Genomic DNA, 72,089 nt, shown 5'->3' with positions numbered 1-72,089 from the left:
AATTTTTTGTGTGTAAGACATGAATATAATTATCAGTCATACTGAGAATTACTAAAGGAAGGAAATGATTGAGTGATGAATTTGGCAGCAAACATTGTTTCTTTTTCTGACTATGGTAGAGTGATTTGTATCATTTTATTTCTTATCAAGATCTTAAACTTTGAATAGGTTTTCAGCGGCAAAATGTCAAAATATCATGAATATAATGAGCTGTATGAAGTAATATATTTTAAATTCCATTCCACAGTGAAGTTAAACATAAATTACATTCAATTTTATAGAAAAGAACACACAAAAGATCAATTTTGTTTAAAAAGTTCTTTTCCTAGTCTCTCTCCCCCCATATATTTTTGGGTTTGAACTAAAAGCCTCAGGTTTTGTGCTCTGTCACTTGAGCCAGTCCACGTGCTCTAACAGTCAATATTTTTAGTATGTTGAAATATTAAGGTTTTAGAGTCTATTGAAACCATGTTTCCACAGTTGTGAAATAGTTTAGTGTTATTTTCCCTGTGTTGCACATATGTGTGTGTGTTTAGTTAACTATAGATATAAGATTCCACTTAATTTAAATACTAAAAAAGGAGAAAAACTGATCATTTGCAGTGGTAAAAATTATTTCATCACACAGTGAAATTATTGGTTGATTGCTCAAATTTCCTCATACAATTACTTATTTTCCTACAAAAATATTAAAGGAAATAGCCTGGAATATTATTGTCATGATTAGAAGATGAAGTGGAATTATGTCTTAAAATTTGGGATACAAATATGGAAGTATATAATTTATGCATATATATTTACCATAAATGTATATTTAAATGTAAGGGTAAGATTGCTGTGATCTAGATAATAATCGACTTGTGAAATATATATATTTCATAATATGTATTTTTTCACTATATATATATATATATATGTACAATTTGCCAAATTTTTAAGAAGTCATTAGTTGGAATTTCTGTCTATCCCAAACATAGAGTCTATTATGTATTCAAAAGCACAATTATTTCAAAAATAGACATATAAGGAAACCAGAAAATTAGTCCAGTACAGCTGGTGTAAAACATTACTGGCAAATACCTTGGTTTCATTAAAAGTTTGGCAAAGTATCCCATAAGCAATACCCTTGAGCATATGAAATAAATTAAGCCTCTAAGTGATATTTTTAGAATCTAAGAAAGTGTACACGTCTCTTGATTTTGCGTCTACATTTTAAAAGATAACAATATAAGGAATAATTCAACATCATTTTTATTTAAAATTACATTTAACTTCCTCAACACTTCATTTGTTTAATTCAAAACATTTTTCATTGAACTTAACTATTTTGAGAATTTTATTTAGTTTTATTTCCATGTTTATATTCAAATTTTGTGTTTCTTTAAAAGTCTGTTATCATACAATATATCACATATTCTAAAGATGGTACAAAATATATGCAAAGTTTAAAGGTTGACAATAAAATACAGTAAATACTTGGATACACACTAGAAAATTAAGAAATACAATAGTAAATGCAAAGTTTTGGTTGTCTGTGTCCCTTTGCATCGCCCTCTTCTCTCTGCCCAGAATAGCTGAAATCCTAAATTTCATAATTTCTTTGATGTGTTTTATACTTTTATTATTTATTATATGGTTCAAAGACCATATTTTTGTCCTGCTTTTAACATTAATTCCAATCAACTTTATGAGTTTCAGAAAATCAAAACTTGTTTATCTAAATATTTCATATTTTCTATCTTACATTTTCTATTAAATTTGAAATATTTGATATTTATCCACATTAAGACTTGCAAAATTTAGCATATTTTCATTGCTATGCAGTGTTTAAATATAAAAATGTCCTTTAAAAATATTCATATGAAACTGGATACATTGTTTTTGAAAACTAAAAATATTAGAATCTGTTTATCAAGGGAAAAATAATTCACAAATAATATGAGGGAGGAATAAATATATTAATATTTTATAAACAAAGCTAATATGTTCCAGATTGGGAAAAGTATTTGTTCTACGTACATTATACATTGAAGTCATTTTATATTTTAAATTAAGTATAATTAGCTGTTAGCTGTAAATAAAAGTAACTGAACTGTTATATTTAAATGATATTTAAAATTTAAAATAATTCAATAATTCATCTGAATATATTATAAAGTACATGTACATAATTTTACAAATGAAAGGGAAACTCAGTTTGATATACAAATAGTAAGACAAATTAAAAGTTAAATATTGAAAATAAATTAAGCTAGTGCATATATAGACAGTTTTCAGTAAAACAAATAAAAAGTTGTACATTGACCCTTGTAGATATTAATTGAAAATATGATTGCCACATAAATGTCAGTGGGACAAGCAAGACAATGTTTAAAGTTTGTCATGATGGTGGTTAACTAATTGGAAAACTATTGATTTAAATTTTCTTGTCGAGGCATATGCTAAAATAAACATGACATGTGAAACATTAAGTAATAGATGGACATACCAATGACTATTGAACAGTGTGGATAACAAAGATTATGAAACGTAAAATCAATGATCAACAGTGTTTCTACTCCTACTTAGGCTTAATATGCTTTTATTGTGATAATCTTCCCAAAAGAAAAATACATTTCTATTATACATTAAAAGCAACTAACACATTTTTTTTTTCATTTTTTTTTTCATTTTTCTTTTATTATTCATATGTGCATACAAGGCTTGGTTTATTTCTCCCCCCTGACCCCACCCCCTCCCTTACCACCCACTCCACCCCCTCCCGCTCCCCCCCCTCAATACCCAGCAGAAACTATTTTGCCCTTATCTCTAATTTTGTTGTAGAGAGAGTATAAGCAATAATAGGAAGGAACAAGGGGTTTTGCTGGTTGAGATAAGGATAGCTATACAGGGCATTGACTCACATTGATTTCCTGTGCGTGGGTGTTACCTTCTAGGTTAATTGTTTTTAATCTAACCTTTTCTCTAGTTCCTGGTCTCCTTTTCCTATTGGCCTCAGTTGCTTTAAGGTATCTGCTTTAGTTTCTCTGCATTAAGGGCAACAAATGCTAGCTAGTTTTTTAGGTGTCTTACCTATCCTCACCCCTCCCTTGTGTGCTCTCGCTTTTATCATGTGCTCATAGTCCAATCCCCTTGTTGTGTTTGCCCTTGATCTAATGTCCACATATGAGGGAGAACATACGATTTTTGGTCTTTTGAGCCAGGCTAACCTCACTCAGAATGATGTTCTCCAATTCCATCCATTTACCAGCAAATGATAACATTTCGTTCTTCTTCATGGCTGCATAAAATTCCATTGTGTATAGATACCACATTCTCTTAATCCATTCGTCAGTGCTGGGGCATCTTGGCTGTTTCCATAACTTGGCTATTGTGAATAGTGCCGCAATAATCATGGATGTGCAGGTGCCTCTGGAGTAACAGTCTTTTGGGTATATCCCCAAGAGTGGTATTGCTGGATCAATGAAACCCCAGCAGCACAGCAACTAAGAGATAGCATAGATAAATGGGACCTCATAAAACTAAAAAGCTTCTGTTCATCAAAAGAAATGGTCTCTAAACTGAAGAGAACACCCACAGAGTGGGAGAAAATATTTGCCAACTATACATCAGACAAAGGACTGATAACCAGAATATACAGGGAACTTAAAAAACTAAATTCTCCCAAAACTAATGAACCAATAAAGAAATGGGCAGGTGAACTAAACAGAACTTTCTCAAAAGAAGAAATTCAAATGGCCAGAAAACACATGAAAAAATGCTCACCATCTCTAGCAATAAAGGAAATGCAAATTAAAACCACACTAAGATTCCACCTCACCCCTGTTAGAATAGCCATCATCAGCAACACCACCAACAACAGGTGTTGGCGAGGATGCGGGGAAAAAGGAACCCTCTTACACTGTTGGTGGGAATGTAGACTAGTACAACCACTCTGGAAAAAAATTTGGAGGCTACTTAAAAAGCTGGACATTGATCTACCATTTGCTCCAGCAACTAACACATTTAAGAATATGTTTAGAAATTGAAATGTTTGCATTTGAGTGAAAATGTCATTAGTGAAATAAACTCCATGATAAGATTTCTCTTGAGTCACTTAAAGAGGCAAAATCAATACTTAAAGCAAAAAATCATCTGATCAGTGTTTTCTTTGTCTCAGTAAATTGGCAGTTTAGAATCTATGGCTACAATGCCAGTGAGGAACTGAGAGACCAAAATCCTATAGAAAAGAGAAAGACTGAGCAGTAAATTCAGCATTTGTATCACTTCTAGCCTTCTGGCTTTTAACAATTTCTAAACTATCCCTGACTAGAGAATAGAAAGCTAGGGAAAGAATTTTTGTTTAGAAGACTGGGAAACTAAGACATCTAAAGAAGTTAAGGAAGAAACTAGAATTTAGGGCTTTCCTAAAACATCCATCTGGTAAACATTCAGGGTTTTTGCTTAAGATCCAAGAATTGCTCCATGCTCCCAGCAATGACAAACCAAAATAGGACACGGCTTTCAAATTCTAAAACCAAGAATCAAATCAACTCTGCAAAAGATAGAATAAAGTTAAATTTACTTCCTCAAACTGACTCCTATAAGACATAGGTCTAAAAACCCAATCTTATTCAGATGTTCTTTGTTATTTTCCTTCTTAATCCCAAAGCATTGAAACAAAATTATGAGACATGATTGATAGACAAGAACAAGTAATAGAAAACCAAATGAAAAAATATAAAAATGAACTTATATTTTAATATCATAGAGTACACTTATACAAAGTAAGCCAGCTACATCATTACCAGGTGATTTAATCTTCCAATACTTCTGTCAATTGTGTGGTCTTTCAGTGACTGAAACATCATGTAAGAATCATACCTATATTAAATGTGTGATGTGGAAAAGTTTAACAGAAAAAGGAGTCTAAGGAGCGGGGAGCAGACTACTTTTGTACATAAATTGTTCGTAGAACATTGTACTGGGAAGCTGCATTAGAGAAAAATGCTAAAAGAAATGAAAGAAACATGGGGAATTAGGCAAGGGACATTCTGAGTTAAAGAATGAAGGTTAGCCTCCCTTTAGAAGAAAGGAATACCTAGGCTTCTGGTATAGAGAAATTAGGCTTGAACCAGGCTCAAATGTATAGACTCAGCTCTGCCATTGAAACTGCACCTATGGCCACCTAGGATAATTCTATCCTTTGAAAGCAGGTAGCCTGAAGTGGAGGTAGTTGGATGCCTCAATGCTGATAAATAAACGGAGTAGTTTTATTGACAGTGCTGTCTACATCCTTTGTTAACAGGCCAGGTACTCTTAGCCTAGTGTGTTCAGTGACATATTTGTATCCTATGAATCATCTGATGATACAGAGTTTTGGTGGTTCCATAAGCCTGTGTAAATGATGGAGCCAAGGTTCAGTGATTGGATCAAGGACTGCTGTACATACTAGAGTGTGAAGTGAAGCTAAGGATACCTTAGCCTGGAATATCTCTAAAGGTGCAGACAAGGACAGTTTGCCACCTAAGGATGACAGAGCGGGATTAGTGTTGTCACTTTATAAGAGCATTGACAGAGCGATTTCTCTATGTTTTGTATGTAGCCATTTAAATCCGAGTCAGACATGAGAGCAGGAAAGAAAAAAATGATAAGTGCTTCTAGTGGCCAAATTAAAGAGAAAATCAAGTGGAATGCTAAAATTACAAATCTTTTACATGGATCTGTATCAAGATGAATTACATTACTTAACAATTGGCTCAAGCGAAAATTCTGAAAGTCAAGATCTCAGTAAATTCTGAGTGAGTGGGAGAGTGCATTCATATCTCTTTGTACGATAACATAAAGAAATAGCACATACCAAAATGAAGTGGACATAGCAATGTGTCAATCATAATTACCCTTTTTAAATGTATTCTTGCTTCCATTATTAAGATGATGGTCACTGAACAGACTGAAGGGTTAGACATTTAGGGTAATGTGTACCCTACATTTTCATAGGAAAATTGCTTGAATTTTTTCAATTTTGTAAGCAGGAAGAATGATGAAATTCTCCATTGACCTTAATTCTGAGTTTCTGAATAAATACCAAAGTGTGGGAAGTACAAAGCTATCCTCCATGGAAATTTGTGTTAAGTTTCATGAATTAGTTGATGCCTCTCACTTTCGAGTAGACTGTCCAGAATGCATAAGACACAGGAAAAATGAAATTAGTCAGGCAATAAGCCAAGTGTTCACATATGAAATTGCTGTGGAGGCAGGTATCTCTTAACAATTAGCTGTTATCTCAGGACCAGAAGATTTTGGTAGGCCATCAAATTATGGATTAATAATCATGTTACATTATCAACCTGAGGGTCATTTTCTCATTCTTAACTTGAATTTACATTGACTAGTACAGTTTAAATTAAAAATGACTTTTTTGGTAGCATCATTGTTTTACTTTTTCTTTTTACTAATTTTGAACTTACTTTAGATTATTATTGTTTCTTCTTGATTTTTTTGCAGGTCTGACATTTCTTCTCAGTTCTCACATTTCTGATTTCATTTGTTTTCTTTGCATATAAGAAGGATAATTTAACTTTGTTCTGTTACACTGTATATTATTTGATCTAATCCAATGTTCTTGATTCATCAAATGTTACAATATATTTTCTTTACTTTCTGTCTAAGTGTTGCATATTTTATCAATATACCAACTATAAAGTTCAATTTTATACCAAATAAGTTTTATGAACTTGGGTGATGATCATCTTATATAATATACTAACACCCTCTTTATTTAATATGCTTAATTATAAGTTACACTTTCACACCAAAAACCTGTATTCTTATACGAAAGCAAAGGTTGGCATTAGCAATGAAGTAACTGGTAAATTTTCACACATTATATTGTAATCTGTTTTTAAAATAATTCTTAGATCCAAATTAAGGGAACTGCAATTTTTCTAACCTATTTCTTTAGAAAAAGGAAAAACCTATCTTAAGCTATAATACTAAATCCTCTACAAGCACAGAATTACAACAGAGTTTAATTTCACTGTTAGTCATGATAAATTATATCTTTCCAACTTTTCCAACTGAACATGGTGATACATTCCTGTAATCCCAGCATTCATGTAGTAGAGATGGGAAGATTATGAGTTGAAACCAGTCTGGGCTACATAGCATACCCTGTCTCAAAAACAACAAAAGTCTTATTTTTTCTATTCCTTTTGATAACACAGTTCTATTTTTTACAATTAGCAAATTTGTGTTCAGTTCATTTGCCCATTTCTTCACTGGGTTATTGATTGATTAGGCGTTTAGTTTTTTGAGCATCCATTAAATTCTGGTTATTAATCTCTTGTCAGATGTATAGTTGGCAAAAATTTTCCTCCAATTCTGTGGTGGCCTTTTCAGTCTGGTTTCCATTTCATTTCCTGAGTAGAAGCATTTTAGTTTCAAGTCTTCTCATTGTTTAATCCTATCTCTTAATTGATGAGCTATTAGAGTTCTATTTATGAAGTCATTGTTTGTGCCTATGTGTTTCAATGGTGTACCTAATCATTCCTGCAGTAGTTCCAAGGTTTCAGGCCTTAGTTTAAGGTCTTTGATCCACTTCAAATTGATATTAGTAGATGGTGAAAGACAGAAAACTATTTTCACTTTTCTGCTTATAGATATCCAGTTTTCCCAGCAACATTTGTTAAAGAGGCTGTCTTTTCTCCATCGTATGTTTTGGTAACATTGTCAAAAATCAGGTGCCTGTAGCTGCATGGATTAATGTCTAGATCTTCTATTCTGTTCAATTGCTGTTCATGTCTGTATTTGTGCCAGCACTTTTCTCTTTTCATATTTATAGCTCTGCAATATAGTTTGAAGTCAGGTATTGTGATTCCTGCAGTATTACTCTCTTTGCTCAGTATTGCCTTACCTACTTGAGGTCTTTTGTGGTTCCATATGAATTCTAAGGTTGATATTTCAATCTTTGTGAGGAATGTCATTGGAATTTTGATATAGATTGCTTTTGGTATTGCTATGGCTAGGAATACAAGTACTATATTGAATAAAAGTGAGATTGAAGACTCTTGTCTCATTTCTGATTTTAGAGGAAATAGTTTCAGCTTTTCCTTATTTAGTACAATATTGGCTATAGGTTTGTTATATATAGCCTTACTATGTTGAAGTGAATTTCTTCTATTCCTAGTTTCATCAGACATTTGTCAAGGAAGAATGTTGGATTTTTTTCAAAGTCTTTTTGTTGCATCTGAGATGATTATGTGATTTTTGCCCTTGCTTCTCTTTTTATGCTGTGTTATATTCTTAATTTGGGTATGTTGTATCATCACTGTATTTGTGGAATGAACCCAACCTGATTATGATATATGATTTTTTTCATATGTTGTTGGATTCACTTTGCCAGTATTTCATTGATAATTTTTGCATGTACGTTCATTAAAGATATTGGCCTATAATTCTCTTTTTCTTGAGTGTCCTTGTCTGCTTTGAGATGAGTATAATTCTGGTTTTAGACAATAGGTTTGGTAGTGTTCCACCCTTTTCTATTTCATGGAAATATTTAAGAAGGAAGTTTTGATTGTATTCTTTTTTTAAAGGTCTGATAGAATTCAATGGTGAATCCATCAGGTCCTGGGCTTTTGTTTCTTGAGAGACAATTGCTGTTTCAATTTCATTTCTTATTGTACATCTATTTAGGTGTCTTTTATTCTCTTGTTTCAATTATGGTTATTCATCTGCATCTAGAAATTTATCAATTTCTTCAGATTTTCCAGTTTATTTTAGTGTAAGTTTTTTAATTACTCTCTAATGATCCTCTGAATTTCATTTGCATGTGTTCTGACATCTCTTTTCATCTCTGGTCTTATTAATTTCCCTCCTCCTTCTACTGAGATTAGCTAAGGGTTCATCAATCTCATTTATCTTATTAATTTTTATAGAACAAGATTATTGTTTTGTTGATTCTTTGAACAGTTTTTTTTTTTTTCCCTCTCTCTCTCTCTCTTTTGTTTATTTCAGATCTTCTACTTATTTCTCCCTGCTGGTTTTGGATTTAGCTTGTTCTAGTTTTTCTAGGAGCTTGAAACACAGCATTAAGTCATTTATTTGAAATCTCTATGTGTTTTTAATGTAGGCATTCATAGCTATGAACTTTCTCCTTAGCATTGCTTTTGTTAAATTCCATAGGTTCTGGTAGGTGGTGTTTATTTTCATTAGCTTCCAGGAATTTTTTTATTCCCTTATTTATTTGATGACCCACTAGTCATGCAGCATTCAGTCTCCATGTGTTTGAGTATTTTCTACAGTTTCTTTTGTTGTGGAGATCTAGTTTTATTCTTTTGTGGTCACATAGGATACAGGGAGTTATTTCAATTTTGTTATATTTGTTAAGACTTGCTTTGTCTCCTAAAATAGACCTGTTTTGGAGAAAATTTCATGGGTTGCTGAAGAAAACACATATTATGTTTCTACTGGATGAAATACCCTATAAATGTCTTTTTAAGTCTATTTTATCTATTGTGTCATTTAATTCTTAAGCTTCTTTTTTTACATTCTTTTTTATGTGGATGACATTTGTATTAGTACAATGGGGTATTGAAGGCTCCCACTATCATGTTGGTATCTACTTGTACTTTTAAGTCCAGTAGTGTTTTTTTAAATGAATTTGGGTGTTCTGTCATATGTAAGTCAACAATTATTATTTCCTCTTAATGTATTGTTCCTTTTAGTAGTATGAAGTGGCTTTCTTTCTTCTTATTTTTTTAAGTTTGATGTCTACTTTATCAGATATAAGTATAGCTACTCCTGCCTGTTTTGGGGGTCCATTTGCTTGGAAAACATTTTTCCATCTTTTTACCCTAAGTTGATGTTTATTTTTGTCAGTGTGATGTATTTCTTGTAGGCAAGAAATTGTCTAGTCTTCCTTTTTAATCTAGCTCTACACTATATGTCTTATGCTGGTGGAGTTGACATCAAAAATATTCAGTGGTAATGCTGAGAGATGCATAATAATTCCTGCCATTTTGTTGCTCTGTGTGTGTGTGTGTGTGTGTGTGTGTGTGTATGTGTGATTTTTTGCTGTTTTACAGCTACTTATCTGCTCATCTCATGAGTTTTATTATTCATATCTTTTCATGGCTAGGTTTGCCTTCATCTTCTCTAATATTCCTTTGGATATCTTCTGAAGTGTTGGTTTAGTGGTCCTAAATTATTTTAGTTTCTGTTTATTTTGGAAGATTCCTACATCTCCTTTGATTATGAATGATAGCTTTGTTGGATAGTATAATCTGGGTTTGAAATTGTTCTCTTTCAATACTTGAAATGCCTCATTCCATGTGATCCTTGCTTTTAAGGTTCCTGTTGATAAATCTGCAGTTAGTTTGATGGGTTTACCTTTAAAGTTGATTTGAGTTTTCTTCCTTAAAGTTTTCAGTATTCTTCTCTTATTCTCTGTGCTCAATATGCTGTGGAGAGGTTCTATTTTGCTCATGTCTCTTTGGTATCCTAGGGGCCTCCTGTACATGGATGGCTATCTCTTTCTCAAGATTTGAGAAGTTTTTTCCTATTATTTTGCTAAACGTGTTTCCTATGCCTTTGACTTACATCTCTTCTTCTTCTTCAATACCCATGATTTGTAAATTTGGTCTTTTAATGCAGTCCCAGAGTTCTTCTATATCCCTTTCACATTGCTTCATTCTTTTTTCTATATATTCATCATTTTTTCCTATTGTATCAACTTTGTCTTCACCTCTAGAAATTCTGTCTTCTACTTGTTCCAGTCTGCTGGAGTGGCATTTCAACTGTATTTTTTATTTGACTTAAGGAAACTTTTATTTCCAAAGTTTCCATTTGCTTCCTTTTTTTGATACTCTATATCTTTATTAAATTCCCATTTCATGTCTTATATTGTCTTCCTTACATTATTTATCTGTTTTTGTATCATCTTTGATTTCTTTCAGGTATTTGTTTGTAAACTCTTTGAGTTCATTTTATTGTTTCTGTGTCTTCTCAAGCTATTTATTCAAATTCCCTTGCATTACATTGACTTGTTTGTGCATGTCCTCTTTAAACTCCTTAATCATTCTTGTCATAGTCCTTTTGAGCTAAGAAATTGAGTTTTGGATCTTCTTCACTATCAATCAGATCTTTTGTTGAGTAATTGTCAACCTTTAAGGAGTCATATTCCCCTAATGTTTCCTACTTCTCATGCTTCTTTGTTAAGAGTTGCTCATCAGTTTTCTATTAGTAGGTTGGGCATTGTAGTCACCCGATGTCTTTCCCTTGACATAATTTCCATATGTTGATAGGATTGGTTATTGCTTAGGTTGTTGTACCATTTTTGCCCACTGATGGGGGATATAACTTAGCAATAACAATTCATGAATTCAATACCAAAGCAGATAATTATATGAAGTAAATTTAGCTATATTATCTATAAACAGAATAGTGTTGACAAAATAAAATTTGTTTGCATAGAGATTAAAACTTAGGTAGTAAAATTAATGGAAGAAGGACAGGAGATAAGGAAGAAGAAGAATGGAGAGAGAGAAAAAAAAAGAGTTGTGAGGTGTAGGATTGCATGTAAATAAGACCCAAGTGTGTACAGTTGTAGTTCAGGTTTTTTTGGGGGGAGAGGTGAAGGAAACTATTCTCAGGGATTGTCAAAGGATAGAAAAGATGGGAGCTTTATAAAAAGGTGGTAGAATAAACCACTAGTTCAGTAATTTGTAAGGAAGAGATGGGGAAAGTGAGGAGAAAAGTAGAAGAGAATAATAAAAGAAAAAGAAAGAAAGAAAGATGGCATAAGAATTGAAATGATTATGAGAAAACATTAAAGTAAAATAGGTATAGACAAATTAAAAATTTAATAAAAAGGGAAAAAATAAAGTCTCAATTTTTCCTTATTGAGAAGAATGGGTTTCTTCTGAACTTAATCAGTACACTGGGAGCTTCCCTCCAATTTATGATGCTCAGGTTTTTGTGTACAGTTCTCCTGACATATTTACTTACATGTTCCTTCAGTGCTCTGGATTGCCCAGGTGTAAAAGTATCTTAATTTTTAGAAAATCACATTTGGTTAAAAAGCACTAGTATAAATATCCCAGAATTGCAAATATATATACAAAAATAAGCAAAATATCCCAGAATTAAAAATCTATAAACTAGCTATATTAAAAATCATAGATATGTTTATTTTTATCAAAATATAAATAATCTGGTTCTTCACAGTGGAACTAGATACTTCTCGTTATGACTACTGAGAGCATTTAATATGATAGGCTAGAGAAGAGGTAAAGGCAATTTGTTTCTTATATTGTTATCTAGTAACTGGAGACCACACATATACTTAGGTTAAAATAGAAGCTTTTTTAGTTCAATGTGACACAAATGAAATACCATTTTGATAGAAAATGCTGACAATATAATTCTACAAGGATATACAATATAAACAGAGTCATATTAAAACTAATAAGATATCAGAAGGAAACACTGGCAGATGGTTTACTCTGGAGTAATTCACTACTTCCATTAAGCATATTTTCTTACTCACATACTGTGAAGGTTACTGTGCTAGAAATTTTATCCTCCAAATGGAACATACTTGGAAGATATTTTAAAAAGATACAGACAAAATTTGCAAGATGCAGTATTTAGACTTAATACATACTCTGGTCAGAGTGAGCAGATCTCAAAACCTTGGTGGAATTTATTCCTTCAATCAAACACTGTTGCACTTGTGGTCTTATATAGGATGCATTTCCTCATTTTTTTTTCTTTTTAATGCTTCATAAATCATGTTCCTCTTTATAAGTATTTCAGTATTTATTAAGTAGAAATAACTTGATACTATGCATCAAATAGAGCAGTCTTTATCCAGAGGAGAAAATGGATATCAGAACTGAAAAAAAATTTAAAAAACAAAGCAAGAAAGAAAAACTTGATAGTCAGCAATCAATCCCTTCCCATTGAGATTGTGATGTCAGAATTAAATGTTGGAAGATCTGTTTTCCGATTTGAAAGAGATGAGAGAAGATACAGCTTTCAAAATATTTGTCATTTCAGATCTGCATCTACATCAGGACTGACTTCATTGTTTTATGAGTTACTCGTCTGGGCATTATCTTAGATACACTAAAAGAGACTGTCTGATACTTGGGTCGAATAAAGTGGACTTAAGATTACTATGCAGTTATTCAACATATTAGCTAGACTTGTACTCTTAAATCTATGAAAATGATGTGAATAAAAGTAAATAAATAAATATTTTTAAAGGAAATTTTAAAAAATTGAGATACAATTAAGTTCAAACTTAATTTATAAAAATACAGTATTATAATATGTTCTCAAAAATCAATTATGTTTTCCATATAAGGAAAATAAGCACAATGTGCCACAAGAAGAGCAAAAACATGGTTGGACAGTGATTCTCACAAGATTAAATGTTAGATTTGTTTGTATATTTTTAAAAAGTTAATTCCTGGATCTTTCTTCAGAGAAAATGTAATTGTCCTTGTCAGGATTATGGCCTAGGCTTCCACATGTTTTTTTTTTCCAGCCTTCAAACTTCCAACTTATGCTACTCAGTCTTTAGGATTGGAGACAGTACAATACAGAGACAAATACCAACTGAAAGAAAGTCCATAAAACTGTATGTCCAAATAGAGTTACAATAGTATTGAATCTTTATTTGGTGAATAATTTAGTATGAGGACAGACTTTTAAAGTTTCAAGGAAAATTAACAAAAACAATAATTTAGATGGAAAAATTTATGTCACATTCTGGTTATTATATGTCAAGTAAGGAGAAATAAGAGATATTTATTCTATAACATAATTAATAAAAATAAGAAAATAGTATTGCCTAAATATCCAAGTGCAAGTTGTATTGTTTAATTCACAACTGTGTACTATTCATAATGGTGTTAGGCAATAAATTAAGCCTAAGTAAATTAAAAATTCAGACCTTTCTCTAACAATAAAATAATTAAAGTTGAAAACAAATTTTAAAACAAATACAAATATGGCAAAACAAGGAAATAACGTTTTTGGTTGAAAAAGCAGGAGATGTGGACAAGCATGATAAGACACTATGGTATTCCAAGCTACACAGGAGGCAGAGACAAGAAGATGGAAGTTTGTGGCCTGTCCTGCCAAAAGTTAGTGAGATCATGTCCACTAACTGGTAAAGTTAACTTAACTGGTTAAGCAAGCTGGTAAAGTTTTGCAGTCTTTCCAACTATTTCAGGGTAGAAGTAGGGGGATGGTGATTACTTGCAAACCTCAACAAAGTAAGGGCTGGCCCCAATCTGAAACATAAAGTGACAGTAAAAGGACAAGGTTCATGGCTAAGAGGTAGAGCATTTGCTAGGTTTGCTAGTCCTTGAGTTCAATAATCAGTAGAAAAATGTTAAAAATAGAGGGGTGGGAGAATGAGTGGATAATTATGTGTTCATCACATTACTTACCACATATAAGAGATTAACGCTCTTATTTAAGCTGATAAAGCTTATCAGTGATATAGCAGCTTTGAGGTCAGTATGTGTGATAATTGATATCTACTGGATAAGCCAATTGAGCATTTACTCTGAACACCGGCATAGTTTATTAGCTTTACATAAAGAATAGAAGTACAGACTGTTTCAAATTACTAAGTATATTTATTTTAAATGTATGTAGTATTTATCATCTATGTTTCAGTGTTTCTGCTGAGGTAGAAACTATGTTTCTAGTTACTGCTAGGAACTAGGCTTGATATGCTCTATCTTAAAGGAATCAATGTCTAATGAACAATGTAAGCATTAAATAATTGAATTAATATCCTGAAAAGGAAACTAGTATCTCATGGGTAAATATTATCCTAAAGGAAAGATGATCAGTTAGTAAGTCAAACTAAGTCAATGTTATGATACATAAAAGATCTGCTAACAAAGTGGTAATTTAAAAAGCATCATATTTGATTATGACAGACCTTATTTGCTAAAATTTACTGATTTAAAATTTTTACTTATTAAGTAAAATTTATAAAGATGATTTATTAAAACAGTTAAAATTGTATTATGGCATCAGCTATGATTTATTTTTAAAGTGAAGTTATCCTAAAACTATATGTATGAAATTTCCATGAATTTTCTAATGGTAGGTTCCAGAATATTATACTGGAATAAGAAAAGGAAAAAGCTCACCATAGTTCATACCATGAAATGGGCATGTTTAGAGAAAAGTAACTGCAATTAACTGTATGTTTTAATTGCCCTTAAAACTTATATGTTGAATTCCTAACTCATAAAGTGATTGATCATATAGGAAGGGTGACTGTGACAGGTTATTTGGTTGTGAGGATAAATCCTTCATGAGTGACCTTAGTGCCATATGAAAGAGTCTGTAGAGAGCTCATTCCCATTTTTGCCTTGTGAGTGCACAGCAATAGGGCACTACCTTTGAGACCAGAAAACATCCCTCTACTATATATCAAAATTGTTAGCACCTTGATCTTGGACTTCAGAACTTTTAGACTGTTGAGAAACTAATTTGTGTTGTTTATAAGTTACTCAAATTACAGGATTTTATTACAGCAACCAAAATAGTAAAAAGTAACATTATTGAGTTAATAGTTAATGCCATTGAGTAATTTTTTGGAATAATATTTAAATGTTTTTGCAGTTCTACAAACTAAATTAGTTTGTAACTAGTTGTATTTGAATGTGAAATGTGGATTCAACTATATTTTTGAATGAATGGGTCAATGTTCTGAAAATCTGTATAACTTTTCTTATTAAATAACATTATATGTTTGTCATATATTAAGTTAAATCATTTGGGAGGTTTTTACATATCATAAAGGATGGAATGCTATTATTTTAGTTTGAATATGTACAGTATCTTAAAGATCCATTTTTGCTAGGAGAAACAAAAGAAAGAACCCAAAACTAAAAAGTAAGAAGAATGAAGAGAGAAGATACAGGGGTTTTAAGTCATTCTAACATCTTAGTCCATATATCCATCTCTGGGGGGATATAGGTATAATCCCATTTTTTATATCATGAAATACCAATTTCTAGTTAAGAAATTCCCCTTTCCTGCATACAATTGTTTGAGTTTGATTTTATAAGCAAATATATTCAATAAACTCATTTCATATGAATCACAAAGTAACATTTTAAAGAAAGAATGAGCATAAAATAACTGGATGAGTATTATTAAACGTCAGAGTAAATTCTCTGTCTTCATCAGTTAAAAAGCTGTACTTTAAGTCTTTTTTCTTAAATATATGATTATGTTTAAGCTGTTTGAACACTTGTTTAATATCTCTGAAAAGACATCAAATAGAAAAGTGATGCTACTATTTGGGTCCATCATGTACTACATCCCTGGATTACAGACAAACACCAAAGACAAGACTGCTTTTCTTTTACAATCTCTCATGTGCCAAGAGAAAGCACTTGAAGTGTTTTATTAAACAAGATCCATTCATATACACTGTGACTTCCCAATGAACTCCATTGGGAGATCTATTCATATACACTGTGACTTCCCAATGAACTCCATTTTCAAACTCTCAAATTATTAAGTACCTAAAGTCAATAATTATACCTTCAATTATTTTCTTTTTTAAAATTTTATGACAACCTTTCATACAAAGCTATCAGGGTAACTGACAAATATTAAATATTAAAAATCTTACTAGAAGTTGAAAATTATTATATTAAAACCATTAACTGTGATGGAAGTATTTTGGATTATTGGGGCGAGATATTAGCTACAGATTCTCCTATTAGAGTGTTTAACTCTAAAATCAAATAATGGAATTCTGTCCTTCCATTCAAAAATCAGTTGATAAACCCTGTAAAGTTTAGAAAAATATTTCCTAAAAAATGTTGGGCCAATATTAGGTGTTATGTTGTGAGAGTTTGATTAACAAAAGAAATAGAAATATTTCCACACATGTTACAAGAAGTAGTGTGAGTACTCTATATAATTAGAATTTAAAAGACATTAATAAATGATGCTAACATTTTTCATTAAATCAATTATAACTGATAATTTTGATACACATTAGATTTTCAGTTTTTTTGCAGAACATTAAACAACTTGTCATGGTGTGGGTCTTCTTGTTTTCTGTGTACCATATCAAGGAGCAAATTATGAAGGAATGGTAAACAAAATGTCATTTGTTCAGTGTCATTATCACATTAAATCAGTGATATTAATTCAGTGATGACATGCATTATTTTTGTGAACTTTGGCTTCTCTACCATAGACTGCACAGGTTAAGTCATGATTTATGTAAAACAATATCGATTTGGTTTCAACTGAAAAAAAACACCAGTTTTGTTTACATATATATATATATAGAAACCTTGCACGTTATTTAATTGTTGGACTCTCCTATTTCTGTCCACCTCCACTCAACTTCATACATAATAGCAAAGAAACTCATTCTTGTAGGTGTGGGATAATTCAATTGAATTATGGCATGGATTCTGGAAACACATTAACTTGTCTCTAGATGGCAACTTCTTATAAATGTCATTTTCAAAATATAGTAATCATGTAAAAATACAGTCAAGCAGAAGAAAGTACCTCTGCCATTCATTTATATATAATAGGTAAGAATGTCTTTTGAAGGATCTTATGTTAAAACAATGATTGTTTGGCCAAATAAATAGTTCAACATTACAAATATAAAAGTTGGAATTATAATTTTAAGTTTGTTTACATTTGACACATTGAAACGAGTTGTATCAACTAGATGTTAATCTGATTGATACAGTTCATGACATAATATGGGAGGGTAAATCCATGAATGAGGAAGACCTTTGGATGTAGAAACCAAAAATTGTGGTTTGGGAACGTAGTTCAGTGGAAAAGTGCTTGCCTAATATGTATAATGCCCTTGATTTCATCCCCAGCACTGTAAAAAATAAAAACAAAAACAATACTTTTTAAAAAAAGCTATGTTTAATTTGATTTTGAATCGACTTGTCAAAAACTAATGTTTATATTAAGGAGCCATACACATGCAGATTTTAGTCAATTATCAAGAGATTTATTTCCTATTATTAATTCATCCTCCTATAAATCATTGATGAAATGCTGTACATTTTTGACCTCCTTTCCAATATTCATTTTTCTCTCTGCCCAGAAATGATTGTTTTTACCTTGCTCCTTTAATGTATGTACTTAATCAATCATACATTAAGATTCAGATTCAGACTCCTCTATGTCATTCCTGATATTAACACTCTTTTCCTTGATACCAATTTATTTAAGTTTCTCTTTTAGCATCTTCATTATTGTGATCATTAATTTCTCGCATTATATTTTATTTTAACTACTTGTGCTTCTCCATTTCTTTTGCAAAGTTTTTTAGGGCAGAATCTATGTTTCACCTTTCTTTACCTCGTCAGTAACAGGGCTCCTAAAGTAGCAAACAGAAAGTCCTTAATAAATATTTATAGAGTGAGTGAGTGAAAGAATGAATACAGGAATAAAAGAAACTCTTGGTAATAAACTATTATGCATCTTACCCATATGAATGATACTCATATGAGCTAATTTTTCAAATACTGCTTACAAATTATAAACACAGGGGAAAAGATATAGTAGATTGACAATGCTTACAGAAATTGAAACACACGGGAAGCAAAAAAAAGGAATGAAAAGAAAACATCACAATTTTTAAGGTGAAAATGAGACACTAATGTATACAGGTTGAAATTATAAGGTCTAGCATTTAATTTTATATAATCCTGTAACTCTTTCCTTTATAGACTAATCCTAGTAATTTTGATAAGAAAGATATCACAAATATTTTAAAATGTTAATTTTAGAATAGTAAGTTTTGTGTGAGTTATGCACATGTATGACAAGATACGTGAAGAAAGCTTCATGCATATGTGCAAAATATCCTACACTTGATTTCTATAAACAAGAGTTTGAGAAGAGGTTAATAATTACTTCTAAATAAAGGGTTAATTATACTTATCAGTTTCTTTAAAGATTAGCATGGATTTAGGTTGTGTATTGCTTGTTTCTAAAAAATTAATTGTAGGTTGTCATCAGAAATTGTAACATACACAAATATGCACATATTTATATACAACTATCTACAACATTTATTCATATGAACACTCAATTTTAAACATATAATAATTACTTTAAAGCATTTTATAACACTGACATTGCAATATATGTTAATTTCATTATTCAATGACAAACTATAAAGTATGCCATTTTTACCATACCTTCTTAAATTTGTCACCCTTCTTTAGAGTTCATATGTATCCTCACTGTTAAACAGTTTTCTTCAATGACCAAATTAATTAAGTATATCTTAGGAATGATTTATAATTTCTATGTGACTTTTACTTCATCTTTTGAAAAAACAGCAGAAAACTTTCCTTAAAGTTGATATAAAAGTAAGAAAAGAAATGTTGAATAGAAAAACCATGGCAAATAATATCCTAAAAGTAGGGATCTTTAATGCCAAGTGCACTTTCTCAGTCTCAACCATTCATTCTGAAAATGGCCTATCAAGAAGGCTTAGAGGGAACATTTAATTGCTGTTCCTTTGACATATGTAATACATTTTCAGTATCAGGCCTATGCACTTACTTAAGGGCAAATGCTGTACAACAAAACTGTTCTCCAAGGCTTTTCTTTCTCCATTTTCCCCACTTGGCCTATGCTGTTATTTTTTAATAGATATATCAAAATAAGTCTTCAGTCACATTCCTCTTTAGGAGTGATGCAATTCAGAGACAGAATTAGAAGAAGAGTATAACATTTTCAACACTGTGACCAAGTTTAAATATTTTTATTTATATATTACATTTTCATACCATCTAATCTAATGTATCTATCTATCTATCTATCTATCTATCTATCTATCTATCTATAGGATCTATATACCTACATGCCTTAAGATTTGCATTTCTTTTATGGCTAGAGATGGGGAGCATTTTTTCATGTGTTTTTTGGTCATTTGAATTTCTTCTTTTAAGAAGTTCTGTTTAGTTCAGTTGCCCATTTTTTAATTGGTTCATTGATTTTGGGAGAGTTTAGTTTCTTAAGTTCCCTGTATATTCTGGTTATCAGTCCCTTGTCTGATGTACAGCTAGCAAATAGTTTCTCCCATTGTTGGTGGTCTCTTTAGTTTAGAGACCATTTCTTTTGTTGTGCAGAAGCTTTTTATTTTATGATGTCTGTTTGTCCATTCTCTCTCTTAGTTGCTGGGCTGTTGGTATTCTATTGATGAAGTCCTTGCCTATACCAAATAGTTCCATAGTGTCTCCTCCTCCTTCCTGTACTAACTTCAGAGTTTCAGGTCTGATATTAAGATCCTTGATCCACTTTGAGTTGATATTAACACAAGGTGATAGACATGGATTTAGTTTTAGTAAGATATTACCTCACCCCTGTTAGAATAGCCATCATCAAAAACACCATCAACAACATGTGTTGGTGAGGATATGGGGAAAAAGGACCCCTCGTACACTGCTGGTGGAATGCAAGCTGGTGCAACCACTCTGAAAAAAAACTTGGAGGCGTCTTAAAAATCTAAACACAGATCTGCCAAATGATCCAGCAATCCCACTCCTTGGGATATACCCAAAGGAATGCAGCACAGGTTACTCCAGAGGCACCTGCACATCCATGTTTATTGCAGCGCTATTCACAATAACCAAGTTATGGAAACAACCAAGATGCCGAATGGATCAAGAAAATGTGGTATTTATACACAATAAAATTTTACTCAGCCATGAAGAAAAATGAAATCTTATCATTTGCAAGTAAATGGATGGAACTGGAGAACATCATTCTGGCAAGGTTAGTCAGACTCAGAAGACCAAAAATAGTATGTTCTTCCTCATATGTGGTCTTTAGACCTAGGGCGAATACAGCAATGTTGTAGGACTTGGGTTACATGATGAGGGGAGAACATATACAGAAGGCATGGGGTTAGATAGAAAACCCACAATGTGAAAGAGTTTAATGTCCCTACTCCAGAGGAATTAATACAGAAACCTTAAACTGACAAACATCAACATGAGAAGGGGATCAGGAGCCAGTATAAAGATTAGTTAGATATGAATCAATCTGGGTTTTAACACATTTGTACATGCAAGCAATGCCAGGAATCTCTCTGTATAGCTGTCCTTATCTCAACTAGCAAAAATGCTTTCTTTCCTATTATTGCTTATTTCTACTCTTCAATGGTACTGGGGAAAAGCACAGAACAAGTTCTGCCTGGAAGGGAGGAGGGAGGAGGGAGAGAATGGGGGCTGGGGCAGGGTGGAGAAATGACCCAAACAATGTATGCCCATTGAATAAAAAATAAATAAAGACATAAATACATAAAAAGAGTGTTTTCTTTACTTTGTGCATGTCAGTATGGAGTCTCAGCCCCATCTGCTTATGTCTCTATGTCATTTTTTGTCCTGATCCTTAGAATGAAATGAATAAAGAAATCAATGCTCAACTTCTCCTAGAGAATGAATCAAAAGTAAAGCCCATGATGACACTGTCTCCTTGAAATGTGCAATGGGCAGTCATAAATAATTACATAAATAGATGATAATTTTTACTCTTCTATCTCAATCAGAATCAGAATCCAAAACAGTAATTTTATATTCTAATTATTTGCATTTGAAAAGAACATTAAACAAAGAAGATACAGACACACACACACACACACACATATATATGAAAACTTCATATAAAAGATAATGTTATTATCCTGTATCCTGTTATAAAAGCAAAATCATATACAGCTTTTTAAAAGTAGGAAGTTTTTTAAATAATTATGGATGTATCATTAATATATTGAATCTTGGAATTTACTAAAAAATCAGGAATTATATCTTTGAATGAAAACAAAGAAACAAGCAAACAAAAAAATGACAAACCAAATATTGCAGCAACAAACCAAGAACTTTAAATAAACTTGGCAAAATTTTCTATTTTACCTGCAAATGCTCTGGATCTGGCCTATGCAGCTATTTCTTAAGTTTAAATATATAATCCTAATATGTCCTTTCATCAAATACAGCTATAAGTAAACTATTTTAAATGATCTCATTCCAAACAAAATTTGCTGCTAATAAATATCACCTATCCATCTCCATCTATTTTCCAAGGCTTTGTAGACAGTAAAGTTTCAGAAAAAGATAGAAACTGAAGACTATAATAATCAAGAATGGTTCACAGAATGTTATGTTAAAACAAAGAAAATACCCTACCCACCTTCTATTAATCTACATAATCCCTCTTTGGTTTAATAGGATTTCCACTAGCTGTAAATATATGAGCCTCTCAGAATTTTGAAAGGCTTAAACTCTCTTCTAAGCAAGCAAAGTGGATTAAAACCAACCTTTGAGTTTTACAATTTGCATTTAACTGACCTATTATGTGAGTCTTACTAAAGCCCTTAAGTGTTTTCTTCCCCAGTAACTTGCATCTCTAGATCAGATCATGAGATTTTATTCCTTTGATATGTTTCAGCTTGTAAACACAAGAACATGAACAAATTCATTGCCAAATATTTTTTTCTCCCAACCCACTCATGCCACCTAAAGCATTTCTCCACTTTCATACATTTCAAACATAGCTCTTTATTTTTGTAAGGAATATTCTCATTTTAGGAGGAAATAGATTTTGTGAGAAAATCCTGAAGGGCAAAGAAATAGATCTTCTTAATGAGGTGTCAATGGGATGTCAATGAGATGTTAAAATAGGTCAAGGCCATGTTGAATTTTTCCTTCCCCTCTCAATATTTTCTTTAAATTTCCAGTAGCCATTGTTGACAAAAGGATATGCAACTTTTCTTTTGTATCACCTGCTAATGAATCTCACTGTCATCCTCAGCATTACTGAGCTTAAGCTCTTTTAAAACAAAATCAAGATGTATACATATTTTTATTTATTAAAGATGGAATCTTATACATAATTTTATTATGCAATGCTTATATTTTTATTACTTGTATAAAAATCTTAAATGTACTATGCTTTTATCTTTTGTTCTTGGGACTTTAACTTGATGTGCACTATGTTGCATAGTTACATTTGGATAATAACAAGACAGTCACATTTAAATATCCGCCAACAAAAAAGGAGGGAAAGGAAGGAAGGAAGGAAGAAAAGAAGGAAGGGAGGAAGAGAGAGGGGAAGGGAAGGAGTGGGAACAAGGAGGGAACTGAATTTAGTATTTAATAATGAAAGCAAAGCTGTAAGGAATACTTGAAACTTACTATTATCAAGCAAAGTGGACAGTAGTTATTTGGAAGTACAAAACTGAAGTTTAAAGATTTCAAACATGTTAACTGGAGTGGTACTTTATGGATTGGCTGACTTTCATCAGTATGAGGTTGTCATTGGTTGGCTGGCTCTCATAAGCCTGACTGCTGATGCCAAATTGTCATGGATCATTTAGAGTATTTCCACACAGTTCTGGTGGTTATGTGCTACTAGAACTAAAGAACAGTCAGTCCTTGCCTAGTGGGTCAGAAGCTTTTTATTCTCAGTGTGCCCCTTTGGTTCCTCAGTGCCAAGCTGCAGCAGATAGCATTAGGTAATGGTCAGCTCCTCACCAATGCTGTTGATCAGACTAGAAAAGGCCATTTGTAAAGGTCTTATTTTCAGTTTGAATGTTGACCCACATGATTTCATACTGTTTTTTCCTTTGTGTAATGTATTGAATCATGGTAATGGCTGCACAGAGGCATTTGAGATCCTGTATGATGTATCAGATGACAATGAAATAAGTAAGAATAATTAAAGCATAAGAGTTTTCAGACTTGCTGAAGAAAAGAAGTGACAGTGACTCTCAAGTCTGTATGTTTTTTTTAAATAGCATGCATTATTTTCTTTCAATTAGATGAGATCCAGTCAGTCTGCATTTTCATTAATACATACATAGATTTTCCATCTTAATTTTTGTATGCACTCAGGTACATAAAGTATAGTAATAGTGCTGACTTCTTGCTGATTGACCAAAGAATAAATTATGCTCATGTACCATGGTCCAGGGCTTTAGCTATACTATTTATTGCATTAGATGTGCCATTCACTACCATAGATAAATTGACAATCCGTGTGACATCCTCTGTTGTAAAGATTATTATTTACATTATGAGGAAATTAAATTTTCCCTCTGAGCACCATAAAAAGATGAAGACTGAAACAGAAAAAAGATACAGGGAGACAGACAAAGACAGAACCACCACATTTCCAGTGACCTAATTCTACCAAACCAGGCTTCACTTTTCAGTAGTCCATTTAGTTAAAAATTCATCAGTGGGTTATCCATTAATTTGGTCAGACCCTCATGATCCAGTCGATTCTCAGAAGCCCCACTTCTGAATATTGCATTGGGGACAAAGTCTTTAACACATGAGATTTGGGGAAGCATTTCATAACAGAATGTTTTTTTGGTGGGACTGGGGTTTGAATGCAAAACTTTGTGCTGGCAAAGCTGGTGCTTTACATCTTGTGCCACATCTCCAGGCCATTTTACTCTGGTTAATTTGGAGATGGAGATCTCCTGAACTATTTGCCTGGGCTAGCCTAAGCCATGATCCTCCTGATCTCAGTCTTCCAAATAGCTGGAATTACAGGCATAAGCTACCACTGCCTGAACACAACAGCATTTCCAAAAGGAATAATTTTTACTTAAGAAAAGAAATTAGAAATTTGTGTGTGTGTGTGTGTGTGTGTGTGTGTGTGTGTGTGTCTGAAACCTGGTATCCTTGTTTTATTCATTTTTTTTTCTTTAGAAAGTTTTTTTTTCCCACAAGTTGCATGATTATTTTCAATGGAATGCTAGGCATATTGTCCCTGGGAATTTTCATAAAAATCCGTCATCCCAGTAATATTTATTTATTCTTTTACATTATAAAGATATTTTCTTTATGTTCCAAAAGGGTGTCATTATAGGCAAAGTAGTTTCACATATCTTTTTATTTTAGTATTTTTTGTTGTTGTACACTTAAACATTTGGAACAGACATAACTTACTAAATCAACTCATTCGCTTAGCTTTTCTTTGAGCTAATCACAGAGTAACTATTTAGCAATATTTTGATAGAGTATAATTATAGACTATCAGTAGTAAAGCTTTCATCTAGGCAAGTTATTGATATTAAATAACCAATAACTGTGTTACTAGAGTCCTTGGCCAGAGGGAGGCCTAACTTTGAGTGTCTCAAAAGTGTGGGGAGGAGATCACAAGAAGCCTATGAGAATTTGACATAAACACAGCTATGTCAAATAATCTGCAGGCTGAGTTGGTACAGACCCAACTACAGAAGTGGGGGAGGGCAAAATGCAACACAGCTGCTTTTCCTAAGATGTTTATGTTCAGACAGTAGTGATCACAGGTTCCTCCTGTCATGCTCCCTCTTTTTCCTTCCCCAGTCAAGAACTGCTGCTCCACATCCTTTTTTGCCACTGAATGTAAGAAACTTACTGGAGGTGGACAAGGCAGTGGCTGCTGTTGTGTGTTTATGAGTCTAAGGACTGAGACTTTAAGAGTTATGCTAGAGACTAAAAGAAACATGGGACAGTACAAGTCTAAGGTCTGAGACTTTAAAGAACAGAAAAGAAGTAAGATTTTATTATTCGCTGGTAAATGGATAGAATTGGAGAACATCATTCTGAGTGAGGTTAGCCTGGCCCAAAAGACCAAAAATCGTATGTTCTCCCTCATATGTGGACATTAGATAAAGGGCAAACACAACAATGGGATTGGACTATGAGCACATGATAAAAGCGAGAGCACACAAGGAAGGGGTGAGGATAGGTAAGACACCTAAAAAATTAGCTAGCATTTGTTTCCCTTAACGCAGAGGAACTAAAGCAGATACCTTAAAAGCAACTGAGGCCAATAGGAAAAGGGGAACAGAAACTAGAGAAAAGGATAGATCAAAAAGAATTAACCTAGAAGGTAACACCCACGCACAGGAAATCAATGTGAGTCAACTCCCTGTATAGCTATCCTTATCTCAACCAGCAAAAACCCTTGTTCCTTCCTATTATTGCTTATACTAGCTCTACAACAAAATTAGAAATAAGGGAAAAATAGTTTCTGCTGGGTATTGAGGGGGTGGGGAGGAGAAGGAGGGGGTGGAGTGGGTGGTAAGGGAGGGGGTGGGGGCAGGGGGTAGAAATGAACCAAGCCTTGTATGCACATATGAATAATAAAAGAAAAAAAATCTGACCTCCAACAATATAAATAAAAATGAAAAAAAAAAAAGAATAGAAAAGAAGTAAGGTTTTAAACAATTGAGAAAAGAAGCAAAGTAAAAGAAGAGAAGAGAAATAAAAAAGAAGTAACAAGGCTGTTGTGCATCTCCATCCAAGCACCCAGCACACTTGACCCCAGCTTTCTGCATGTTTGTCTTCTGTCTTTTTTCCTTCCTGCATCTCCAGTCGCTCCCAGTTAGGTTCATAGAACAAGCTAGCACAGGCTGTGAGACAAAAGATCAAATTTGTCCACCCATCACCTTGTTTTGATAATCTAACCTGATGGTAGAAGTGAAGCAAGAAGATAATTTATTCAATGTGGCCATACTGGGAAGGAACCTCAGTTGACATCGGGGTACTGACAAGAGTGTCAAGATTATGAAGGGTGAGAGTAAGAGATATGGATACTGAAGCCCAATTAGTCAAACTATGATCCAATTATTATTTCAGGTCTGGTTCTATACAGTCCTAATAGTGTTGGGGAAATCATTATCGCTTGAGGTCTCTAGATGATTGCTCTTGCCTGCTGGAGAGGGGGGTGGACAGAGTTAGTTATGAACCCAGAGTATAGGCCATGGGGGCTGATTGTTTTTGGAATTTAAGCAAAGCTGGAAAATACTTGGAGAGAAAATAGACCAGAAGAACAAAATGGAATAAATCCAGACAATGACTGAGTCTTCCTTCAGGGGAAGCAAAGGACAATTTCTATGGAGCCCTGGTTACAAAGGGGTAGATGTGTTAAATGTATAGACTTGAACAAAGGCAGAAGGAAAAGACAGCTAAAATAATGTGGAAATATATGCATAGAGGCTATGACAATCTAGGTTTGAGGAATCTAAGAGTTTCTTGCTCTTATTGGTATTGAGATAACACTGTCTGTCAAATGTGTATTCCAAGAATTCAAGTTGAACTGGGAAAACATAATTTAGTATCTTTCTTGGTTATAACATTCCAGTTATTCATCTTTGATAATGAATGAAAATGTTTTAGTTCCTTAGCATACACACAGTAATAAATTCCTTCTACTTTAATTGTTTGTACAGCAATCAATTGTATCTTACATATTTTTCCAGGCACGTCCAAGGTCAGTTGTTCTCTGATATGTTTTCCAGAATCCAGAACACCTGCTTTAGTTCATATAGAGGATGATTGAGTGATTTAAAGCATGAAAGTTCCTATTAGGACTGATATGAGTTAATGCTTTAAAATTTTCAGCTAATTCACTTGTGCAAGCTTGAAAACCAATTTAAATGGGTTTATATTTGCATGGTCCTGTCAGTAATAATTGGGGGGGAATAATCTGTGACTTATTGATAAGAAAGAATAAAAACATTTAGGACATATAGTAATAAAGTTTAAAGATAAACTTAAAAGTAAAGTAATTAGAGTTTAAACAGTTTATGACAGAGTTATGACCGTTTAGATAAAATTGTTTTAGTATTCTACTTGTTTTCTTTTCTATCTCCCAGGAATTGTATGTTGTTTGCACAGTGAAATATCTGGGAAAAGATTTATGCCATAAACTTGTGCCATAACAATCACAGTAGAGGATGATGTTTCTCTAACACAGAGGATAAGTTAAAATGTCATAAAATAGGGAAATGAAATAGGACAGTGAAATTGAGTATTGTGGTTTCTTAACAGAATGGTTTTAAACATTAACAGACATTAAACACTTAACCAGAAAATAAACACATTGCTATTACATATACTTTTACCAATACAAGAAAGATATTTCTTGACAACATTTGGAGGGTCCCTATGGGTGTGGTTCCAGTCTATATCCAGCCTTTTATGCAATAGAGACAGGATTATGTTGGTCACAGATAATGTCAGAGTTGACATGTCTTCTGCTTTCCCTGAAATTTTTTTCTCCTTGGTTCTGTTTGATAAATTTACCATTTCATCACTACAGAATTCTTATAGAATATCTTGGCAGGAAGTTTATTTAAGCTAAAGAAAATGTGGTATTTATATACAATGGAATTTTATTCGGGCATAAAGTAGACAAAAATTTTGTCATTCACAGGTAAATGGATGGAACTGGAGAATATCACCTTAAGTGAAGCTTGTCAGATTCAGAAAGACAAAGGTCTTGTGGAAGGTAGACCCAATAAATAAAATAAATAAAAATAAAATAAATAAAAGCATTATCACATACACATAGAAATATATACATAACATGTTTCCCAAAGTGGAACTATTAGAAGAGACTAAAGGAGGAGGAAAAAAAAGAATGATACGGAGTTAAAAATAATGAAAAACATCACTTCTGTGTAGGAACAAGGCACAAGGAAACACACTGAAAACTGTTGAACAACACAGAATAGAGGGAAAAGGTTGAGGAAGAATAGTGTGTGGGGGGGCTTAAGTACAATGTATTTACAGGTAAAATACCAAGGCAAAAATGCCACTGAACAATGAACAGATACTTAAAACATGAAGGACAGGAATATAAAACAGGTCATGCTAAGGGGAGGGCTCTATTGGGAGGGAGAGGGCAAATGGAAATTAAAGAAGTTGAATATGGTTGATGTACTTTCTATGCAAATGTGAGTATGGAACATTGAAACCAGCTGACATCACCATAAGAAGAGTACTATGAGAGAAAGAGAATAGTGAAGGGAATGAACGAATTCAGGGTATAATACATGTATACACAAAACCTCCATATAATTATCATAAACTAACAAAGACACCCTTTTTATAAAATGAAATACAGAAAAGTAAAATAGTTCCAGACCAGGGCTGAGTATCACCAGGAGGGTGAGAGCATAAGAAAAGGGTGAAGGAGGGTGAATATGGTGGGGGGGGAGGTGGCTCAAACAATGTGTATACATGTGAGTAAATGAAAAAGTTATAAAATAAAAAAAATGTGTGTGCAGGTGACTTTATTGTAATTTGACTTACATTTCTTCAGGAATATCCTTAGAAATGGAATTATTGGATCATACAGCAGGTCTATTTTTAGTTTTTTATGGAGCTTCCATACTGTTTTCCTTACATCCCCACCAACAGTGCATGAGGGTTCCTTTTTCTCCACATCCTTGCCAACAATTGTTGTTTTTTTTGTTCTTGATGGTAGCCATTCCAACAGGAGTGAGGTGGAATCTTAATGTGGTTTTGGTTTGCATTTCCTTTCTGGCAGACATTTTTATGTCCTTATTCTCTAATAGTACAATTGAGCTAAAATGTATACTGTTTCAGGAACTATGAGAAATCTAAAGATGATTTAAATATATGGGATGATGTGAAAAATTTATATGCAAATCCTATATTTAAAATTTTTAATATAGTTTTTATTATTCATTTATTCACATGTGCATACATTGTTTGGGTCATTTTTCCACCCTAAACCATTCCCCCACAATCTACCCCCCTCCTCCCCTTGCTTCCAGACAGAACCTGCTCTGCCTTTATCTCTAATTTTGTTGAAGAGAAGACATAAGCATAATAAGAAAGACAAAATGTTTTTGCTAGTTGAGTTAAGGATAGCTATACAGAGATATTCCTAGCATTGCTTTCATGTACAAATATGGTACAACCCATGTTGATTCATCTCTAACTGATCTTTACACTGGTTCCTGATCCCCTTCTCATGTTGACCTCTGTTGCTTTAAGGTTTCTGTATTAGTTCCTCTGGAGTGGGGACATCAAAGGCTTTCATGTTTTGGGTTTTCTACCTATTCCCATATCTCCTTGTCGTGCTCTCCTCTTGCCATGTGATCCAAGTCCAACCACATTGCTGTATTCGCCCTAGATCTAAAGTCTGCATATGAGGGAGAACATGATTTTTGGTCTTCTGAGCCTGGCTAAATTTACTCAGAATGATGTTCATTCTTCTTCATGACTGAGTAGAATTCCATTGTGTATAAATGCCACATTTTCTTGATCCATTTACCAGTAGTGGAGCATCTTGGTTGTTTCCATAACTTGGTTATTGTGAGTAGCACTGCAATAAACATGGGTGTGCAGGTGCCTCTGGAGTAACCTGTGTTGCATTCCTTTGGATATATCCCCAGGAGTGGGATTACTGGATCAGATGGCAGATCTATATTTAATATTTTAAGAAGACTCCATATTGTTTTCCATACTGGTTGTACTAGCTTACATTCCAAGCAGCAGTGTATGAGGATTACTTTTTCCCTGCACCCTTGTCACCACGTGGTGTTGATGGTGTTCTTGAAGATGGCTATTCTAACAGGAGTGAGGTGGAATCTTAGTGTGGTTTTGATTTGCATTTCCTTTATGGCTAGAGATGGTGAGCATTTTTCATGTATTTTTTGGCCATTTGAATTTCTTCCTTTGAGAAAGTTTTGTCTTTTGGGGGGTAGTTCCAGGAACTAATCCTTGTCAGATACAAGGGGATATTGTATGTTATGATTTACTTGGGTTTTTGAAAGACAAATAGTTTCAGCTGTATGCAATGTATTTTATCTATGATGTTGGGAGAAGTTGGGTTCTTTACAAATATTTCATTTTAACAGATATTTATTCTGTTTGATTTGGATACAGTTCTTGACCTTTTTAAAGGGGTTTTGATTTGGATGCATTTTAATTATCTAAATCTGTGTGGTCCTGTTGTGTATGCTATTGATACCTTAAGGAGTCCTAGTGAATTTCCCGGGCATAGAAACTGGGCCATTTATGTTGGGTATGCAAGTTTCTGGCCCACCAGGACAAGATGCTGTCCAGGCTGGGCCATTATTTATAGCATGACTTCTCTTGCTGGTGTTGCCCATTCACAAAGTGTCATCAGGTGGGAGAAGGAACTGTCATGACAGGTGGGAAAACAGAAACTGTCTCATGCCAGGTACTAATTGTCGCTGTGGATCACATAGAGCTCTACTCAGATGTGGGCCTTCTTGAGGTGAGATACCCTTTGCCACTTTGCTGTTCAGCTATGTATCCATGCAGACGCAGAGAGAGCCTCAGGCCTACAGTCATGAAGAGGATTCCTGGGCTAAAGCATTTGCTTAGCCTGATCCTGCTTCAGCTGTCTGATGTTTCTCTATTGGGGAAAGGCATCTCAGGACTAAGGGAATAAAGAGGCATTTCAGACTTGGTGTTTATTGTAGCAAGATTCCCCTTACAAGTCTCCCCAGTCATTCAATGCCTGGGACTGGTAGAGTGCAAAGAGCTTTAACCTGGACACACTTTGGCTCTGGGTTCTTCATTGACTTCTATGCTAGTGGTACCTAGTTGCTGGGGTGAGACTAGCATTCAATCCTGGAAGTAATGAGACCACATGTCTCTGTCTCTACCTACGTTACGAATTAGGAGCCTGGAGGAATTGGTTGATTTCTGCTGTTGATTGTGGGGTCATGAGATGTCCTATCACTCTCATTTTTCTCCACTCCTTGGTATTTACCCAGTTCACCTTCTTTCACCTCAGCTCAGCATTCTCCTTTGGTTGGATCTTTCTTTATTTGTAGTGTTTACAGTTGTGTTTAGCAGGAAGGATCAGGGAGAAAAGGTTCTGTGTTAACTGTACCAACCAGAAATCAGGGACAAAATGATAGTAATTTGTATTAGGAATTCTCAATTATTATATTTTTTAAAGACTTTGAAAACTAACTTACTGATTTCTGTCTGGAACTTAGATGATGTTTGGTTTTGCCATAGCTACTGTTTATCAAAGATGCTATTCGAGTTTTGGAGTTACTTCATCTACTCTATTTTTCTTTCTCAAACTGATTGCTATGCTGCAGAAGGGAAGCATATTACAAGGCCAGAGCTAAACTGAATATTTCTTTCTTTTTTTCCTTAAGAACTGCATTAGCACATTATTCCAGTTCAGAAGAAATATGAACTCAGAGTAACTCTCATTTGCTTGGCCCTCTCACTGGCTGGAAGACTAAAATTCCTTTTTCATGCCTTTGATGATGAGTAGCTCCCATTAATTGTTATGTGGGCATATATCATTGAAATGGTTCCTTAATTTTTTTTTCTCCAGGTTCTACTAATAGGATATAGGCAATGCAAATAAAAACATGTTCAGTGATTTTTCTGGAAATCTGAAGTTTACTTTTAGTAACATTCTTTGATTATAATTAGATTATATAATTGTGCTGTACTATAAGGAAGGTAACAACTGTATTTCCACAAAGCTTATATTTGCATTGCAACTTTTCTCTCTTCATTTATAATGTTTTCACTCATTCTTTTGCTCCCTACATAAAGGCCAAAAAAGATATTTTCTGACTTTTCTTTACATTCATTTGTTGGGCATATTCATTTTTTCAAGTTATAACCATCATCATTTCACCCTCAATATCCATAGTTATAGTTCTTATTTTATTCACAAAGGAAATTCAGGTTTTCACTAACATAAATTCTTTAAGGAAGTGATGTGATATAATTTTTGTATTGGGATATAGTCAGAGAATTTTTATTGGTGGCACAATTTATTATTTTAGGATCTACAGCTAATTCAATAAGAAAAAAGTGAGCATCTTAATTAAAGTAGTACATCTTAATTAAAAATTTGCTATATTATTTTTAATACATTGCTTGATGGTATTGACTCAGTTTGAGTAGCTTTAGTCTTATATTGATGGATGTTACACTCTGATACCATGTTAGTTTTACAAGATTGATTTTATTGGAATTGTGATGCAAATAGCATTTTTAATTTAAAAGCATCATTTTTGTAATTTCTGAGTTCTCTATAATGTTGGCTTCCTGCATACAGACATTTTCAAAATGTTTCCTCAGCAGTAAATACCTAGATTGAGAAAAATATGCTTCTTGGTTTTTGTGGGATAAAGTTGTTTGATCTAGGTTACTCTACTCCTGATGGTATAAGGATTAAATTATGTGTTTTTATAGCAAAATTTAGGATTTGCTCAAAGTTTTAAATAAGTATGGAAAGGAAATATGTCACCTCATTTCCAAAAATTATTCATGTCTGTGAAAATCTGTCAAACAGCTACACTTGACAAAACAGAGTTTACAGTCTGGTTTAGTGTAGCTTATAGAGGGCTCACAATGTAGTGTCATTCATTTTTTCAGAGCTAGAAGAATAGATAATAAGAATACAAAAGAAATATGAGTTATAAACCATAATTACATTCTTCTGGTAAGCTTGAAAATTAAGAATGATATCCCAATAAGTATGCTTATAAAGACGGTAAAGAATTTTAATATGAGGCATGCATTCTTATTAGGGGAAAAAGGTAGAAAAACAATATAATGGTGATTTTAAAGTATGTATTAAAGTGAAAAAAACTTTAAGCAATTTAATAGAAGTTGAGAAAGATCATTTCATGAACCAGCACAACTCAGAACCAAAAAGAGTTTCAAAAAACTCCACTCAGTAATTATCTAATCAGTTGGTAGTATATGATTGTCTGAAACCCAGGCATTTGAACAAAAAACATTCCTAAATTAAGTTTAGAGTTGTTTTTGTATTGCTAGGTAGCAATTATAAATAGGGACTCAAAGTAAGGAGACAACCTCAGGCTGGCTTTTTACTTACTTCATTTAACAGCTACTATGTGCTAGGTACATACTTTCATTTAAAAAATAAGTCATTGTATGTATGTAAGATACAATATGATGTATTAAAATCTAATATATATATATATATACTATATATATATACATGATTACTATTACTATAGTGGAACAAGTTAACACATCTCTAATGTTACATAATTACTCATTTTCCCACTTTTAGAAAGATCAGCTGCAATCTACTTAGTTAGATCCCAACTGCAACACACTATTGTGTACTATAGTCTTCATGTTGCATGTTAAATTTTTTCTATTTGTTTATCCTATGTATTACACAATCTCATTTTAGCTTTTTACAAACTTTGCTGAATAAGTGAGAGAACAGAACAAGTTAGAACAAAGGCTCAGTGAGTTGAATTGAGTTGCTCAACAGCACACAGCTCAGTTTTCTTCAAACTACTTAAAAAGTAAATTCAGCCAATGATTAAGTCATAAATTGTTACCTAGTGTCTGTATGCTGCAGTAAAATACAAACTTCATGACCACATGGAATTCCCCAGAATCTAGTCTCTATTTGCTCTTGACAAGTGTGTGTTGTATAAATGAAATTTAGAGGAAGGATTCACAGAATAAAAGGAAATAGTGAAATATGACTGAGAATTTTAACATAGTAGGATGTAGCTTCTTCCCATAATAAATTTCCAAATCCAGGCATCTTAATTATTTCTTATATTTTCATTTTAATTTATTGCACATATGTACATTTTTTGCATATGCTAGATTCTTATGGTTGCTGTAGCAAATTATCACAAACACAATTTATTTTCTGATAGCTTGGAAGGCAGACTCTGAAGTCAAGGTGTCAGCAGGTCTTTCCTCTCTTCTGAGAGCTGGAGGTTCTGTTCTTTGCTGCCTCTAACTTCTGAAGGTTGCCAACATTCCACAGCACTGCTTAGCTCATGGCTGTATCCCTCCAAGCTCTGATTCCAACTGCACACAACTTTCACTTCTATGAGACTGTTTGTCCAAGTTTTTTTTTAGAAGCAGAATTGTGATTGGATCTCCAGGCTACCTGTGTAATGTAGGATAAATCCTTAGAGTAAAGATTATTGTCTTAGTCATACATGCAAAGCTTTCTTTTCCTAATAAGGTAAACATTACAAGTTCTAAGTATTAAGACTTTAACATCTTTGAGTGGTCATTATTTAATATATCACTCCTGTTGCATATAATTCATTATTAATTATTTTGAGTATTTTCCATTTGAAACTCTTAATACAAGAGGGGAAACTTACAAAAACATTAAACTAAAGTTGCTCAATACATGTATACCCATGGATCAAACAGAAAAATAAACTCTGTCGGACAATACATTATAGATTAAAAGAATTAAGAAATAGAGTTCAGGAAATTGTGAAAGTGTTTTCACTTCCATAACTTCACTCTCATTTTGATATATCAGATTCTATGTGAAGATTTATATTTTCCCCAATTCCATTAATTGAATATGGTTAAAATTTTGTGCACATATTAGCAATTATTCCTCATGACTTCTTTTTAACTCACATCTTATTCAAATGTGTCATTGCTATTTCTAACATGACAAATAATTTTCATTTTTGATTTGATATTACATAATCTTATGCTAAAGAAAAACATATAGGAAAAATTGGCCAAGTGAAACAATTGACGTTTTTATGGGTGAATACATCAAAATAGAAAGAGAAATTAGAATTCCCCAAATTGTGTCTGATTTCTCTTTGTGAAGTAAATGAGATGAATGAACTGAGAAACAAGGAACTTCATAGGATTACAAAAATGGATGTATAAAATTGATAGCTATAATCTTATTGAGGATTCCATAAAATTAACTGCTTTTTAAGAACATAAAATGTTCATTATTGGTAAATAGCCATTTTGGGACTTCCAAGACAGAAGCAATGTTACCCTCTTGGAAAGATTGCTCTGTGTGAAGGCAGCTACTTTGAAAGATGCTCAAATACTTGAAACCAGCATGCAGCAAAGAAACCCAAGTTAGAAGACTTTGGATAACTCCACAGTAGCTCATTACATTACTGTCACTCCATGAGGTATGGTGGATGAGATTTGTACACACAGCTGAGCCCAATCAAATTCCAGAATTGTAAGAGTTTACAAGAGTTTATAATAAATTGTTGCAAAGATAATTAGAGCATTTTCATAAATGAAGAAGTTGTAGCACAGAAAACTTAAGTAAATTGCCCAAGGTCATGCAAACAAATGATAAATTTGGGAATTAAACCTAGTTTTTCCATTCTGATGTATTTTTATACCCCACTACCTTCTTTAAGCAGCTTACCTTGTTGCTTAATTTATTTTCCACTATTAACATCCTACTGAGAGCTTATTATCTCATCCTTTCTGTACATTTTTCTTCTATGTTCATTTTCTTCTCCATTCTTTCTCTTCCTCCTCTTCTTACTTCTTACTCTTCTTCATGCCCACCACAAACCTTATATTACCAGCTTACATTTAGTATGTCTGATCTAAATGTGAGGCACTGATTATGTAACAAGTAACAAGGATATTATCTATATTATCTCAGTTAATAGTCTCCTAAACCATCTTAAACTTAGTCAATTTGTTAACTCTAGGTTCTATATTTAATGAACCACACTTACATAAGTATTTCCTTTTTGGGGGGAGGAGGGAAGATAGACCATATTCTCCATGATCTCATTATTCTAGAAAGCAAAGTGAAAAATAAACATAGATCTTGAGGTAATTTGAGTTGATGATAACTACAATAAAATAATAAACAGAATTATTAGTAGTAGTTATAGATAATACTCCTAGACGACAGTGTTGTCAGGTGAGTACTTGTTAAAACAAATATGATACTATGATAAGGTGACAATAACTCTGACATTTGAAATAGTGGGAGAAAATATTTGCCAGCTAACATCAGACAAGGGACTAATAACCAGAATATACAGGGAACTTAAGAAACTAAACTCTCCTAAAACCAATGAACCATTTAAAAAATGGGCAACTGAACTAAATAGAATTTTCTCAAAAGAAGAAATTCAAATGACAAAAAAGCACATGAAAAAATGCTCACCATTTCTAGCCACAAAGGAAATGCCAATCAAAACCACACTAAGATTCCACCTCACCCCTGTTACAATAGCCATCATCAAAAATACCACCAAAAACATGAGTTGGCAAGGATGTGGGGAAAAACGAACCCTCATACACTGCTAGTGGGAATGCAAGCTGGTGCAACCACTCTGGAAAAAAAATTGGAGACTTCTTAAAAATCTAAACATAGATCTGCCATATGATCCAGCAATCCCACTCATGAGGATATACCCAAAGGAATGCAACACAAGTTACTCCAGAGGCACCTGCATACCCATGTTTATTGCAGCACTATTCACAATAGCCAAGTTATGGAAACAACCAAGATGCTCCACTATTGATGAATGGATCAAGAAAATGTGGTAGTTACACACAATGGAATTTTACTCAGCCATAAAGAAGAATGAAATCTTATCATTTGAAAGTAAATGGATGAAACTGGAGAATGTCATTCTGAGAGAGGTCAGCCAGGCTCAGAAGACCAAAAATAATATGTTCTCCCTCACATGTGAACTTTAGATCTCGGGCAAATGCAGCAATGTGGTTGGACTGGGATCACATGACAAGGAGAGAGCACATACGGGAGATGTAGGAATAGGTAGAAAACCCAAAACATGAAAGTGTTTGATGTCTCCACTCCAGAAGAGCTAATACAAAAACCTTAAAGTGACAGAGGTTATCATGAAAAGGGGATCAGTAACCAAGGTAAAGATCAGTTAGAGATGAATTAACATGAGTCATAACACATGTGTACACGAAAGCAATGCTAGGAATATTTCTGTATAGCTATCCTTAACTCAACTAGCAAAAGCAATTTGTCTTCCTTCTTAGTTTTGTGTCTTTTCTGTTCCTATCTGGAACTGAGGGGAGGAGAGGGGCAGAGGGTGGGGGATGGGGATGGGGGGAGAAATGACCCAAACAATGTATGATCATTTGAATAAATGAATAATTTTTTAAAATTAAGAAAAATATTTGAAACAATTAGCATAACCAATGCAAAGACTCTAGGCCTAAAAGTAACTTAAGTAACACAAGAGACTAAAATAATGTTTATCTATTTGTAATGTAAAGATAAGGAGAAAGCAATTTAAAATAGGAATATTGTAGAGCATTTCAGAGAATGACCTATGTTGGATATTGTGGTGACAGGAAATTTGGCTTTTAGAAATACTAAATTAAAGAAGCAATGGAATTATTAACTAAGTGCATTAGTGTGATAAGGCTTTTTTTTTCAGTAATTGTTCGTGTATATTTATTTATTTATGTTTGGTACAACTGGGATTTGAATTCAGGGCTTCAAGCTTGCAAAGCAGGTATTCTACCACTTGAGCCACACCTCCATTTAATTTTTTATTTTAATTTTATATTATTGTTTTTAAATTTACTACCATGTATATACATTATTTGGGCCACCCCCTGCCCCCATATCCAGGCAGAACCTGTTCCACCCTTTTGTTCTCTGATTTTGGTGAAGAGAAAATATAGGAGATAATAAGAAAAACAGCATTTTTGCTAGTTTGAGATAAAGGTAGCTATACAAAGAGATTCCTAGTTTTGCCTCCATGTACATGTGTATTATAAGCTACATTGGTTCATCTCTGCCAGATCTCTTCACTACTTCCTATTCCCCTTCCCATAGTGGCCTCTGCCAGTTTAAGAATATTCACTCCTCTTCGTTGAGCACATCAACCACATTCAAGTTTTAGGTTTTCTTCCCTTTCCCTATTCCTCTTGCACATGGTCTCTTCTTAATGTGTGACCCATGTCCAATAATATTTCTGTACTGGTCTTCATATCTGTTTTTTGTGCCAGCACCATGCTATTTTTATTGCTATGGCTCTGTAGTATAATTTGAAGTTAGGTATTGTGATCCCCCTAGCATTGTTGTTTTTCCTTAGTATTGGCTTGGCTATCTTTTGTGTTTCCTAATGAACTTAGGGTAGATTTTTCAATTTTTGTGAGGAATGTCTCTGGGTTTTTGACGGGAATTTCATTGAACATGTGATTCATGTTCAATGTAGTATAGACATTTTTACTACGTTGATTCTACCAATCCATGAGCACCGGAGATCTTTCCACCTTCTGTAGTCTTCCTTGATCTCTTTCTTCAGAGATTTTTAGTTCTCCTTGTAGAGGTCATTCACATCCTTTGTTACATTTATTCCTAGGTATTTGATTTTTTTGAGACTATTGTAAATGGAATTGTTTCCATATGTTCCTGCTCAGTTCGTTTGTTATTGGTGTATAGAAAAGCTAATGATTTTTGTAAGTTGATTTTGTATCCTGCTATGTTGCTAAAGCTGTTTATGGTATGTAGGAGCTTAAAGGTAGAATTTTTTGGGTCTTTAAATATAAGATCATGTCATCTGCAAATAGGAATATTTTGACTTCTTATTTACCTATTTGTTTTCCTTTTATTTCTTCTTCTTGCCTTATTGCTCTTGCATACAGGAATTCCAGGCTTTGCTGAATGGGAATGAGGAGAGTGTCTCATTCCTAACTTTAGGGGAAATGGTTTCAGTTTCTCCCCATTAAGTATGATGTTGGTTATAGGTTTGTCATATATAGCCTTTATAATATTGAAGTACATAACTTCTATTCCTAGTTTTCTTATATCTTTTATCATTAAACAGTGTCGAAACTTATCGAAGTCTTTTACTGTGTCTATTGAGATGATGAAATGGTTTTTGTCTTTGCTTCTGTTAGTGTGCTGTATTACATTTATAGATTTGCATATGTTGAACATCCCTTTATCCCTGTGATGAAGCCAACTTGGTCATGGTGAATGATCTTTCTGATATGTGGTTGGATTCAGTTTCCCATTATTTTATTGAGGATTTTTGCAACAATATTCATTAAGAAGTTTGGCCTGTAGTTGTCCTTTTTGAATGTGTTTTTGTCCAGTTTTGGGATAAGTATAATTCTAGCTTCATGTAATGAGTTAAGCAGTGTTTCTTCCCTTTCTATTTCATGGAAGAGTTTAGTGAGTGTTGGTATTAGTTCTTCTTTAAAGGTCTGGTAGAATTCAGCAGACAACCCATCAGGTTCTGGACTTTTCTTTTTTGAGAGACTCTTTATTTCTGCTTCAATTTCATTACATGTTATAGATTTGTGCAGGTTGTTAATATCCTCTTGGATCAGTTTTGAATGGTCATACTGTCTGAAAATTTGTCCATTTCTTCAAGATTTTCCAATTTATTGGAATATAGGTTCTCAAAGTAGTCTCTGATGTTTCTCTGGATTTTCTTGATGTTTGTTGCTATCTCCCCCTTTTTTTTGTTTCTGATTTTACTAATTTTGGTCTTTTACCCTCCTCATTTTAGTCATATTTTCCAGAGACTTGTAGAGCTTGTTAGTTTTTTCAAAGAACCAGCTTTTTGTTTTTTTGAGTCTGTATGGTGTTTTGTTCTCTATATCATTAATTTAAGCCCATATTTTTATTATTTCTCTCCTCCTGCTAGTTTTGTCTTTGTCTTGTTCTTGTTTTCTAGGAGTTAGGGATGTAGCATTAGGTCATTTATTTGAGATCTTTCTGTCATTTTATATATGCATTCATGGCTATAAACTTTTCTCTTAGGACTGCCTTTACTGTGCCCATAGGTTCTAGTAGGTGGTGTTTTCATTTTCATTAGCTTCCAGGAGCCTTTTGATTTCCTCTCTTATTTCTTCCATGACTGACTGATTGTTGAGCAATGTTATTCAGCCTCAATTGTTTGCATATTTTCTACTGTTGCTTTTGTTGTTGAGTTCTAGTTTTATTGTATTGTGATCAGATAGATTGTAGGGGGTTATTTCTATTTTCTTATATTTGTTCAGGCTTCCTTTGTGCCCTAAAATAGGATATTAGCTACTCCTGCCTGTTTTGAGGGGTGATTGACTTGGTAAATCTTCTTCCAGCCTTTTACCCAAAGCCAGTGTTGATTTCTGTCAATAAGATGGGTCTCTTGTAAACAACAGATTTTTGGATGTTCCTTTTTAATCCAGTTTGTCAAATGGTGTTTTTTGATGCTAGAGTTGAGTCCATTGACATTCAGTGTTATATTGCTAAGTGTATGGTGATTCTTGCAGTTAGTTGTTCTTGTTGTGTAATGATTTGATTGCATACAGCTGCATCAATATTACTCTCTGATTAGTTGTCTTTTCTTCTCCTGCAGTTTAATACTTCTCATCCTTTCATAGGTTTGTTTGTTTTCAGCTTCTGTGTGCAGAATTCCTTATAGAATCTATAGTATCTTCTGTAATGGTGGTTTTGGTGGTCACATATTGTTTTAGTTTTTCTTTATCCTTGAAGACTTTTATTGCTCCATCAATTTTGAAAGTTAGTTTTGCTGGGTAGGGCTGAAATTATTTTCATTCAGTCCTTGAAATATCTCACTTCATGCTCTTCTTGCTTTTAAGGTTCTGTTGAGAAATCTACTGTTATTTTGCTGTTTACCTTTATACGTTATTTGTTTTTTCTCTCTTATAGCCTTCAACATTCTTTCTGTATTCTCCATGCCTGTATTCTTGATGATAAAATGCCATGGTGAGGTTCTACTTTGGTCAAGCCTGTCTGATGTTCTGGACACTTCCCATACCTGAATGGGCAAAACTTTTTCTAGATTTGGGAAAATTTCTGTTATTATTTTGTTGAATATATTACGTATCCCTTTGGCTTTCACCTATTATCTTTCTTCAATGCCCATGATTCTCTGGTTTGGTCTTTTGATGGAGTCACTGAGTTCTTGCATTTTCTTTTCACAGGTCTTGAGTTGTTTGACTAAGAGATCTTCTGTTTTTTCTTTAATTTCTATTTTATCTTTGAGCTCTGAGATTCTGTATTCCATTAATTCTAGTCTGCTTTAGGAGCTTTCCACTGTGTTTTTTGTTTGATTAAAGGGACTTTTTATTTCCAGGATTTCTGTTTGATTCTTTTTTCTGAGGTTTTCCATATCTTTGTTCAAATCCTGTTGTATATTTTGTGTTGTCTTCTTTAATTCACATATCTCTTTTTTTATAGTGTCCTTTGTTTCACTTGCTACCTGTTGAAGTCCCCTCTGAGTTCATGTCTTCTCATGTTCTTTATTTTTGGTGTCTTGAAGTTTCTTGAGTGCACTTGTATTTTCTGGTTAACCATGTCTAGTGTCTTCTGCATGAATCTGTCTGTGATTTCTTCCATGATTACCTCTTTGAGGGATTTTTTTGTAGGCATCACTGGGCACTTTCCTGACATTTATCATTATTTTGTTGGGGTCAGAAACTGACCCCATTTTCTTCAGTTCCCATTAAATCCTCTATTGAATTATTATTTTTTGAGCAGTATAGTTTCCATTCCTTCTTCTTCTCCCCATTGTTCCACTTGGTGCTGTGCAGCTATATTCTTGATAGGCCAGTTGGTGTTTTTAATTGCCTGTTTTCTTGCCTTTGATTTAATTTTTGTGTTGTGACTGATTTGGTTGTTAGCTAAGTTGATGTGCTAATTCTGTCCTTGGCCTGGAGGTGTAAATTCACAATAATAAATTCACAGGTTCAATGTCAGACCAGTTTTTTATGTATTATATAGAAAGGTATTATATACCTTGATGATAATACCTATAAACAGTGGATTTGGGGGGATAATGGTTATTAGGCTAGAGATAGAAACTCAGGTAATTGGTTAAGGTGGCACTAAAAGGGGGGGCATAACAGGGGTAGGTGGGTAGGGTAAGAGATACGGGGTCTGCTGGGTTTTGTAGCCCTTATGTGTGTTAGGGTGTATTTCCACTGTTGTAATGGAGGGTGCTGTGTCAGGGACTGCAGGGGGTTGAGTGTGTGCACAGTTTATATATTTGTGTAGTCAGCAGTTGGTGAGTGTGTAGTGGGGAGGAGTAGCATGGTGACAGGTTGGGGAAGGATAGGAGGGAGAGGCAAAGATGGGGAGAGAGTGGATAAGAAGGGGCAGAAAGAGTAGTTCATAGGGAGAACAATGGATTGTAATACTAGAAAAAGTGAGAAAGTAAAGGTGGTAAAAGAAAGGATAAGAAAACAGTAATGACAAAATTAATAATACATCAAAAAACACCAGTTACAGCAACAACAAATAGTTCAGTCTGCTTGGCAAAAGTCCTGGAGTTATTCCTTTGTTGTCTAATCCTGGTGTTGATGCTTAGTATTCTGGGCTTTGTAGGGAAGGGTGCTGCCCCTCTTATTGGACAGCTTGGGTGGAGACAGGTGGAAAGGTTTTTTTTTTTTTTTCACCTTCCTTTGTCTTATGGGATATCTGTTATTTTGTTTTGTTTTGTTTTATTATTCATATGTGCATACAAGGCTTGGGTCATTTCTCTCCCCTGCCCCCACCCCCTCCCTTACCACCCACTCCATCCCCTCCCTCTCCCCCCCACCCCCTCAATACCCAGCAGAAACTATTTTGCCCTTATCTCTAATTTTGTTGAAGACAGAATATAAGCAATAATAGAAAGGAACAAGGGTTTTTGCTGGTTGAGGTAAGGATAGCCAAACAGGGAGTTGACTCACATTAATTTCCTGTGCATGTATGTTACCTTCTAGGTTAATTCTTTTTGATCTATCCTTTTCTCTAGTTCCTGGTCCCCTTTTCCTATTGGCCTCAGTTGCTTTTAAGGTATCTGCTTTAGTTACTCTGTGTTAAGGGCAACAAATGCTAGCTAATTTTTTAGGTGTCTTACCTGTCCTCATCTCTCCCTTGTGTGCGCTCGCTTTTATCATGTGCTCAAAGTCCAATCCCCTTGTTGTGTTTGCCCTTGATCTAATTTCCGCATATGAGGGAGAACATACGATTTTTGGTCTTTTGGGCCAGGCTACCCCACTCAGAATGATGTTCTCCAATTCCATCCATTTACCGGCGAATGATAACATTTCATTCTTCATGGCTGCATAAAATTCCATTGAGTATAGATACCACATTTTCTTAATCCATTCGTCAGTGGTGGGGCATCTTGGCTGTTTCCATAACTTGGCTATTGTGAATAGTGCTGCAATAAATGGGTGTGCAGGTGCTGCTGGAGAAACCTGTATCACAGTCTTTTGGGTATATCCCCAGGAGTGGTATTCCTGGATCAAATGGGACATCTGTTATAAGCAGGAGCTCTGATGTGGTCTCAACAGGTGACTGGCTTGTGATCAGTATTTGTTTCCTTCTGTCCCCAGGGCAGATTGCAACTGGGGCCTCAGGTAACTCACTGCCAGTTCATGTAAGGTGGTCAGAGCTGTTGTTGCTTTCAGCAAGTGGCAACTGCATTGCTCTATAGCTGCAACTGTCTAGTCTACTCTTCCCCCAGCAAAGTGGGGCAATTCAATTTTGAGTAGTACCCTAAGTCCCAAGAGACTAGCTCTGGGACCCACCACCAGCCCTGCTATGGGAGGTTGACTTGTCACTCCATCTCTGCTCAGTCTTTGTTACTTTTCCCAAGTTCATTCCCTGAGAGTTCCACTCCTTGCACTACCCCCTTCCTCCTGGACAGTAGCAGCATTCCACTCCACCTCTATTGTCCATGTTAGATTGTAATTCCCTGTTCATGCTTTTCAGTTTTGTTTGGGGGGATTCAATCTGCCCAGAGGCTACACTGGATTATGTTCCTGGGGTGGGGGGAGGTAGGGAGTCATGCGTGTTGTGTGTTGTTCACCTGTTCATTCTGTAGGTTTACACAAGCAGATTTGGAACTGACTGGTGGGAGAAAATGGCATGTAGCTTTTCTTAGTGCAGCAGGGCGTAGGGAGGCTTTCCGCAGGTTAGGAGTTCAGGATGTTGAAAAGTTTGATTCTGATTGATGCTCTGTCTTCTGCTTATTGAAAAAAAAAAATGAAAAGAAAGAGAAAGGGCTATTTCTTTCTATAGCCCTTTCTGACGTAGACATGGCCTTATGGCTGTGCCGCACTGGGATTTTCCCAGCTGTTAGGGTCAATTAAAAGCTGTTTTAAGGGTCAATCCTTGAATTATGTGCACTTAATGTGTTTGTGGCTATTTTTTTGGCTAGAAGTAATCAGAATTACCCAAGTGTAGTTCCCACATCTCAAGGTGGTTTCTGGAGTTATGGAGCTCAAGAATTGTGATTTTCTACCCTAACCACCATCTTGGATCTCTGGTGTGATATTAGTTGTAAAAACTACATTCTTACAGTGTTAACATGAACGAAAGCAACGTCACAACCAGCAGAATATTTTGATGGGCTGTCCTGGAGGAAAGGGTCATGGTGTAAAGAGCTATAGAAAATGGGATCAATTAACAGTACTTAAATTGAGATTCTAGAGGAGAAATAGCTTGTGACAGCTCTATTTCAGTGAGCTTAAGAGGCCTATTGGAATCCAATGTATTCATTTAAATTTTATACAGCAGTCCCAACAAGAAGCAGATGTTTGGGAAGCACAGTGGGTAGAATGATGGGATTGAATGAAATCACTTTGGGAAGAAGATAGTGAAAAGGGCCCAAGGATGATTCTGGTTTAACGTGAAAAGTAAGAGTTTGGAGAAGGAAAAAGAGAGGACAGAGAATGGAAAGTAAGTGACAAAAGCAAAGGTAGACTAAAGATTGTTTTCAGAATCAAGTAATATATTCTCTCAATATACTTTGGATGTATGCACATACACCTTCATGTGGGCTATATTTTGAAGTTTATAGTAGATTGAGGACCAAGAAATGTTCACTGGTTTTAGCCACACAATGGGATAAATCCTAAATAACTGTCATTTATACTATTTCTTTCTGAATAAATTGTTGAGAATTTCATGGGCATTCTTGCCTGTGTGGAAGGCCCTGTACCTACCTTCTCTCTCTCTCTCCTTGCCTTTTTTATAGCTGGTCGGTAATCAAGTCCAGACTCATAGCTCACCTTTTGTGGGTTCTACTATCAGAGGATGCTACTTTGGACCCACTTACACATCTGTAGTAATGGCTTTTTCCAAAATGGAAAAAGAAAAAAATTCCTTTTCCCAAATATAAATCTATAGACTTTGATTTTTTTTTGTATTTATTTATTTATTATAAAATCGAAGATTTAAGTAGTGACTGGTCACAAAATCCTAGTCCATTAATCTGTACTTGGATAAAATACAGATGCCAATGGTGCATGATCTCATGTTATTAAATGGAAATTAGGAATTTCTCTCAATTTAAAATGATCTTGTTGGTGGATCTCAGAGTTGTAAAATAGATTATTTAAAAACAGTATAGTAAATATAGGTAATAAATATTACTTAAACACAAACATGTATTTCATAATAGAGTATCAATTGTGTCTTTCCAATAAGTGCTTAAAGAATATAGTTTGAAGATATATGTTATGATTAATTAACAAAAGTGATAAACTGTACAGGGGGATCATATTTTGAGGTCAACCTGGACAAAAGGTTAGCAAGACCCCACTTCAACCAACAATGTATGAATAGTTGTGTACACTTGTAATCAGTACATGTGAGGCTGTAGGTAGGAGGATCATGGTCTGGGGTGGGACTCAAGCATAGAAAGCAAAACCCTATCTGAAAAACAGAGAAGGGGTAGAATGCATGACTCAAGTGTTAGTGCACCTAACCTGAAATTGCAAGGTCCTGGGTTCAAATTGTAGTAATACAAAAGCAAAAAAAAAAAAAAAAAACCCAAGAAAACAAAGTTTAAGTACATCATCTATGAGTTACAGTGATATATGAATATATATGTTATATCATATTTTTTGTTATCTTTCTACCTTCTATTTTGTTTCTTGTTGTAATTTTTCTGTTTTAAGTTGTATTTGTTTTGCCTTTCTTATTAAATACTAAATTACCTGAGAAAGACTGAAAATCTTTAACTGCATTTGTAAGCCTTCACAGCAATTAAAATACTAGTATGTGGTGACAGTACTCAATATGTGAAATTGATCAGTTTATTAACTGCCTGTCTCCATAAACTTTGGTCAAAGTGAATTTATCTCACAAAAATATGGTATGCAATAATTAAGAGGACCATGCTGTGTCCTAGAAGAATGACTTGTAAATACATGGATACCATCATTGTCTTGTCAATGCTCCTTTGCTGCTTTCTTGATTTCAATATAAGCATCTTTTTGATACAGCTAAAGTCATAGTGCATAGTTCTAACATCTTATTTATAGTAACTAAGTTTTAGACCACAATATTACAACATATGAAGCCTGCCCATTTTCTAGAGAGCATTGAAAGTTTCAAAATCTAATACTCAACTTCAAAGCCAAATGGAAAATACTTTGCTGCCAATATCATAAGTTCAAATATATTTGAGTTATTTTCATGTATATTTCAATAACCCCAATATAACTTGATCAACAATAATGGTAACTTTGTTCAAAAATTCTGGGTAAGTATACAGATATTACAAAAATGTGTGCTCATTTGCCAGCCATTCAATGCATCATTCTTCATTCTTTATTCCCAGTAAATATCTTTCTCCAAGATACGAATTTATTAGCTAATAATCTAAGATTACTTTTAAAATTAATTGATTTCTATTATTGAAGAAATTATAATTAAGCTGCATATTGAACTGTGTATTCTCAATTAATCATTCATGCTCCTCATAGCTTCAACTCTTACATTTGTGAGGAGCAAGAAGGAACTACCTGAGGAAAATAAGAAGAAGAGGAAGCAATGATTATGTTTTAAGTTTTGTGGTTCTGTTAATTTGGACTAGGAGGTGCTCAGGTATTTGATCAAACATTAACCTAGGTATGTCCATGAAAGCATTTCTGTATGAAATTAACATTTGAATCTGTAGACTAAGTAAAGTCTATTGTCATTCCTCAGATGAGTAGGCCTTATCTAATCAGTCCAAGGCCTGAATAGAAAAAAGCTAAATGAGAAATTACTCTGTTTGACTGATTTTGAGCTGAGACATTAATTTTCCTAGGCTTTGAACTCAAACATTGGCTCTTCCATGTTCTCAGATCAGCTAAGTTTCAGACATTTAAGCAGATAGCTTCTCCAAATATTATTTTATCCAGACATTATAAGTTATGCTTGTTAAAGGGGTGTAGGTTGATAGTAAACAAAGGCCCAGGAGTTACATAAAGACTTAGGCCCCAGGTTAGTACTATTGGGAGGGGGTGAGAACTTTAATAGGTGGGGCCTAGTGGGTGGTCCTTTGGTCATTGGGCTTGTGTTCTCAAAGGGGAGTGTAAGACTTGAACCCTTTCCTTTTCCCTTGTTTTTGCTTCTTGGCCATGGGATAAACAGTTTGCTCTGACATGTGCTACCTGTCAGTACTGTTCACAAACCCTATCAGAAGGCTAAAAGTAATGGGTCTGCACAATCATGGGCTGGAACCTCTAAAACCTGTGACCCAAAATCAACATTTTTGCTTTGAAAGTTAGTTTTCTCAGGCATTTTGGTACACTGGCAGAAAGTTGACTGACACAAGTTCTTGAGAGAAAAGTTAGATATGTAGAGCAATTTACCAAGATCATTTTCATTATGGTATTAAAAAACATCCAACTTCATTTTACCTAATTTTCTGTTTTCTAGTTTCTTAAGCAAACTTTTGCAAACAGCAGTGTTGCTAAGGCATTACTTCATTGGGAACATATGTATATTTTAAATATAGCATCAATTTTTTAGAGTTGGTACAGTTTATTCACAGTTTAAAATAGTGTTTTTCCTATATTAATTGTTCTAAGATGACTTTGCTCACATATATTATTTAGAAAAACATCTCTAAAATCATAAACACAGTATATTTTTCTAAGTATTTTATTATACACTAAATCACAAATACATCTTTAAGTTTCTCCCTGAAAATCCCATTTTTCTTTCTTTGCTTTACTTAATTTCCTACAGTCTTCCAAAAGGAAAAATAAATAAAGGGTCTAATAATGAATAATGTCTCAGGCACACTTGTCTTGGTTTAGAATTCTGGTAAGGAAGGCAAGAGTAATCAGTCTCCACTGTGCTCATCAAACCTTGGAATGTTGTAGCACTTCTTTTTTTCCTTAAATATAGAAATGATTACTCAAGCTTCCTGTTCAAATTGGTAAAGTTTCTTTTAACTATTTGAATGATGTGTTTTGACACAAAGTCTCGAATGCCTTAATTTAAAGGCAGGTTTATGATCAATAACAGTTAACATTATGATGAGTGAAGATTTTTTGATTTCCTTTTCCTTTGTCTCCTGAGGCTCTTGTGAGTGGTTTCCTGTGTCTCTCACACCTGTCTAGTTAGGATGCCTTCTAGCTCTTCTCTCCTCATGTCTCATTCTATACAAGAGTTGGACACAAAATTGAGTGTGTATGAAATTTTGGTGAATTTCATTGGCTGTTGTTCATTAAGATGGGGTTTATTCCAGTTACAAGGTTAATTATATATTAAGTAGCAAGCTGGGGGAAATCTCTGAGTTACAAAATTATACTCATATTTGAACAAATACAATGTTTCTAAAACACTTGTGTTGGTTTAGAATACTTGTAAGGAAGTCAAGAGTAATCAGTCTCCAGTAAGTTCTTCAAATCTTGGAACCATGCAGCACATTTTTCTCCTTTAAATATAGAAATGATTAGTCATGTTTACTGTTCACTAAGACTGTTTATGAATAGTGTTTTAGACTATTCATGAAATCAGCTTGGAACAACTTTAATTCTTAAATTCAATGGTAGGAAAAATATTCAATAAAATGAGAAATAAAAGAAATAGAGTTCAGATCATCCCCAGATTTCTGTTTTTTTAAAGTTTTTTTAAATTATTCATTTATTCACATGTACATACATTGTTTGGGTCATTTCTCCCCCCTCCTTCCCTCTCCTACCATCTCTCCCTCTTCCTCCCAAACCTCAATTGCAGGCAGGTCCTGTTCTGCCTTTATCACTAATTTTGTTGAAGAAAAGACACAAGCATAATAAGGAAGACAGAGTGTTTTTGCTAGTTGAGTTAAGGATAGTTATACAGAAATATTCCTAGCATTGCTTTCACGTACACATGTGCTACAACCCATATTGATTCATCTCTAACTAATCTTTACACTGGTTACTGATCGCCTTCTCATGATAACATCTGTTGTTTTAAGGTTTCTGTATTAGTTCATCTGGAGTGGGGACATCAAACGCTTTCATGTTTTGGGTTTTCTACCTATTCCTATATCTCCCATATGCGCTCTCCCTTTGTCATGTGATCCAAGTCCAACCACATTGCTGCATTTGCCCTAGATCTAAAGTCTGCATATGAGGGAGAACATACGATTTTTGGTCTTCTGAGCCTGGCTGACCTTGCTCAGAATGATGTTTTCTCATCCCCAGCTTTCTTCAACTGATCTATCATAAAATCTTTGCAACTAAATTTCTTTCCTGAGAGCATGAACTTTTAGGGGATATATCACCTCTTTTTTGATAAATTTAGTTGATTTTAAGCATAGATTTGCCTAATTATGAAATAACAGATATTGAATGTTTAAATTATTATCTAACTCAATCTTCCTTCTACATGTTTAAAGCAAAAGAAATTAATTTTTAATAATTGAAATATTTTTGTATTATATATGTATACGTGATAAGATTTTCTATGGAAACACAATAAGATTATTGAAAATAATTAAGTGGGCATTTTCATGATGATATTTGATTATTCTTCTACACAAATGCTCATTTATTTCTATAATTTACAAGTTATTATTTTACAGAAATGATGATGTGATTAAATAAACATTTTTTTAACTTTTTAAAAATGGTTTATTCCACTCTTCACCTGTCATTGTATTTAACATTTTATTTTTTAAAATAATAATTTTCCCCTAAACAATAGCAAAATATCTATATTAACATCAGGCTTATAATTAGTTTTTCATGGGAAACATAATTTAAAAACTGCTATATTTCATTAATTTATACGAGACATTTATATTCATTATCAAATACACTTTTTAAGTTTGCATATAATAACATAGGATTATTATAAATATTTTAAAAATTAATCTAAAAATTGAAGTTACTAGAGTGAAATCTGGAAGATCACAAGTAAAAAAAAATCTTGTAAATTGAATATGAGTTCAAGACCAACTGGAGTTGAAAATTTCAGAAGTATTTTTACTGTGCACTAATTGCTCCATTAGAATACTCATAAATGAATATGGAAAATTACTCTGGTAATTTCCATATTCACATACTCTAATGACATGAATCTGAATGTATCTACTTGGATTCCTACAATCTCCAGTAGTAGTCAATACCAAAATATAGCTATTGAATGTAATTTTAGTTGAGATATACTGTTAATATAAAATAAATGCATATTTCACAATACTGGTCCTTAAAATAAAACAAAATATCAGCTGGATGCCAGTGAGTCATGACTGTAATTCTAGCTACTCAGAAGTCAGAGATCAGGAGGATTGGGTTTTCAAAGTTCCTGAGTGTCCTGTCCAGCAGGACACATCAGCGTGGGTAGCGAACCTAGAAGGGGAAGAATGAAGGGACAAGAGACACGAAGGATGACAGCAAGACAGGAGTTCTGATCAAGCTGCAAAATTTTATTGTTCACACAGGGGTATTTATGTGCTGAGGGAGTGAGGGGTATGACGAGGTGCAGGCTGGTTGGCTGGTTCTGCTATAGGACTTCTGAGAGGGTGCACGTTCGCGCAGGCGGCAAGGTAAACTCCCGGAACAGAAGCAGGGACAGCTCCATCTTGTGCTGGAGATGGAGAAGTTGGGACAAACAACCGCAAAATGTTCCAGGGCAAGGTCAAGACAGAATGGCTCACAAAGGGAGCCTTGTCTCCGACACTTGAGCCCTTATCTCAAAAATATACACCAAAACAGGTTTGGTGGAGTGGCTGAAGTGGTAGAATGACTGCTTAGCAAGCATGAGGTCCTTAGTTCAAACCCCAGTATGGCTCAAAAATATAATAAAGAAAAAGATGTCATTGATATTATAAATTGATTAGATACATTTATATGCAGAGTTATACATAGTATTAAATTTAATCTTTTCTTTATAATTATATTATTGTGGTTACTAGAAAATTTTAAACTATGTAGGCTCGTATATGTGGTTCACATTATATTTCCATTAGATAACAATAATGTAGTGCTTTGTTTAAAACAGTGACATTATTAAATAACAATGCTGAGTGGAAATTCACAGTAAAGAATATAAAACCTATACACATTTGATAAAAATACCTGCCAGCCTTTTAAGTTTCTTAGAAATGGTAAGATCTCTTGAGGTCCCTATTTCATTTTCTCTGGAACCCAGGAGAGCCACACTCATTATATCTGTCATATGCAGTGACAGGTGTAGTTACAGCTGCAGAAAGATCTCCTTTTGTATCTCAATTTCCATGTTCTGAGAATGAAGAATATTTCACCTTTCATCTGGAAATTTGCCATTATTTAGCCTCAGGCCAAAAAGCTTTATTTTTTTTAAAACTTGTTAAAAGTTGTCACAGCAGCAAAGATACAGTTTCCCTTTGCCAAAGATTCTGAATAAAATTACTAAGTAAATTGAAAATTATAAAAATATTCAATATTGGCAATGTTTTTTCACAATAGTGAGCATAGTGCTTGAGGTCAAGATGAGATTTGCAATCATTTTATTAATATCTCATTTACTCAAAATGAGAAGAAAAACATGATATTTATTCTGTGAATTTATATTATGCATATTAAAAATGTTAATCAGGCATTTATATTTTTTACTTAAGAGAGTAGACAAATATCATCCTTTAAGTTATGTCACTGTTTTGATACTTCAATCTATAATTTTCTAGTCTTAAAAATTGTGTTTTAAGTTACAATTTGTCAAACTTATTATGGAAATATTTTTCAAACTACTGTGTAAGTGCTGATTAGAGAGACCCATGAAAATCTTTCTTTTCTTGAAATTGCTGCAAGATTGTTTAACAATTCTTTACTCAATTCCTACTGTGATATGGGTTATAAGAGAGAATGGATTGAGGTTCAGAAATCTTAGAATTGTATTTTGTAGTGCTTTGGGTGTTCCATTTAAAGCAAAGGTGTAAAGTTTCATCACAGAATTTAAGAACTAGTAAGGATTATGAGATTAAACCCACATCAGACAACATCTCAGTTGAGTGTGTGTTATGTGTCTTACATGGCAAGTACTGAGGATATACCACACATACTCCCAGTTCCTATTTTCAGATGAATTATAATTTGAATATATTGACAGATTTTTTCCAATAAAAAATGTTAAGTGATGGATAAAATACAGTAAAAAAATCTTTTGCAAATCCACAACTGAACTAATAAAATATAAATAAATTTCAAGTATGGCAGTAACATTAAGGACTAACACAAAGAAGAGAAAATAGCCCCGAGAAGCAAGACACCACCCAGCCTGATATTTTCCCTGAGATTTCTGTTCTTTCAGTCAGAATGAATTCTACATCCATGCTTTTGAACTCTCTGATCATACTTTTCTTTCTTCCGATTTATCATAATGGCTATGGAATTTATTTAAAAGCAATAGGCTGATATTTTAAAAGTAACAGTTTTGGTAAGTATATCCTTAATAAAACAATATGCATTAATTAATAATCAGCCAGGTATAGGCTTTCCTTACATAATCTTTGAAATTTTACCCATTTCAAAATAAGTAGCAGCAATAATAAAACAATTACTAACCTCTGATTCCAATGGGATTATATATCTTTTAGCTTTAGACAGATAATAGGTTCATCATGTCAACCAGTCTTCTCAAATTTTATTTTATCTTTTAATTATTACATATGAATAATATGAGGGGGCTTCATTGTGAAAATTCCATATTTGTGTACAGTGTACTTTGAACAACTTTGACCCCTCTATTATATTTCCATTCCTCATCCCCTCTTCCTCCCTTTTTCAAGAAGTTTTTGATGGATTTCATGATGTTGCTTTCATATGTATATAGGAAGCATAATTTGATCCCCTTCACACCTCAGTATCCTTTCCTTTTCCTTTTCACTGTCAACCAATCTTAACCAGATGATGATACTGAAAATGCATTAACATGATGTGTGGGCACTCGTGATTTCAAAGATATGAGCAGGGAAATAAGAGTGGCTATGATATAGAGAAATTAATAACAAAAAGCTCTTACACACCAAGGGCTGACAAAACAAGTGATGGAATAATGTGACTTGTCCACACAGTGAAGGGGCTACTCATTGGGACCTTAATCCTGGTGTGATACTATCAGCAGAAAAAGGCCCTCATGAAAAAGAGAACATGAATGTTTTGCCTGACCTCTTCTACCTCCTCCAATTTCTTGCTGTAAAATTCCATTAACTGAATCTACCCTGAAGCCAACCAATAATTTTCCTGAAATTTTAAGGCTCTTTTTATTATCAGAAAAGTGACTGATTTATGAGAATGCATGATGTATTTTGTTCTTTTACTATGCAAATAACAATGTCTTGAGTTCTTTTTATATAATTTGATTAAAATTAATATGACAATTTAAGAATAGAGACAATATCTTCTGTATTTATTCCATTTTGTCCTTCATAATTTGAAGTCATCAAAAAAATAAAAAAGTAGATCTTAAACAGAGAAACAAACTGATATTCTTTGTAAATCCTGTGCCTTTTCCTTTTATGTAAAAACCAAGTAATAACATAAAAAACAAATGGCCATGCCAAATAGAAAAAATGGATTTCTCATTGTCTATGATTATATATTAGATAAGGAATTTGCAGTGCTCCATCAGCAGAAATGCATGCTGAAATGTATTAAAAATTTACAAGGCACACTAGGTATAATGAGGTTATAAAATGAGCAAAATGTGTTCTCTTTTCTTAGAAACTTTATTTGAAAGGGAATAATATACATTCAGTAATGTAAGACAAAATGTAAGTACAGAAAGAGATATTATAGCAGAGGTAGAAGCACAGAGGAAGGAACTTTATTTCTAAATGGAAGTATATGGAAAGACATCAGGAAAAAAATAGCTTTTGAGTAGAGAAAAAAGAATAGAACCAATGAACTGACTTATTCCATGGATAGGAAAGGTAGGGAAAAAATAATCTAAGACTAGACAGACATAACTCAGGAGAGGTTCAGGGATTTTAATATCTTACTTAGAACATGAGTGTGTTTCCTCAGACCAAAAGATAAAGCCAGAAATGAAGTTGGAATCATATTTTAATGTACTTCAACACTACACTTAAAAGTTTATTGTAAATAATTAAATTCTATATAGATGTATCAGTGCAACAGTGAGATTAGAATACTTAAACCATTTATTAAAACACCAATCATTAGATTTTTTAAAAACATACTTTAATCTACATGTGAAAAGTAAAAATAGTATAAAGTACTCGCATAGGAAACCCTAGACATGAATTCTTTGCCATGTAAAAGCTTGAGCTAATGTCTACACTAAGAAGAATATATTCCAGTAAAATCCTTATTATAGAAAACTTCATTACTGGAATTTGAAACCCCTTTGAAGCAATGTAATTTTTATAGAAAGTGGGAACTCCCTTATGTGGTATCTCAACAGGTCTAAAGGAATTTATTAAAACTAATGTCATTATTTATAAACTTGAAAAGATGGTAATAAGTAGTGTATAATCATAGTAGTGCTGTTTGAAAAGAGAAAAGAGTTTGCAAATTTTAAATATTCATAAAATGTTACTAAACGTATATAACACTTAGGCGAAGAAAATAACTGATAAATATTTAAGGGTATTGCCTCAGATTGTAATGTGCATGGGAAGCAGGGAATATTTTTTAATACAGATTCTGATTTAGTTCTGATTCATTAGTCTGAGGCAGAGCCTGAGAGTCTCTCAGGTGATTCCACGAGCAGTGTTGTGGATGCTAGTGAAAGGACCACATGGGCCAAAGCTCGGCCCCTGAGGGCTGAGGTCTGTGAATGGGTATGGTGTGTTTCCCACCCCTTCCCTCATAGACCTCTGCAGACTGGCCTGCCCTGTTGGCAGGTGGATGTTCAGGTTCTAGAGTTCTCTGCTGTCTTTTGTGGCCCAGCCAGGCTGTGGCACCATCCATAGCTCCCTTGGCACCATGGAGAGAGCTCATGCTGCCACTGTGTGGTACTGGAGGCTGATCATGAGATGATTCTACAAATTTGTGGCAGCAGACCTTGAAGAGCAGAGGCCAGGGCCAAATCCCTATGTGCTTCCATGGGTGCTGGTGATATGTGTGACTATGGTTGTACTTTTGGCTTTTCTCTTCCTTTTTATGACTTTGTGTCATAAGAGAAAAAATACTTACTACAAAGCTTTTTGAACTGATGAAAGAAAAATGTAAACTACTTGAAAAAGTGAGCTTCACTCAAAAAGAGCTTGAAGGCTTAGAATTGCCTTAGAAGGATGCCAACTCTGAGAAGGTCTCAACAGTAGAAAGTTTGAAGGCAACTCATAAATGACTGGAGAGATCCAAATCTAAACTTAAGGATGAGAATAGTATTTTTAGAAAAAGAATTAGAAGAGGAGAAATCTAAATATTCTCAACAACACCAAACAAGGGGACAGCCATGAAAAAAATGGAGCAGTCTCTAAAGGAGAGACTGCTCACAACAAAATTAGCTGAAGCCGGAGAAAACCACCTAACACTTTAAACCAGTGAAACACAACTAAAGGGATCAATCACTGAAGCTTTGAAGGAAAACTCTCACCTGCAGGAACAACTTCTACAAGAAACTAAACCACTGAAGATACAAGTACGTGAACTTAAAAAACAGAAAGCAACTCGTGAACACCACATAGCATGTGCAGAAGAAGTGCTGTACGACAAAGATCATCACATCTGGAGTCTTACTTCACCCTTGGCAAAGATGAGAGAGTGGGCTGCTGTGCTGGGAGAAGGCCTAACAGTTGATAGTGACTTGAAATTAGAAATGAGTGGATCAGGAAATGTGGCCCACCTAGAAATTCAGCGAAAATCTGCATTGGAAAAACTGGTGTATGGTGCGATTTAAAGGCATGCTTACAAACCTTGGAAAGAGAAAAATCAGGTTCACACTCAGTTGTTTGAAGTAAATAAAATCAAGCATGACCTCATTTCATATTAAAATCTTCCAGTCTGAGCTAGCGTCTTTACAGTTCCAAAATGCAGAGGTTGAAAGTATGAATCAGGAACTTCAGCAAAAGTTATAATAGTGATGGATCTTTATTTATGAAGTGGTAGAGAATTCCACAGGAAATAAATAGTAGAAGAAAATAACCAGCTAGAGATAGAAGAGGAACTTTGCATAAACATGGAGAACATCAGCCGTGTAGCTGAGGAGCTGGGGAACTACAAAAAGCCAGAAATCTGCAAGAAAAAATGAAAACTGACATTCTTCATCATCAAAAGCAAATAATGGAATATGAGAGACTTTGCAGCTTTCTTTGATTTTAGCCGAAACAACTGAAAGGCACATCAAAGATTTGAAAGAACAGAATGCACAGAGGAGACAACGATTAAGTGAGCTTGAGACAAACATGCTCACACCCCTGATGTAATGCAGGGAAGGATTTCCGACATGACCTCTCACTATTGGGCCAACCCTCATCCACCTCCTCCAGAAGACATGCATAGAGCATCTCAAGATTATTTTCTACCAACTAGTTTCCCTGGTGCACCAGATCCTCCATTCCTCGTAAGGAGCATGTATTCATCAAGCAGTTTTGTTCACTTACTGCCCCTAAGGGCAGTCTTCTTTCCTCTACCTCCATGTTCTTAAAGAAGTGAGTTCTCTCCAGGTTGATTCCACCTGCAAAAGAACCTGCTGCTGGACCTCCCAAAGTCCAATGTGAAACCTCACTTTGAGACTTCTTTGCAAAGCATGAGACATTTTCTAGCCAGAGATCTAGAAAAACAATTGGAAAGACATGGGTTATAATAGAGGGATGATCCTTTCCCCTGTGAAAAAAAGACATGTGACAGGCTGGTAGTTCAGACTGCTGAAATAAACCTCACATTTTTAGGAAACAAAATTCATGCAGGATAAAAAAAATTAATTGAAACAGAGTTTACATTGGAACATTTAGAAAAATATCCTTATTTTGATTTACCTCACATTTTCAGTTTAAATAACTTTGGTTACTAAGTAATTATACTTTTCCTTATGAGATTATCTTCCCCAGGAGTGTTTTCTAAATAGATGCCTTAAATATGAATCATATTTTGTTTTACTTAGATAGTATGTTTTATTTCTATTTTATATTACTCTAGATAGTATAACTATTTTAGCTTATCTAATACATTATTACATAAACAATAATAGAAAATTTATGTATATAATCTTGCAATTGAAAATTTTTTTACCCCAATGGCTGCCTTTATGCACAGAAATATATTGCTATGCTTACAGATAAATGTGAAAGTAACTTTATGCTTTGTAAAATAAATTTTAATTTATTTAAAAAATTAAAATGGAATTTGGACACTTTTTAAAAATGATAAAAAAAAGAAAGGACCATTTGTGAATATCAAGTCTTTAGACAGTACTCTTTCACTTTCTCTTATTTTATTGCCTTAACCTTGTGCAATTAACCATGAAGCTGCATTTTTAATAAATGATCTTGACTGTCTTTATATCTTAGTTATAAATAAATCTCTCAATACATATTGTATTGTATGTGCATATCATTATATCAGTTTTAAAATGTATTTAAGTTGAATATGAAATCACTGAATAATTTTTTCTTTGATACATGACAGTTGTACCTACTTATGAGGTAGAATGCAATATTATGATATTATTTGTGTGCATGTATATATGGATATATATGTATATTAGATAATGGTCAATTTATGATATTTATCAATTCTATGACTTTATACATTTTTGATGCCATACTCATATCCCCATTTGAAACTTTATCATTTCCCTATGGTGAATTCATTCAATATTCTTTTCCTTAATTATATCGAGATATATAATGGATCATTATGAAATATATTCACCCTCTGTGCAACACAAGAACTTTTTCCTTTTATTTAACCATAACATTACCCTTTGATAAATCTCTCCTCAATTTCTGCTAGCCACTATTCTCCTCTCAGCTTTTATAAGATCAACTTCATATGCAGTGTATGTTATTGTGTGCCTGACTTATTTCACATAGCATAATATCTACCAGGTCCATTTGTGAAGTCACAAATAGTAGTTATATGCTTTTTATGTTCCACTATGCTGATCATATTTCCTTTATCCATTCATCCATGGATGTAAATTTAATTTAATGAAATTTCTAGATTATTGTGAATAGTGCTGCAATGAACATGTGACCACAAGCATCTTTTTGACATATCAATTTCATTTCCTTTGGACATACACACAATAATAAGATTGGATCCTATGTTAGTTTCATTTCCATTATTTTTGAGAAACTTCCATGTTTTCCATAGTGGTTGTACCAATTTACATTCCAATCAGAAATATATGCGAATTCTCCTTTCTCCATAGTGTCAACAACATTTTTTTGTAATTTTAATATTATCATGCCATTGCTTGATGTTTTTATAAAATAAAAGTTTAACAGAAGCAGGACTGAGTTTCTAAAAAATTCCATAATGGGGGATCAAAATGACACGAGAATACGTTGACATAAACAATCTCCAGTCAGACTTTCAGTAAGTGAGAAAAAGATAAAGTTCTTAGAGTTCTTTAAAGGGTCAAAAGAGTTCATTTATTTTTCTCCTGCAGGAAAGAGAGAGATTTTTAGAGGAAGAAATTCCTAGGTGGAGATAAAGTTCTTGTTCCATAATCAACAGATATCTACTTTGAGGTATTTGCAGTTCCTAAAAATTTGAAATAAAAACTGAAGAGAACACCCACAGAGTGGGAGAAAATATTTGCCAACTATACATCAGACAAAGGACTGATAACCAGAATATATAGGGAACTTAAAAAACTAAATTCTCCCAAAACTAATGAACCAATAAAGAAATGGGCAAGTGAACTAAACAGAACTTTCTCAAAAGAAGAAATTCAAATGGCCAGAAAACACATGAAAAAATGCTCACCATCTTTAGAAATAAAGGAAATGCAAATTAAAACCACGCTAAGATTCCACCTCACCCCTGTTAGAATAGCCATCATCAGCAACACCACCAACAAGTGTTGGCGAGGATGCGGGGAAAAAGGAACCCTCTTACACTGTTGGTGGGAATGTAGACTAGTACAAACACTCTGGAAAACAATTTGGAGGCTACTTAAAAAGCTAGACATGGATCTACCATTTGATCCAGTAATACCACTCTTGGGGATATACCCAAAAGACTGTGACACAGTTTACTCCAGAGGCACCTGCACCCCCATGTTTATTGTGGCACTATTCACAATAGCCAAGTTATGGAAACAGCCAAGATGCCCCACCACTGACGAATGGATTAAGAAAATGTGGTATCTATACACAATGGAATTCTATGCAGCCATGAAGAAGAACAAAATGTTATCATTCTCTGGTAAATGGATGGAATTGGAGAACATCATTCTGAGTGAGGTTAGCCTAGCCCAAAAGACCAAAAATCATATGTTCTCCCTCATATGTGGACATTAGATCAAGGGCAAACACAACAAGGGGATTGGACTATGAGCACATGTTAAAAGCGAGAGCACACAAGGAAGGGGTGAGGATAGGTAAGACACCTAAAAAACTAGCTAGTATTTGTTGCCCTTAACGCAGAGAAACTAAAGCAGATACCTTAAAGCAACTGAGGCCAATAGGAAAAGGGGAACAGGTACTAGAGAAAAGGTTAGATCAAAAAGAATTAACCTAGAAGGTAACACCCACGCACAGGAAATCAATGTGAGTCAATGCCCTGTATAGCTATCCTTATCTCAACCAGCAAAAACCCTTGTTCCTTCCTATTATGGCTTATACTCTCTCTTCAACAAAATTAGAAATAAGGGCAAAATAGTTTCTGCTGGGTATTGGGGGGAGAGGGAGGGGGCGGAGTGGGTGGCAAGGGAGGGGGTGGGGGCAGGGGGGAGAAATGAACCAAGCCTTGTATGCACATATGAATAATAAAAGAAAAATGAAAAAAAAAAGTCACACCTTTTTCACTGTCTTGATGACATGCTCCAGTAAATTAGCTAGTTCTTATGCATAGCTAGTTATAGCATTAAATTGTTTGTTAAAGTTCTCATGATGTTTACTTAATGTAAGTATATGAGATTTAGAGATGCCAGTAGGGAGATGGTGAACAGAAAGGATTTTAAAAAGTTAACTTTTGTCTTTATTTGAAGTATTGTGGATTTTTACAAGGGCAATGTGCAATGTTTCTGGCCATTTAAGTCCAGTTTCTGCCATATATCTCCAAAGCTTTCGTGTCTAGATTTTTTTATGTTCCATTTGCCCTGAGGATTGAAGATGGTATAAAGCATGAAATTTTAATGCATACATCACAGTTTTTGCAAGCAACTGTTTTCTTCTGCTTTTAAAATGAGTTCCTTGGTCAGATTTGGACCACATAGGAATATCAAAATGAGGAATCATTTTAGTTATTATTTTTTAACCACTGTTTTCTTGGTAGTTTACTTGGAAAGCATCCAGCCCATTCACAAAACATGCAAAGAATAACCAAATAGTAAGAATATCCAAAAGCTGGATAAAATTCATTCAGATGATGCAAAGGCATGTGTGGGCCTAGGAGAGTCATTACAGAACATGAGTTTCCTCCAGAAATTTGTTGAGATTTGTAATCCTTACACTTGGAAATGATTTGATCAGAATTTTTGTGGATGCCAGGGTAAAATCTATTGTCTTTTATTTCCTTAAATACCCTGCATTTGCACATATGTCTTACTTAATGGAGAAAATTTGAAGCCTAAAAATGAAAAGATAGGATGCTATAGGAAGCCCAATTATTCCAATATTCAATCAGTATCATTAACTGGCTCTTTTTGTCTCCACCTGTCTTTTTAAAGATTTCAGAGCATTTGTCTGGTAGTTAATGACATCAGTCAGAGCTAAAAGCATGTTTTTAAGTTTTATAGAAAATAGGGGAGTTCCAATTTTAGTTGTGTTCTTACCTGTTTTGTCTGCTCTTTCCTTTTATAGAGATACAGTATCAGTTTCATAGTTATGGTGTGGACAGTGAACAATAGCATTTTTAGCAGAGAGATGAATATCCTGTACTAGAGTAGCAGCTATATGTCTGTCTGGCATTGGGCATTCCTCAGACGTGAATATTCTGTGGGATTCCCAGATTGCATTAGCTACAGGACAGACTGCAAAAATGTATCTCAAATCAAAATAAGTCATGGCAGTTTTTCCTTGACAATGTAAAAGAGGGTTTGGCCTTAAAATCTTGAATAAGGTGGTCACCATGGCTCATGCCTGTAATACTAGCTACACAGGAAGCAGAGATCAGGAAGATTGCTGTTTAAATCTAGCCATGGCAAATAGTTCAAGATACCCTATCTCAAAAAAGCCCATCACAAAAATGTGCTGGTGGACTGACTCATGGTGTGGCTTGGAGTTCAAACCCTAGTACTGAAAAGAAAATCTTGAACAAACAATTTGATTCCCTTCTAATAAAACATAAAGATAAGAATATCCTACTACAAAAGGAATTCTACTTTAGCTTCAATCTATCATTCTGTATTTACATAAAGAGGGTATTGAGCTACTGAAGTCATTTTGCAAGTAATAAACAGAAGTTCGACTCTTAAAAATCATATAAACTCATTTGCATTTGAGATCTAAAACTACTTGAGATATCATAAATTTAGGTCCACTGCACAAGATTTGGAATGGACTTAGATCTTCATTAGGGAAAACAAGAAGTTTGAAATTTGGTGTAAAGATCAAATATATAAACACATCCCTCTAACCATTGTTGCATAATGGCATTAAATTTACTTAAGAAATCTGTCCATGAGGTTTGTGGGTGAGGTATTAGAAACTAAAGTCATGACCTGTGTTGAGAGCACCTTAGAATAGTGAGGTGAACTGAGTGAGATAAGGTAATGAGATACGTTTCCCAGAGACTGGCAGCCTGAATAGACTTTCAGGTTGTGAGTAGACAAATCCTCTGAGAAGGTAGCAAAGGCAGTTGCATCAGTTTCAATTAAGAATTACAGAAGCTGTTCTTGTATTTTAATTTGTGGGCCCTAAGTTGCTATTGAGGATTGGCTGACCACATCCATCAGTGGAATTTATAGGTAACTATCTCACAAAAGGGGAAAAATGGACCTTTTGAGGATCCTGAAATTTAAAGAAATTGCTATACAAGCTTTCCTTCTAATTATGACATTTTGATTTCCTGTATCCTAGCTTTATACATTATCTTCATCTTGAGAGGGATAGGAGAGGTTCTGACGTTGAAAGGGCCACTACTCTGAGTTGCATTTTTGTTTTTGCAAAATAAGGACTGTTGGTTTACTTCTGTCTTTTTCTTTATTTTCTGCAAAGTATTTTCAAGAAATTTGGTAGCATTCTGCCTTGAATAGAGACCTCCAACTAACCCATTTCCTCACCAATTTCAGGAGTGAGCAGAAACAGTCACTGGTTTTCATTAGGTTAGGTGATGTTCTGCAGGGTGTCAACTTGCTTGGCATATATTTACAGTATAATTTTAGTTGAGAAGAGAAGTCTTTAATGGCCAGTGAAGGTCCCAATAAGTGAGGTTGTGAATGACCACTAATCTTTCTAGCTTCTCTAAATTTTGTTGGATCTTCTGAAAATGGAGGTAAAGAGCTCTGCAAATTTTAAAAAATTCTGTGATTTCTCAGGGGGTGGGATAAATTCTTTTCAGTGGAAGTTTTCTATCTAAATAGCAAGTTGGGGTAAATTGAGAATGAAAACAAGAGTTTAAGCCAAAATAAGGATGGTCACTTTGGGGGAAAAAAGCACAAATTCTAGTTAATTAGAATGAGTAATTCCAAAATGTTGTCCAAGGGATCTAGTTTTATAGATTAAAAAAAGAACAAGAAGGAGGTTATAGCAAACTGAGGTTATAATTGCATTGATTAAAAGAACAGCAAAGACTACAGATTATTCATCGGTCATGCCACTTACTTTATACATTCATGGTAAGAATTCATTGGCAAAAAGGGCCAATAAGGCTTGGAGCTAGTGGAGTTTGATTATAAACTCTGGGAAATAGGTATAAGTTAGAACAGATAGCAAAATGACCCTTCTTTAGTACCTCTGTGGACTCTGACAAGATTATTTCCTATCTATCATCATTTTCATAAAAAACTTGTATGGTCAGTCCCAGTGCTTTTGGTAATTCTTATAAAGAAGTGGAAGCTAAATTGGGTATCTGTATATTTAAAGTATTCTCTAGAGAAGTTGGAGGAGTTCAGTTAAAAAAAGAATTTTGTTAAGGAGGAAGGGGAAGAACTTGGAGAGGACAATTTCTGGCCAGATTCTAGAAATCTAAAAAGTCAACTGGATAGCCAGGGATAGAGTTGTATATAAAAAGGGATGGCAAAGAGGGATATGTGGACATACATTTTAACTTGTGTTCTAAGTCTGATTTTTGTAATTATCATTAAGGACATCTCTAAAACTATTCAAAATGACTTTCAGTATTTTTTTCAATCTGATCGGCACACAGATACAGAGCATTTGTTTAATATGGTAAAGCTCCATAATCCATTTAAGTATGAAAGATTTTTCAAGTCAAAATATACATAAACTGGTCAGCAATAAGTAGAATCTCCAAGGACATATTTATTTCAAAAGCAGAGCAAAAAATGAAGGGGCTTTTTTTAATGGAAAAACCTGGTGGGAAATTTCCAGACATAGAGTAAATTTTTACCATGCATGCATGAGGCGTCCCTGGAACAGGTGCAGAAGATGTAGCCCCTGGATGCAAAAAGTCACTTCCAATGATAATTCAAGAGTGTGAAGACCTGTTTCGCAAATGGTAAGGATGATATTTGTGAAAACTTTTGTCTTTGATTTCCCATGAAATTGGGAAGCTTCTAGTCACAGACCCATTAATCTCTGATATTAGACAAGAGGTACTGGATCAGATATTGTTAAAATGGTAACAGAGCAATGAAAAAGACAAGGGACTCTAATGTGTAGGGACTCTTTATTTAGACAAACTCCTTTGAGTGTTGTCATAGATAATTTTATTTGTATACCTCCTTTTTTGGGTTTCTAGCCTGATCTTTAGACAACAGATGCACATATGACAACCCATGCCCTCTGATAGGTGGAAAAACCAGAGGGAGAGCTCATTGAATCAAACCAAGCTGTCAGTACAAAAAATACAATGGAAGATGCTTCTGATCTAGTTTTATTGGTGTTCCATAGCAGAGTTTTTCCAAATACACACTAATGAGATGAGAAACACAAAATCACTAGTCTGTGAGACCAGTTTGAAAAACAGGCATTTAGGACTAACCTTAACTCTCTGCCTTAAGATAAATTTCACATAGGAAAATCATGGTTATCCGTGGAAGGGCATGGATCAATAACAAAGGCCAGAAAAATGTGGTAATACTCAAAGAAATGATTGACATAGATTTTTTTTTCCTGCTACTCCAAATTTGAGAAGGGAAGAACAATAAAAGATCTTGTCATTCTCCCTCAGCCAGAACCTACACACTGAAAATACAATAAGCTGACTCAATAAGAATTTGATTTTTTGTAGTCTTTGTCAGTTTGGGCTCTCACAACAGACCACCATACACTGAGTGGCTTAATCAACAATCATAGTTCTCACAGTATGGAGGCTAGAAGTCTGAGATCAGGTTGTCAGAATGATAAGGCCCTTGCCAAGGGTCCTCTTCCTGATTTATAAATGCCTTTCTTGATCTATCTTTATGGGACAGAGAGAGAGAAAGCAAGAGTTTGTGTCCCTTCTCATAAGGACATGTATCTCATTTATGAAGGCTCTCTCTACCTTTATAACTTAATTACTTCCCAAAATTCACACATTCTAAAATCATATTGCAGGGGAGGATTTTAACAAATATACACAAACATTTAGTTCATACCATCAGTCATCCCAAGACCTCAGGAGCAGCTTTTGAAATGAGCAGGGTGTCCCCAGTTATGGGTTATGTCATCCCCTTATGGTCACCCAGAAAAAGAGAAGAAAAGCTTTCCTTTATCTTAGGTTCTGCATCTGGGGACTGCAAATTAGATGGTCAAAAGGCTTCCTACAGGGGAAAAAGCATAAAAGATTCATTTGCTGTTCATGTATTTTATGTGCACAGAGACCTACATAGAAACTGAATACCCAAAGAGATAGTTAAATGCAAGGGACTTTTATATACCATGTTCATAAAGGATACTAAATTGTGGAGAAATGACAAAACAAAAAAAATACAGAAGTTTTAGGAAAACCTTTTAGGAATTAAGAATATGGGATAAACCAATGAATGATAAGTCTTATTTATGCAGACTCTTTGTGGTGCCATCTGGATTGTCACTGATAAGAGGTTGGTTTTTCACTTCCTGTTGTTAGAGAGGGAACACCTGTACAAGGCGAGATTTATGTCCTGATTTTAGTGAGGGAGGAGTAAGGCAGAGAACTTTTCCTGTGTCTGTTATTTGTCCATTGCCTTCTTTTCCAAAAAAACTTTATGGCACATGACATATTTTGGGGTAACATATTATTATCCTTTTTAATTTTATGTCACAAATGCCCAATAACTGTGAATAGTTTTATAATTTTAAGCAGGAAGTATAACAGTTTTGGAATTAATTTTATTTTAATATGCAAAGCAGAGAAGATCTTAAGTCATATCAAGTAAATGCATACTTCAAAAAAGATAAAATCTTTAACAAATATTGCCATATCTTACTTTTATATCACTAAAGAATAAAAACTAAGCATAGAGAGTTTAAGCTTTATGTTTCTATAGATATTTTGGTGCTTACTTAATATAGAATCTGTCAACAAAACCTTCCTATCATTAACTATTTTGATTCTGTGTCTCTGCAAATACAGCTCTCAGGGTCACAAAACACAGTGAGGGCATCCAAATGGTTGGGTTTTATCCAAATACTTTTATTTTTATGATTATCTAGGCTTATGTATTGCTAAGGCACACAGTTTATAATATCATTTCTTTTTTAGTTTTATTGGGATTCCTTTTCTTTTTCTATATCATACACACAAAAAACTGTCCAATCTTATTTATATAGGACATATTTAGGATCTAAATAAAGAAGATTAAAAATGTTACTGAGAGTTACAAACCATTTAGAAGTGTGGGAAGTTATGTTTCACCAATATATGGATGATTCTTTCAGCATGATTTTGGTTTTTTTGAATACAAAGAAATATGTTACAGGGTATAATAATTTTAAATAAAGTTAAGTAAGAACCTAAGATAGAGTTTATAATGAGAATCCATGATAAAAAGGAAATATTAGGATTTTTCAGGCCTCAAAGAAGGTTCACTGTGAAATAAAATAAGTAAATATGATTAAAGAGTACTACTTCAAGATATCTTACAACTCTTGTAAACTGTGAATTGTGAGCAAAAAAGATTGAGATATTCATAACATGAAATATACATAAGTACAACTTTTCTAACACATTTTAAAGAATTAAAGAATGTTTTCATCTGTATACTTTGGAAAACTATCATGTGACTAGAAACTTAACTGTCATATAAAATCTTTAGCTGTAATTTTAAAATAGAAAACACTTTTAAAAATGCATTTATAGAATTTTGCTAAAAATTACTATTATCACCTTACTATATTTCACATAGTAAGATTTAGCAGCTAAAGTAATTATTTAATTCCCAAATCTGACAGGAAAACAGTGACTGAAGATTTGTCACTGATTTTATTTAAATATTAAATGTGAAAATGTAAATTATCCTTACATATTGAATTTAATATGTGACCAATTCACTTTCAAATGGACCATATAAAACAATAATATGCATAACTATGAAAAAAATTATTGAATTCTAAAACCTCTAGATCGACTCTGGTCCTCATATAGATACTTAGATCCTATGTTACCTTTACCTGTTAGACTGCTGTAGACATGAAAATATGGCATGTTTTTTGAAGTAATATAAATTATTAGTGTCTTATTTTCATTTACTCTTTTGTAATTTTTTAAAGTTGAAATTCCCAATACTCTTTAAAGAGTAGATGTCTAACATTAATTTGGGGGTGACAAGAAATTGACTTTTGATTCAAAAAAGTCAAGGTTCAAATCTAGCCAAATAATATCAGCTTGGGCTCATGTTTGTTTTGATTTCTGTTTTTGTGTTTGCTTAGTTTCATCATTCTTGAGCCCCAGCTGGTATTAAGGGTGACACAAATAATGCAAGAAGACTTCTACAATGGAAGCTAACTCACAGCACATCCTGTTATTAGAAAACTGTACACTGAGAGTATACATGGACAATTTTGTTTAACTCAAAACCTGCTCTTTTAAGTGGTTTACTCAAGATTTAGTGTCTTAAAAATCAAAATGCTATTTTCTGTCATGTTCTTGTTACTTTGTTTTAAAATGTATTTTTATTTACAATTAACACAATGATATGTACATTTAAAATTTCAAAAATGTAAAAATATAAAAAAATCAAAAGTAAAAATCCTACTTCAATCTTAACATATTTGTTATGCATACCAAGGGATATAATTTTTTTTAAATGAAAATAGGTGTGTATAAAATATGTAATAACCATGATTGCAATTTCTTGGATGATTTTTCTTATATGAATATGTATAAAATATATCAGTTTTTAAATATATGTCTAATAATTTATTCAATGAAAATAACAGGATTTTTGTTCAATCACCTATGATTTGAATTTTTCAAATTTTTTTGTTATTACAAACAGGGGCTTTAATGAATAATTTGCACATTAGTGCAACTGTTTTCTTAGGGGAAATTTGCTAGATATTAATATATTTTGTGTTTTGATTGATACTCCTAAATAATATCTAACATGATTTTGATTAATTACATACCCCTTGATAATAAATGACAAGGCCTATTTTCCTACAGATTTGGACAAAATGGATTTTTTTGTACTTTTTCCAAACTGATAGATGTCTACAAATAATTACTTTGGCATAAATTTCATCTAACATTTTTTACTAATTGTGTTATGATGTGCAAATATTCTTAGTTCCTCTTTTATGAAAATAAAGAAATTTCAAAAGCAAAATTTCCTGAGAATATTTTACATTGAACCAATAAATGTAAAACTGTCATGGCACTTAAGGAAAATACCTGGATACTTTCACATTGCATCATGTGATCCCAAAGACCATATTTGGGAAATGTATATTGAGTTTGGGAAGCAAAAAAAGTTAAATATTGTACTTTCATTGACTTTTTTTTTATATGCTAGGATAAGTAGTAGTCAGTGTAAGGGAAAGGAAGTATTGAGAAATATATTCTGTATTAAGACTCCAGAAAATTCACTGTTATATCAGATATCTATATCTAGAGAAGTAATAAAGTCAAGATTAAAAATGTCTTTCAAGTTGAGCAATGAAGTATACATTACAGAAGAGATATTTCTATTTTCATGTGAATAGTTTGGGAAGAAGGACACTTCAAATTTATGATTTTTTTTTTAAAGAAAGAGTTTAGACTTTTACCTTTAAAACACTCTGCTTTTACATTCTGAGTGGGTGATGTTTTATGCTCAAGGGCAGATGGATATCGAGTCTCTGAAACCCATCAGTGCCAGGTCTAAAATGGCCAGAGGAGTTGTTGCAGGGAGGGCAGGAAGAGTTCCCCATCTATTTTATGTTCCCTTCCAGCTCTGATGGCTGAGGAACTACAACAAATTGCATTTTGTTTAATGACACTACTGAAGTAGTGACTGTTTATAACTGTCTATCCATAAGTCAGAGAATGATAGAACCTTTGCATTATAAAATCTCATGTTTTCTTATCTGTAAACTCAACAATATATAATAGTATCATGAAAACCAACTATGTGCTTCAATGGTTAAATTATGTCCATCAGTAATCCAAAGTAATGGCAATCATAGAACTCTGTCTCACTAACTTAAGAATAGATTAAAGGCTAAGGCTTAAATCTACTCAAAACATGCAAAATTCAAGCTCCATTTCATATCCATATTGCCTCCATTTATATCTAAAAGGCAACACACAAAATACACATGAGATGATTTAATGATTGATTCATATTTTGCTCTTAGGATCTTTCAAAAAGAAAATTAATTCACTGCAAGAGAGGGAATTTAAATTTTGTTCATTTTTATTACTTTAAATAAACATCGTAGGCATAATAATAGCTTCAAAATAACTGTTAGATGAAAGTACACAGGTAGAATAGGCAGGAACTTTGTTAATTTGAAGCATAGTGAGAATTCTGTTGCTTATTTAAAGTGAACATTTTATTTATTCATTGTAAATTGTTTGAGACAGGGACTCAAGGTGTCGCCCAGGCTGATCTCAAACTTATGATGGTCCTGTCTCAGCTTCCTGAGCGCTGAGGTTACAGGTATGCTCCACTACGCCTAGCTATAAAACACTTCAACTTGAATGTTTAAAATAGGGCTTTATGCTATGAATAATTATATAATGATTATTATAAAAATCATCAGGTATTCTGGAATAAAATAAAAAATTGATTTGAGTAATTGGACAAGATGGGAAAAGAAGAAAACTACTAGGTAGAATGCCTGCTTATATATTAGGAAAAAAATCCACGACTTTAAATTTGGTAGACTTAAAGTAATCTAGAAAAGAACTCTCACAATATAATAGGGAAAATATGATAGGAAAATATATAGTGAAAATTGTATCATAATTGGAAATTTGGATAATAATGCTTCAAAAGTGTCATAATTATCTTAGAGATGATTAGATATCTCAATGGGGAGAAAAGGGGAAAGAAAAAGTCTTAAAAGAAATTAATCTTGGGCTGACAGAATGGTTCAAGTGGTAAGACTACCTTTCTTATAAGTGTGAGGCTCTGAATTCAAACCCCAGTGCTGCCAAAAAGGAATTAATCTGTAATAAAGTATTTATTTGTTGAAATTATTTGGCCTCATTATAAATTTTTAAAGTTTCCAAGAAAAATAAAATATGTAATTATTTCCTTTGACAGTATATATTTCCCCTTAGTATATATTTTTGGGAAAATTCCTCCCCCCAAGAATTTTTCCCCCAAATATTTGATTGCATGTGGAATAAAAATTAATTTTTATTTATCTTTATAGGCAATCTGGATGAACTATTTAAAGAGAAAAGCAAGAAGAAACAAATATGCTTTCAATGTAAAAGTGAAATATTCATGAAAGCACTTTTAGAAATAGGTGACAAAACGATTTAACTAAAGAACAATGGAAAAAATGGTGCCAATAGACTAGTTTGACACAGGGTTGCCAAAAACTATCAATTTGTAATAAATGCAAATATGTGAAGCGTAATAGAATGAAGTATTGTGTTTTATAATATAAAGGAAATATCTTAAAGAAAAAAAATCTTAAAGAAATTTAACAAATTTAAACAGATTCCATAACAAATTTTTAGTACAAAGCACAAAAGGAGCAAATTAAATGGCAGTTATACAAAACAAAATGTATGTAGATGGAAAAATCTAGTAGATGATGGAGCCAGGTTTGAAGCAAGAAAGTTTCACTTCAGAGAGAAGAGTATTAACTACTAAATGTCTCCTACTTGAAAGACCAGTAGAGAGGTATCATATAAATAATTCCTAATTCCAGGTAAATAAGATATCATATTTATAAGAAAATAGAATAATATTTGGAATTCATATAAAATGTAATTTACCTGCTTTATAATATCTTTCATTTATGCAAATATTAAATAAGTACATCAATAAGTAGACTTAGCTTATACATAGCTCATTTCATTGCTACTGTTTCAGTCTGCTTCTGTTCTTCTCCTCTCTTTGGCGCTGAAAAACAGCTGGCTATTATCTTCTGTGTAAAGGCATTTGAAATTCTAGAATGTAGTAAATAAAACACTTCTTTGCCATTGACTAACATTTTCTAGGATTTATTGGAAATGAATGTTTTTAACAGTCCTTACATTTTTTTTGAGTTCTGGAACAGTTTATTTTTTAGCCAACATTTTTCTTTATGAGATGTGGCCTGAGAAGCAAAAAGTAATAAAGAGATGTTTGTATATTATTCCAATTTATCATTATCTTATTTGTTTAAATATTGCTACCAAAGGCAATATTTACCTTGCAGGTAAATATTCATACTAAATTTCTTCTTTATATCTAAAAATAAATGGAGATGATTTACCGAAAATATTACCAATTACCAAAAGTATTATTTTATACTTGTACTAACTTAATTTACAAAATAATTTTGTTTGGGGATCTTATCCAATTCATCCATGAGCATAGAATACATTGAATTAGTATATTTATTTCAATAACCAATTAACACTTATTAGAAGAGCCTCGTAATTACAAGTTTCATCACAACCGTAATGTATAGAATTGATATT

The sequence above is a fragment of the Castor canadensis genome, chromosome 14 (assembly GCF_047511655.1).
Source record: "Castor canadensis chromosome 14, mCasCan1.hap1v2, whole genome shotgun sequence".
In the NCBI taxonomy this organism is placed as follows: domain Eukaryota; kingdom Metazoa; phylum Chordata; class Mammalia; order Rodentia; family Castoridae; genus Castor; species Castor canadensis.
This window is presented reverse-complemented; position numbering follows the sequence as displayed.